The sequence below is a fragment of the Tetrao urogallus genome, assembly GCF_951394365.1.
Source record: "Tetrao urogallus genome assembly, chromosome: 15".
NCBI classification, from domain to species: Eukaryota; Metazoa; Chordata; class Aves; order Galliformes; family Phasianidae; genus Tetrao; species Tetrao urogallus.
In genome coordinates, this window is record NC_136828.1 from 12,728,405 (window position 1) to 12,799,036 (window position 70,632).

Sequence of the window (70,632 nt, forward strand, 5' to 3'; positions counted from 1 at the left end):
CAGCATGCACTGAATTCGTGGTAGGATAAAAAAGTGTTGAGTAAACCTATGTTGATCGTTCCTGGACAGTGTGCCCCAAAGCCCCTTTGGCTGTGTTCAAGGATGGTTACAAACTCTTTGTCAGTATAATAACCCAAGAAACCCACGTGCATGCAAGTTGTTGTATTTCATGGTACAAACCAGCACATTGAGCTCGGTGCAAGTATGGAGTGTGTGGCTGCTATGGCGATTAAAATACATAAATAACAAAGATAAGTATGGACCCCATTAGAAATTCATTACTGGCAGCCTCAGCGCGGCTGCGTCCCATCGCTGCGAGCAGCCCAGGGCTGTGCTCCAGCGCGGGGGTTACGCAATGGCCCCGCACCACCTTGTCAGCGAGCAAATCCGACCCAAAACTAGCAAACAAAGGGCTTTTGTGCGCGTTTTGTAGCTCAGCGAGGATCAGCGGCCCCACGCAACTTTCCGGCAGGACGAGTTTAGCACCGGCACACCTGGGAGGGGACCAGGAGGGACGCGAGGTGCGGAGATCCCGGTCCGATACCGGGCGCAAAGCGGAGAAGGGTTAAACGTGGCTCCTGCTTACCTGGCTCTGCGCTGATGTGCTGCTGAGCGCTGGGCTGCCCTACGGTGCAGGTCGCTGTGAGCTGGGCTGCTGGCTGCCAGCAGATCCGCAGGTCCCCTGGCTCGGCATCCTCACCAGGACGCGGGCTCCCGCTGGCTCAGATGGCTCCTTCTTCCCCGTGCTCCCCTACCATCCTCCTGCAGAGCTTTCCCCTTCTGGGTGCGGGGCAGTGCACTTGTCCGGTGAACTTCTCCAGGAGGGATTCGATCTGCACACAACGCCGTGGTTCTGTGAGCAGGGCAGCAGGAGCCGAGGCGCTCCCTGCCCTCAAAGCCCGGTGCGAGCGCTGGGAGCCGAGCAGCTCGTCATGGTGATCCGAGTTTAACTTCAGGGGGGAGGGAGAAAGTGCAAAGCAAACTGAATGCCGTAGTGGAGGTTTCTCTCTTCCCCCACTGGGCCCCTTGCCGACTGTTTTTATTGATTTCAATCACTGGAGGCTAGCGAGCTCGCAGAAGAAACACTGTGTAATGTGTTCTTTCCTGGCTTTCATTAAAGAAACTCAATGCAGTGCGGTCACGCTGCCGAGCGCGCCTGGCAACCTGCCTACACCCTGTGGTACCTCTTTCATTGGAGGAGATGGAGCTCGTGGTTTGTTGGGTTTTTTTGGTTGTGTGTTTTTTTTGTTGTTGTTGTTCCCCCCCCCCGCCCCCCCCCTCCAGCACTGATTTCAAAACAGCTTCTCTGCCTCTACCTTCGCTGAGTCCACAGCCAGATAGAGCCGGGAGGGGCCGTCAGCACCCGGGGGGGACGATGGTGTGATAGCAGCCTGGCTGCTGAGACAGCCTCATCTGCTTGTGAAAATCCCTCCGTGCACTGCTGGCAATGGGGGCTGCAGTTGAGCCGCGGGGATGTGGATACAAATGCTTCCCGAGGGTTCCTTTTTTGTTTTCCCCTTTTTCTCATTTCTCTCTTGCCCCGATTGGTGAATGTGGTTTAATTAAGGGTTCTTAGCCTTAGTAAGCAAAATCCTTCTGCAAATATTCAAACATTCCTGGCAGTGCTGGAGTTGCAAATGAAGCAGAACTGCATTCCCTGAGCTGCAGTCGTGCTGTTGTCTTAAATATTTGTGTTGCATTTAGGACTCTGATACTGGTGGAGAAAAATGAGAACTAGAATATGGTCCTAATTTATGCTTTCGAGCTTCATCTGTTACAGTATGTACTTTATAGGAGCAAACAATCTATAAAGTGGAACGCAACAAGCTCCTTTTGTAAGGCTTATTGCTCTGCATGCCTGTAAATGCTTTCATTTAAGTTAGTAAATAGCTGGATTTCTTCTTATTCAGCAGTTCCTAATGATTACACTTGATGTGCTCTTTAGAATGGGGTGTAGGTCTGTGCAACACGTAAAGATCACATCGCTGCTCATTGTCTGATCTCAAGGTGCACCCATTGCAAATGACAGCTGCAAATTCCAGTGCCCCCGATTGCCGTGCCTGTGTATGTAAGGACATGTTTGTTTTGCTCTTTACATTGACACAACTGCTAAAAAAACCCTTTCCTGGATCAGGAAGATAAAAAGCTTGTTCTTATTTAAGTCTGGCTTCCTGCAGAACTTGTTTGAGGCTTTTCTGCCTGGGTTGCATCCATACAAACCTTTCCAAATCAACTCAATGTAATGTATTCCCAGTGTTTCTGTTGCCAAGAGCTGAGATGTCAACAACAGCTGGCTTTCATGAAAAATGTTAATTATTTCTTTGTACGATATGTAATTAAAAAAAATCTCCCTCTGTAAGTCCACAGAGGAGATATAAGGAAATGTATTTCCACAGCCATTTACTTTGAATCAAAGCTTGCTTTCTGCGTGGCAGTGAAATGTTGTATGCCCTTTATTTTCACAAGGTGCTAAATGATAGAATATAGTTATTTAAATCCACTGTGACTGTGAACTATTTAGTGTCAGTTCTATAGCTGCGGTTGCGGTGCGGCTCTTTGGCAAGCCTCAAAGAGTAAATCATTTGTCAGCCTTTCTTTTACCAACCTTGCATCGAAGGATTTGCCAGCTTTTCTTCTTTGCAGGTTTTGATCCGTGGTTATAGATTCTGCTTTTTGCAGTGGAGCTGGGGGACGGCCGTGTGCGTTGTGTATGGCAGAAACGTTTTGTGTGCTGGGATGATAGGCAGGGCACACATGGGGCAGGAGGTAGGCAGAGCCTGTTGTGTGAGGGGCCAGTGGTCCTGGGCAGCAAACAAAGCCCCTTTGACATTGCTCTATATTAAAGGTTATGAAATAACATCGGCTTAATGAGCAAACAGAGCGACACAGTGCTGCTACTGTGCAGCGAGCTGTATCCCCGCTCCACCTTCTTTCTCTTTGGAGTTCACAAACGTGAAGCCTTCTTTATAAGCCTTATTTGTCACTGTCGGGCATGCTAAAATTGATTCCCCCGAATTTCTGATGTTGCTTGCTTTGCTGCTGTGCTGGCAGAAGGAGATAGCAGCTCTCTGACTTTTGGAGGAGCTGGGCTCATTGGTGCTAACAGTCACTTCGGTTTCCTTCCTTTCTCCAGCCCTCTTCCTGTCGCCTCTGCCAGGTTTCCTCTTCTATCACCTCTGCTTTTCCAGTCCCTCTCACTGTAAGGGTTGGTATTCTCGGTTCGGAACTGCTTAGCAAGATTGCTTAATCAATCATCGAATCATAGAATGGCTTGAGTTGAAAAGGACCTCAAAGATTTCAACCTCTTTGCTGTGTGCAGGTCACCAACCAGCAGCCCAGGCTGCCCAGAGCCACAACCAGCCTGACCTTGAATGCCTCCAGGGATGGGGCATCCACAGCCTCTTTGGGCAACCTGTTCCAGTGCCTCACCACCCTCTGCATGACACTGCTACATCCCCTGCTCACTTCAGTTTGAAGTGGTTCCCCCTTTATGAGAGGTAAACTCATTGCTAAAGTCAACTTGTAAAGTATTTATATGTGATATTTCCAGATAACAAATAACAATGGAAAGTGTTAACTGATCTCTAAAACTTGCCACAGCTGAGGCCTGTGAAGTTTTTGAGTCAGATGTCTCCGATTATTTATTTATTCTGTATTATAAAGCCTACATGCAAATTGGAAATTTTGAGGCTGGCACTGATGAAAGGCTCTATTGGCAATCCCAGTCCTTCGCATGCAGAGTGATGTAGTGTGGCACGAACCCTTGCAATCTGCTTGAAGACGTCTGAGCTCACGTCTTCTTTCCCTCAGAAGTACGACAGTGATTTTTCTGAGCACATAAGCTAAAGATCCAAGGGTCCTTTTCAAAACATGGCACCCAATGGCAGTCCCCCTTTTACAGCCCCTCTTCAGGCCTTCTGGAAAACTTCCAATGGAAGGCTCCCACCTCCTTAATCACGCCAGAGCGCTGCCTCTCCTCTCAGTGCCACTCATTCAAGTGTGCTGACCTGGCCTGACCTCGTGGAGATGGAGACCTAATGAGCCCACGGCCCAAGGTGCTGCGGGAGCTCTCTGCAGGCTTTGCACATAAGCAAGCGTTGTGGTTTTTCGTACGCACGTGTTTTAAATTTATCACGTCAATAAACAAGTGTATGGCACGCTCAGACAGGGCCTTTACAATGGTGCAGTGAGGATAAATTGCAGCGCTACAAATTGCGGTGTCACGTTATAAATATAGAAGGAGACAACGTGGGATATTTATGGCCTCGGCACAATGGAGTCCCCTGTTGGTTTTTGGGTTTAGCGTTTGGGTTGCTGTTAGTTTTTCTTCGTGTTGCTTTTAATTTAAATAATGAGCTATTGCTAAGAGTTGGAATCTGAGTGGCTCACAAACCTTGGATGCATCTTCCAGAACAGCAGTCGCACTAATGGGACAGGGAAAGCAAGGTGAAAACATAATGCTTCTGACTTGAAGGAGAGATGCATCAGTAGAGTTCCATAGCAGAGGGCGTTTAAGTTGAAGGAAAAGCAGCGAGGCTTTCCATTTCCTGGCAAGCTTTGGGTTTGCTTTCTTTTGAGTCCCACGTTCTGGGGAAGATTGGTTTCTGTTGTGCTGTGTTGTGTTCGTTTTATGATTGCTTTTATAATTATGGTAAAACTAACTTCAATGGAGAATGTGCTCCCAAACGCATACATTTAATGAACCAACTGAGACTTGAGGTTTTCACATTAAAAACCAGTCAGGGACAGACTGTGGTACGCAGTGCTGATCACGGATCAGAGTGCATCTGCAACAAGAGATGTCTGAGCAAACTGCAGGATGTGTGCTGGGAACTCCCAACAGGAGCTCACGAGTCCCACTTTGGTTGGACCAAATGATGGTATGTGCTATGGGAAGGGTACCTTAAGCTGTAAATCCTCACTCGTTCAGCCCTGGAAAGGTTCCAGCCCCAAAGGGAGAACAATGCTCATGTTTCAGATGGCCAACAGTGCCCAAATTGTTAGGCTGGAAACAAGCGTTGTGAGGGCCTGGTATTTATGTTGGGACCCACTTATGGAGAGGGAGCAACTTGTTTTGTTTTTAATGGAGCAGTCGGGAGAGGGATAAAAAGCTTTTTGATAATGTGAGGAATGTGTGGGGGAGGGGAAGGTACAGAGATAGCAGTTACTGTAAGTCCAAGGCAGCGGAGGCCTCTTTATCAGAGCAGCTCTAATGATGTGCCACGGGCACTTTATTTGAAAGCTTCATGGCTTGCAGAAAAGTAAACAAATTCATTACGTTATTTTTAAAAGAAGATTAAGCGTGGTGTGTCGTCTGTCGGACAGCTGCTGCAGTCATCTTTCACAAACACTTCATGCACGACCACCCTCGGTGCTCAGGGCTGTGGTGGGGCTGTTATTTCAGTGAGCACCACCGTGGCTTTTCCAATGAAACTGTTGTTTCCTGCAGAGCAGTTACATACCTACCTTCACCAAGATGTTATTTGAGGTATGAATTGTTACCCAGGCAAATGCAACATACATTGTTGTTTTGGGGGGGTGAATGCTGGCTTTCCATAACAAGAAATTAAAAGCATTTTAAACCAAACAAAAAAGCAAATCCTCTTTACTGCCATTTATTCTGACCTCCACTTTCGCATCCTTATTTGGTCTTTGAAAACACAGAGTTGAAAGGGTGGGTCAAAGTAGGCTTAGCTGATGCAGGAATTAACACTGAACCAACGTGTGGTGCTCGGCAGGTGCCTTTGCCAGATCAGACTGCATTCAGGTGCTGCCCTGTTTACCTGGCCTTTGCTTTGCAGGTCAGCAGCAGTAACGCTGCTTAGCAGCTGGGGAGTGCTTGGTGCTCATGCCTGGGAAGCATTGAGTCCTTAAACCACAGCAAAGGCATCACACTTCTGTTTGGGACTGTGTGAGCTCTGTAACTATCAGGCTGGATGTGGCTCTGGGCAGCCTGATCTGATGGTTGGTGACCCTGCACATAGTAGGGGGGGTTGAAAGTAGGTGATCTTTGAGGTCCTTTTTAACCCAGGCCATTCTATGATTCTACGATGATCATGTAAGCTGGGAATTAGCACCATCCCTTTGCTCTTCATCTTGGAAACGTTCAAACCGAGAGTAAGAGTCTCATTTGCAAAACTTGATGGTTTTGTTGTTGTCGTTGTTGCTCAGTTGTTTCTGAGAAGTTGCACAGCAGTTTGGCTGTGTCCAGTTCCTCACTGCTTCCTGAGATGCTTTCTCTGCATTGTCCTGGAGGTCTGTCTAAGATAGCCACAGAGCCCTGCAAAGGCTAGATCTCAGAACACCTGATAGATCTGAAGGCCTGGTGGATCTGACATTTATCCTGGAGTGTCACTGAGGAGAGGAAGCACAGACACTGCTGGTTTTGGACTGCAGTGTGTTCAGACAGGAAAACAAAATGTACTGAGATGTGGAAATCACGGAGGAACGTTGAGTAACAGGCATTCAGCTGGAATTTTTCATGCTTCCAGTTGGTACTTAACAAGTCAGAGGGACTGCTGCCTGGAAAGATGAATGAGCAGTGCTGGGAATCACTGGGGTATGCCTCGGCTTGTTGTGGAGCAGCTCTTTGTTTCTACACTGCGTGATCTTACCCTGATCAACTCAGTGTATTTGCTGAATGCTCCTCTGCTGCACGTGAAACAAATGTTTTCGTTTTCAGTACAGTTCTGCGTAAATTTTTAGTGATTGGGTTTTCAAGATGAATTAAGAACTGTTTTGTCTGAAAGTGTGTAGAAGTTCCAACCTTTGAGGTTTATATCTGTAGATCTGTTTATGCAGGATTGTGCATGTTTACTCAGGATTGCCAAAGGATCTCCTAGAGCTGTAGGAAGATGGTAGATGTCACATCTTCCCTTCTGGCAAAAGGGAACTCAGGCCCATGGTTGGAAGAGGGAGGTTTTCTCAGTTCAGGACAGTGTGATCTTCCATTCCCAGTCTTAAGGGAGCACTGTTCCCATATACGTGTGTATGTGCTAAAAAATTCCATACCCTCCCTCCGCTGTGAACAGCCTCTGCTGCTCATATCCCTTGCTATGAGAGCACAAACAGCACAACAAATCTTGGAAATGATGTTTAATACCGAGCAGAGGAAGTACTTGCTCTGATTGCTGTACTGCTGAGCTCAGTGCTCTCATCTACAGAGGACAGAAAAGGCCTCTGCGGACTTCTGCAGAGTGCAGCATTTACAGTTATGTGAGCTGAACAGCGTGGAAGCTTCGTAGTTTGGTGTATGGTAAAAGTATGAAGCTTGAAGCTGCTGGGTTAAAATATTAACTGTGCCCTTCAGTTGCATTTGTGAATGTCTTGTTCACCTTCCTATAGAAACAGAATCACTTTATTTAAATGTTTATTGTTTCAGGCAGCAGATGAAGAGGAAGATCTTACTCCAGAGGAAAGGAGGAAATTGGAAAGAAAATTGAAAAAGGAGCGCAAGAAAGAAGAAAAAAAGCTGATGAGGGAAGCTGGAATCTCTACTAAGAAAGCAGAACCCAAGAAGCTGTCAGGATCTGAACTGGCTCTGGCCTATTTAACCAGGTAAGGCTGCTAGCAGCACTGCAGGTGCTCCGTGCAGAAACAAGCTGTAAACCAAGCCAGCAATCCTGAACAAGCTGACCCAAGAAATAAGGCATTAAAGGAAACTGCTGCAGTTAAGTAACAAGCTAAAGCTTCATTTCAGTTGACACCCTTTCACCTCGTTTTATGTATAGCACAGTAACAACTGAAGGATGTTGAGCACGGCACAAACGTTTTATAGACAGACAGTTCCTCCTGAATGTCATATAGTTCAGATATAAATATCTCTGGATTAGCTGCACTCACAGAGATGAAGGGCGTATTACAGAAAATATTGCATTGAGGAAACTAGTTTTAAGTGCACTGTTTTAAGCAAAGGAGTTTTGGGTGTTCTCTACATGTAAGCAAATTGCATTATGGACTCCTCACTTAACCTAATGCATGACATTTGGATATTTATACATTAAGACACGATTATGCCACCATGTTAAAGTGAATAGTGTACAGTGCCTCACTTCTGCATACCAAAGTATCCAGGGAGTCCAGTGGCCTATTTCGGATCGGAAGCAATTACTTTAGCTAGCACACTGATTTCGAATACTTTGAATTCCAACGTAAAGAAACATCTATGTTTAAAATAGCTGAAACAAAGCATTCATGGTACGCTGCAGACAGTAAGAGGTCGTGTATAAGCAGGAAAGTAGTATTTGTTTTTTCCCTGAACAGAATAGACCCTGTCTCTAAGACCTGCAGAGGGCTGGCGTGTTACCAGCGGTGGGTTACCACGGGGAATAATTCCATCGCTGCATCTCTGGCCATGCTTAAAACTGAAGCATGCAGACTGTCTGAGTTGTTACTTACCACTCTCAGTGGGGAGGGAGGAAATTAATTGCATTCCAGGCAGAGGGACATGTGCATTTTTGTTACATAACCCTCAGCACACAGCGATAGCACAATGACAATAATATTTTTGATCTGGAAAACAGCTGGAATGGTTCACCACTGTTTTGAACTGCAGATGGATTGAAAGTTATCTTTGAACCATCTGCTCCAACTGTACTCTGGTATGTGTGCAAGTAAGTGGCGGATCTAGACATAATGGTTTTCAGGTTTGGAAAGCAAAGGAACAAGCTGTGGGGTTTTGGTTGATATTCTGCTTCTATCTGTATGGATTTGTGCCTTGTTAGATGAGAGTGAAACTATATTTGAACTAATTTGACTGCAGACTTTAACCTGCACCAAATGACCTTGAAGCAGTATGCTGGCTACACAGCATGGTCTTGTAATAGCAGAGCCCCACAGCTCTGGGTATGGCAGCACGTTGTCTGGGGTTATGTCAGCAACAGATGGTTTGAATTTTGTACACTTATCAGGGATAGCAGTAAGATGCTGAACTGCCAAATGAACGTAACCACGGGGTGCGTTTTGCCCCATATGTGCTGTGACCTCCTCGTGTCCTTGGGAGCCCACTGTAAAAGCCCTGATGACTTCAGTGGGTCAGGGATTTCAGTCTGTGTGTTTTTGTGGGGCTATGGGTGTGAATGACACATGGAAGGATAAGGTCATCCTACAGACGCAGGAGCACAGTGCAGTGGGAGGTAAACAAAAGGGCGCTGTGGATTTATGATTTGCCCCACCTGCAGCAGAAAACCTGACATTAAATAGTGCTAAGTGAGGTGGCCTCTTAATTCCCTGATGACAAGTGAATCTCCTGCATTACAGGTGGAACTTGAAGTACCATATAATAATTAAAGCAGTCATTTTTATTAGTGAAGAGACTGACTGTTCACAGCACGAGAGCACAACTGAGGCTTCAGCTTCGACAGGAATTTGTTTTAAGTTTGATAACTTTCAAAGGAAAACGTTAGAAATCATTCACTGAAAGAGTTCTGTTACACGCAGACTTTTGACATGCAAGGGAAAATTCTGCTTGTTTTGTAGGTCATACATTTTTAAGAGGTAGTGCTTCTCTCGGACAGCAGAGCCTTCTTTTCCGGTCTGTGGGATGAAATGAAGAGGAATTCTTCAGCAGAAAACTGGATTTCCGTTTCTAGCAGTAATGTCAGGGAGAAATACCAACATCTTACGTGGAAGAACAACAGGCAGGCAGCTCTGAAGATAGAGAGGACTGAAATAGGGTGCTAAAGCAAAAAGGGAGACAGAAGGGTTATGTAACTATGAGAAGGAGGAAAAAAATGAGGAATAATGCTTTAAAAAAAAAACAAAAAACAACGATTCTGAACAGGAAGAAAGGAACAGCAAAGCAGGAGGGAAGAGCTGGGTGTTGGTGGTTGCAGAGCTCTTCCTTTTCCTTCTAACAATGATGTGCTTCTTTTCTTTTAGGATGATTCACATCTGAATCCAAGGTCAGAATGCCTCCTTTCTTTGATTCTGAGAAAACAGGAAATAAAATTCATACTTTTTTGAGCTGTAAGTGCCTTCAAGTGAAAAGACGACGCAATTCATGAGAATTCTAATTAGACGTAATTATATCCCAACTGACCTTTAGTGGTGCTGAAACGATGGCAGAACTTGTTTGCCTTGGCACGTCGCTCTCCTCTAGAAATGTTTCTATTGCTGTACTTAGCTCAGCAAGTTGTTGCTTTATGGATCTGCTCGTATGGATTTCTCCATCACCTGTCAAAGTAATAGAAATGAGAACAGATGTCACCCCAAGTACGTGGAATTACAAAGATGGCATCTCTTGTAGAAGGAACAGATAACAGCACTGTGTGGATATTGCTGTGAATTACCTGAGCCTTAGAATGTTACCTGCCATGTGCTCACATTGGAAAAATAAGCTGCAAGAGTGCGTTTCTTCTCTCTCTGTCATGATTGATATGGCACCAGCTCTGTGTGTCACCAGGGTGTTTTCCCAGGCGTTGTCTTTCTGGTTTCCTCTGCCTGCTTTTGTATCGCTGCCTTAAATTTAGGTGAGCATGTCAGAGACTTCCTCAGAAAATAAGAAAGTAAGTAAAAATAAGATGGTTGCCACAATGATACAAAGCAAGGGCACATTTCGGAACACAGAAGTAAGACAGTTTGGCACTGAGTGGGGAAATGGTGTGGCTGCAGAACATGGCACTGTGCAGGAGTGCTGCTGGAGCAGTGCCTGGGGCAGCCCTTCATCTGCTGGGCTGCAGGATGGAGGCAGAGCACCATCCTGGGCCAGGCTGCAGAAGGGCATTAATAGGTGTCTTTCATTTTGAGAGTTGCAATTGATGTTTCCCCATCCACGGCTTCAGCTTGTAGGTACTAAGAGTAACCAGTGCATGGAAATCTGAACATCACAGGTTGTCTTTTCTTCCCCCATATAAGATTAGCAGAGCTTAACACACCTGAGTGGCAGGTAGTGTCAGTGCGTCGGTCTGTGCGCTGCTGAGCTGCTCTAGATGTTTGTTAGAGGTATCTCCTTTGCAGACGTTTTACTTATTGAACTGTGAATTTGCCATTGTCCCTGGGATGTAATGACTGTCTTATGTAATGCCTGTGAGATGGAGCTCTGTGAGCTGACACTGACTGTTGCATCAAGCAGGAATGTCTCACTGCAAACACAGCACCAGTGCAGGGCAGGGAGTGTTCCCCGTGGCAGGGAGATGCAGTCGATGTAGGAGCTCACCAGTTACCTTGAAGTTCATCAGCTATTGCAGCACTGATCGAATTGCAAATCTCAGCCAAAGCAAAAGGTGGGCTGTGAAGGTGTCCTGAAATAGCAGCTTTCCCTCAAAGATGAGGGGGTTGTGGTGGTGGAGGGTGGTTTTGCTTTAATTATTGGAGGGTTGTTTTTTGAAGGTTCTGAGGCAAGTGTTAGCTATGGATGTAAATGATGCATTCATGTGTGCTTTCACAGTCCTTAGTTATAGAAGGAGCTGCCCGAATCCAGGAGTCAGATAGAGGGTAAATTTGCATTTGGCGTCGTTCTGGGCTGCTTTTGTGAACCTGGGCAGACGTTTGCTGCTATCTGATTTCAAAGGCTTGCACTTCTCCTCATGCTGCACAGAACAGAGCTTTTGTCTCAGGACTGCCCCAACTTTCTGTCGCTGATTTTTAGTTCTACCTGCCTCTGAGCAGTATTCCTCCCCTCGACCTAAATCAGAGCATGCAAATCCCTCTGTAAAAGGGAATGTTAGCCCATTGATTTTAACAGTGGGACAGATCTGCCTCATTGTAAAGGAAGTCTCTGTCCCTGTTAGTGGCAGAGAAATTAGATTTGTCTTATTAAGAGAGTAGGGTTACCTTATCGTCATCCTACAGCCCCCTGTGGCATCTGCTGGAGCCCGGTCAGTTTGTTTGCAGTTCCCTAGCAGCCCCAGCATTACTCACAAACCCTACAAAGCTGTCAGCACAGCACCCACACCTCGGCTATTTTTAGGGTGCCAGTATGCCCACAGCTATTCCTGCAGGGTGGATGCAGAGTGCATTCTCACTCTCCAGGTTTGGTGCTGCACAGGGCTCTTCTGCAAGGCGTACAGGCACGCTGCCTTTTTTGCAAGGGTATGTGAGGCAGAAAAGGTAATCAGTTGTGGATCTGTTACTGAGCAGGGTTTTGTAAATCAGTGTTTCCCACACCGAGCACGGCCTGCACCTGGCTGCTTCAGAGTTCTGAATCTCCCTGCCTCTCCAGTGAAGGATCTGCAATGCTCCATCTTTCTTTGAGCCACATCGCATTGTGATTTCGTGTTTTATTTGCCACATGTGGAAAACCTTTGCTTTTTTCCCCTTCCCCAGTCCATTGGTCAGTTTTGTGCTGATGGACAGCAGCTGCACGAGCACACCAACCATACCCACAGGCAGTGTTGCACTGAACGTAGAAGAGGCAGCGCTTCTTGTCCTGCTTCATCCTGGCTGTGACCGAATCAGACACACTGCCATTCCAGAGCTGCGTTCACCATGTATATTTCCTAACATTAGTGTCCTCAGCATCTGATTACTCAATCTGTGCATTTAGGATTCTGTGAACGTCACGTTGCACTCTCAGTCACAGCAGCACACAGCACTGCCTGTCCCATCAGGGTGTCTGGCAGCCCAGTGCCAAGATTGCTGATGCACCCACTGACTTCTGCATTCACTTCTCTGTGTCTCAGGGACAAGTGATGTGCAGGGCTGTGCTGGAGCCCTGCCAGCCTTCTCCTAACCCCCCTCGTGACACCTGCAGGATGTCATGTTGTGCAGGAACTGCTTTTAAAGCATTAATGATTAACTCCTTGGTGTTAAACTCTAAAACTGCTTTTTAGAGTCCCAGTACAACAATTCCACTACTTTGCAAGAAGCTCTTTAACATCTACTTTTACTTCAGCCACTTCCTGCAGATTTCTGTTCTGATGTCTTTTTTTCCTACCTGTAAACACTGCAGCTCTGCAGACAGAGTGGTGCAGGCTGTGTGTGGAAGTGGAAATGGCAGGGCCACATCTGTGGTCTGCAGCTGTGTCACAGCAGCCCAGCCTTGCAGTGCTGGGTGAGGAGATGGCTGCAGGGCTCTGAGCAGGGAGTGTGACCCCATGCTGTGCAGGAATTCTGGCTCAGGTCTGGAGCTGAGTTGAGTATCAGGGTAAGGCTCAGGTGAATCTGAAATAAGAAGCCATGCCTCTCAATCTTGGCTATTCTTACCAAGAGTTTCTGGGCAGAAAAAAAATAAAATAAAATCCTGGAAATACATTCTGGGTACTGGTAACTCTGCCCTGGAAATGTTCCAGATGGCCAGAGCTAGATTATTTATTTACTTCATAATTTCAGTCATTTCCAGCAAGGAATGTCCATATTAATAAATCAGGTTTTGAAGAACGTAGGTATTGAGAAATCTGAGTGAGCAGCTCTGGTTTCTGGAGACAAAACAGAGGACTGAAGATTCTGAAATGTCAGGTTATAAGACTTGTAAGTTTAGCTCAAGTAGGAATTCTTAGGTACTGCAAATATTTCCTCCTTATTTCCAGCTCATTCAAAAGGAGGCAGTATTATAACACGCGCTATTATGTGATGTTCCAGTAAAATTAGTGGAGGTTTGTGATTCAGCTTACTAAACTGAGCTTTGGAAAAGCTGCTGCTCTCGCATGTCTTTCCCTGCACCAACCCTCTTATGGGTTAGCCATTAATAGCATTCTGAAGAAACTCATTTCTATCTCATGTGGGGAAAGGATTTGGAATAGCTTTCTGGCCCATTTGCTCAGCACTTATGTGTGGCTTAAGAGGTGAAGAGAAGGGAGGAGGTTCATGTCCGTGCTAAATTCCTGTCCGTCCGTGGATGTTGTGTCTTGCTAAATCTGCTCATCATCCCATTTAGTTTATGGCAGAGGAAAGAGATTTCTTCTTGTCCTCTCCATAAATGCTCACTACATTTTACAAAAAGGGAGAAATAGATTAAAAAACTCTAATCCTGCTTTACGGCTTCAAATCAAATCACTTGTCCTCCCAAATCTTTGAATTAATGTTATTGAAGGTCACAAGGGCACCTCTCAAAGCGTTTCTCAGTAAGAGCTGCAGAGGGTCTTCCTTGGAAACCTTCTGTGTCTGCAGCTCTGCCATTTTACAGTGTGAAACAAAGCTGCCACAACATTTACTTGGGCATTTGGTTCCAGCAGTCTCATGGAGAAGTGCAGTATTTAATAGCATCATTAACACGACATCTCCATTTCTTATTTGCTATATAAGAGGAGCTTGCATGGATTTGTTTCTGTGGTGTTCTGTCAGGATGTTCCTAAGGCCACATCTGCACTGATTTCTGGGTGCACATGCCATATAGAGAGTAATATTCCAGACCATTCTAGCTACTCTGAAAGAGCTTTCTGTCTTTGTCCAGGTCTATGCGTAAGAGGACAAGGAGGGCAGGAGCACCTCTTGTTTTGAACATATACTTTCTATATGTCTAAGTGCTTCCTTAGGTGGAGAAAATTAGATTACAGGTGTTAAGCCTGTAAGTATCAGGGTAAAATACTTGAGGTTCCTTTGCCTGATTCTCTTTCCTGGAAGATAACTTCTTTGTTTCCAAACCTAATTAAGAAAATGTAATGCATCCTTTCTTAATGACGCTCATTTCCAGTAAAATAAAATTTAGCATAAATGAATTTTCTTAACAGCTTATTAAATGTAGTCGCTAGATAGTTGCTTTCATCTGTGCATAGCATCATACAAAAGATGTTTCATCTAATTAAATAATGAAGCAGCTTTAATATGTTCTTTCATCTGAAATGACTTCTAGTAACCTTGTAAGAGGTATTAGAGAGGTTTGGAAGCAGGAGTTTGTAATCACCAGGCAGTGTTCTGCAGGTACCTGCTGATGCTTTTAAACAAAAGCAGATTGTAGAGCAGGTTCCCTTTCAGTGAATGCAATATTTGCAGTGTGTTCACTGAGCAGAAAGCCCACCAGTTCCATCCTGGACTCACAGAGGACGTTCCTTCCTGTTTCCCATCACCTACATCGTTCCATTCAGGCCATGCTCCTGGCTTGGCAGAAATGCAGAGGGAAGGCTGTGTGTTTTCTCTGTGCCTAACATTGACACGTAGGAGAATTAGCACCTCCAGCACGCTTCAACTATTCAGACAGTGCCCAAGCATTCACACTAGAAAGTGGTTTCGTAGCTGTAGGGAATCGTTTAGGCAGGTCAGCCAAGGCCAAAATTAAAATTTAAAATGCAGTTGGCAATGATTATTAATCAGTTAGCTCCAGGGAACCATCACAGCCCCCCAGCCCCAGTTAGACTAACAAGCAATATTTTTCAAATAATAAAACTGGATCCTTATTAAAACTTGTCTCCTTCACACAGTAATAAATGCAGCGGTGCCCCAAAAGATATCAGTAATTACTTTCATATGAATAAAACCGGCTTGCAGTGAGAGCCACCTGCAGGAAGCAGTCATGGGCAGGTCGGTGTCTGTAAGCAGGTTATTTACAGCCTTGGTGACACACTGCTCATCACAGGGTGCTGGGGAGGACGGCGTGATGCTGTGCTGGACCCCGCAGTGCATGGCAGGCGTTGCTGGGCGCTGCAGCTCCGTTGGGAAAGCCCACGGCTGCTGGCAGCTGTGCTGCGCTTTTCAGTTCCTTGCTCTCAAAATCAATCTCTCCTTCTGTGATAATTCAACTCCTACTTTGTCTTCTTTTTATAACTCTGTATAAAATAAGAAGCATATTCAGCACGGCACTATTACCTTCAGTTTTTTAAGCCTACTGCTTTCCAGCTCCTCTGTAACTACTGAAAACAAGGGAATGTTCTCTACGTAGTCTATATATTTTCAAATCAAATGCAGTTTTCTTCTAGATAGGCTAAAACAGATGCCAGCCACTAAATAATAGTGCTAGAAAAGATTTAGGGTTTTTTAATTGGTTATTTTTCCCGACTGGACCACGGGTGGCAGCTGCAGGTAGGTCAGTGTCTATGAAAAGCTGACGAGTTGAATCACAGCTGAGATGCCCTGTGTGTATTATACCATACATAAGAAGCGTGAGCTCTACTGATGACATATCTTATGCTTTTGAGGCATTGTTTCAGCTTTCTGGGTCGACTTGCCTTCCACTTAGCACCTGTGGCATCTGTTTGTGCCCTGGGCTCTTGCAGGGAACGCTCAGTGCTGGGTGTGAGCGGTGCCTGTGCTGCAGCAGGAAGGGCATTTTTGTCTTGGATGAAGCTTCAGGATGCGAGCATAATATAAAGTGTAACAAATAATGGCAAGTGATAAAAGTGCACATAATAAAAGATACTCTGTGATAAACGTTTAATGTAGATCTAATCAAAGGTTTGCTTTAAGGCACAAAGGCTTTTTCCTTTTCCTTTGCACATACTTTCTAAGGAAGTTCTCTGATTTGTGTAATTCGCTGTGCAGATACGATCTGTCCTTAAATTAGACAATAGAACCAAAATGAGGTACTAAAAAGGATGTTTCTTTCCTTCCTCTGTTCATGTGATACCTAAACTAAAACTGAAAGCTAAAAAAAAAAAAGGGCCTTTTTCTCCCCTTGCCCTTTCCCAGTTCTGTAGTCACAGTGCTCCTTATAACCCAGATGGACGAATACATTAAAAACTGCTTTTAAACCACAGATTAAGAAACGGTGCCAGGATTTTCTACCAAAAATGTGGCACTGCTGCTAAAATCTGTTGACAATTTTAAAAAAGTTTCTTCTGGCAGAAGAGATCCATTAATGTCTCTTCTTCTTTTCCAGGAAAATGAGTAAAACCTTTTTCTAAGTTTGAAGTTAATTAGCTTCCATGCTGTATTTCAGAGCTCACTGTAAATGTATTAACTTTTCCAGGAATGGGAGTTGGGACATAACAGAATCATCCATGATGTGAGAAAAACGCATTGAAAATAAGGGCTGTGACTCTTCCTTACATCTGTACTTGGGTCCTGCCAAAGATGAGTGCGTAGATTTTAATTACAGCCATTCTGCTTAAGCCTTTGAAAATCAATTTAGAATGTAAATTTTGGATATTTCTTCCAAACGAGGGCAATCAGCATCACACAGACACCTGAGATGGGATTTCCTCTCACCTTGCATCCAGACTTGCCCCATGCTGCTGGGGGGCTCTCTTGGCACGCAGGGCTGTGGAGCAGCCCCTGTCCTTGGGAGCCCTTTCTGTCGATGCAGCTTTTGCTCTGTGCAGTACATGGGTTTGGTGCTGGCAATGAAAGAAATGTGAAACCTGCCTTTTTAAACGCGCGGTTGTTTCAAATGCCCCGAGAGAAAGAAAAGAAATTCTGAACACCCCTGATAAAAATAAACGCCTTAGCATTTCCCTTCAAATAACTGCATGTATTATGACTGGACAAAAAGTTATTATTCCTTATTTGCTGTATGCACTGGAGAGCACATATAAAACTTGCACCCACATCCACATATATTTTATGCATCCATATGAAAGCTCCACCCTTGCAGTGGCTCTTCTCCCACGCCTCTGCCAAATTCCTGCTCCACCCGTGATGCTCCAGGAATCCCAGGGAGCCTCTGTGAGGTGCCAGCTTCCCGTGCTCACCTGTATGTAGCATTGAACTGACCTGAAATGACTGCTCAGTTTCCAAACTCGTGCCTTGTAAGGGCAGTTATCTTACCTGGATGTAAGCGCACGGTGCATTAAAGTCAGTGCTGCTGTATGTATTGCACTGTGACACAGGAGAGCAATTCAGAGCTCCAAGTACTGCAGCACGGCTTTAAATGTCTTTGAGGGAATTTTTCAGTGCTGGAGCTCTTGGTTGAGGAAGCACCTGTTGCACCGAGGGCAGGAACTTTGCTTTGTGGAGCAGTGTGGAGGCTGGGGCTGTGTGCCCATCTCAGGCAGCAGACACAGATGAGTGTAGGTGTCCTTGTGTTTGGCATGCAGCAGTGCTCTCCTGCTGTCTGCTGGTTATGGGCTGTCGTGTGTCTGTCTTTCCTTTTTGATTTCTTGACACTTGTCTTTGACCCAATGATCTTTTCAGCTGAATGAGTGAAATGGATGGCTCTCAAACAGTACTTTTCTCCACATAAGAGATTATATAAGTGCTGGGACAGCTTCCTAGTGTTTTGTCCTGGCCAGCAGTCTAAGCAGATGCATTGTCGTCTTCCTGAATTCAATTGGTAACAATAATGTTTTTCTCTGACTGTGCTTCTGGAACCAATCTGACTGCTTTCCCTTCCTTTTCTGTACTACAGCATCCCATGGAGCGCTCTGCCCTGCATGCTGCCAGCTGTCTTCTGTGTTCCTGCTTAGCTGCCAAGACTCAGAAATGCTCTTTTTCTGTCACAGTGGTGAAAGGGATGGGATTAAGCATTTTAAAGGCAGATTGCATCTGCAGCAAGTGTCTGGGAAGGCCCAGTGCAACCATGTGTGATTTTAATGTATAGGCTGAAACTCATTTGTATGATAGACCAATGGGAATTTCGGGCAGCTCTTCTACACGACACCCTGATGCTAAAAAAAACCCAAAAACTCAGATGTAAAGCTCTTTTGGAAACTTGATTCATTTGTTTCATATCCTCTGTATCTTCAATTTCGAAGCCATTTAGGAAGATTGTTTGCACAAACACGAAAGCTCCCTTTAACTAAAGGCAGCTGATGTGTTTTTTCAATGAGATAGAGCTCATAAGAAAGACTCAAACATTAACTGTGTAAAGAAGGCAATTAGTGTTTGTACAATATATTGGAAATTAGCCCTAGGCACACTGGAAAAATACATGTTTTAAACATGTCTGTTTTCTGCCCAATTCTGTAGCTTATATTAGATCTGGACTTGGATATATCTAAAGGCCACCAAATGAATTCAAAGCTGTGAAAGACATTGTTACTGTCTCTAATAAGCTTTTTTTTCCTATAATGTAGTTGTGTAATACAGTATAACTGTGTATATTTAATCACTCCAGGGAAAGTCCTTTTCTACTGCTGTAATATGTCAGGAAAGCTTATCTGCATATAAACAGCAAAAAGAGACCTCTCCTGCATTACAGAGCTCTAAGATCTTTGGTTTGAAAGCTGAGCATTTCTAAGGATGCACTAATTATGTCATTCTGATAAGAAGGGATGTCCTTCTCACATTGTCACCAAGTGCCATTGTCCATAGGTTTTAAAGCTGTCATAGGAATAGGGAAAAAGCCACTGTGGTCATAGGAATCAGTGAAAGACTTTCATAACCGTGGGAGGTCCATGTGCAGGGAGCAACTGCCACATTATTTGTCTTGGTTGCACATCCGTTGTGGTGGATTTGGCTGCAGTGTGGGGGGAAACCAGGTCAGGAGAAGGGCTGAGTTCCTGGGACAAGAGAGAGGACCTGATGAAGCCAAAGAGAGAGAAGCAGTTAAAAACCTGATGGCAGTTTGAGAAAACATGAACGCTTCTATCATCTGTCAAGGGAAATGCAACTTCTTCCCATATTCTTTTAGCCTTTGATCCCAGTTGGGCAAAGTGCAAACCGGGGGAAATGGTTTGAGAGCCTCTGGTGCTGTGATGGGCACAAGCATCGTTTCTGCAGTCAGTCATGTTGAACTATTTGTTTATTTTCATTACCATGGGTATATCACTAATTATCAGAGAGAAGCCTTTCTAGAAGACTGGGTGAAACTCGTGTTCATTTCTACAAGAGAATTCACTGGAGTGGAAGTGGCTGTGGGTGCAGCAGAGTGATGGCTGCCTCAACGTGTAGAAGAGAGCATATGGTTTCAGTAATGGGCTAATAAGAGCAATTAACCTCACAGTGCACTCATTTGTAAGTCCCAGTTGTTTATAAAGTGGATAATAAAGATATTGTAACATCATATAGCTTTATAGGAGATTAGGGAAATGAGGCTGTGTTTTTCAAGCTAGTGCCTGTTAGCACTCTGGTGATAGCATAAGGAATAGAAACATAAAATCAGCAGAGGATGAAATACTTGGAGGGTTAGGCAGTGTATTTAACCAACCAATGTAAATCACCAGTGTACAGTGCCTTGAATAAGGGTTGTCCTTAGAAGAGGGGCTGCTTCCTGCTGCATCAGGCAGCTCTGATGTTCAGCTTGCTCTTGCCACCTTGCAAAGGTTGTCACGTAAGCTGTTCCCATGCTTCATTTGTGGCATTGATTCTGATCCTGTAAAATATCTTATGCTGTAGTCACTGATGTTATGTTTGTCCTTTTTCGGCTTGCTGTCATTTGCCTCATGATTTAGCTTGTATTTTGGCTTGGGATTCAGCTCATGATTACCCTAATGAGCTGTTGCCAGTTTTTCTTGAAGCTGAATTTCTGAGTCAGGAAAGCACTTGGATGGGGCACGGAGTTCTGTGGAGGCTCCCAGACTTGTGGTCTTGTTTTTTTCTGTTCCATTGGATGGGCTGAACAATGCGTTTGCTGGTGCAGCATTCCCCAAATATGAAGGCTCTTTTGCTTTATTAGACTTGACAGTGTTTAAACAATGCTAATTCTCATACCCAGCTGGCTTTTCAATTGATTCTGTGCTCTCTGTCGCTGTGTAAAACAAACTGAAGCATTAAAGACATCTTGCAAGCTTCCCTCTGGGGACTTGTCTTTCCTTAGAGAAAAATCAAGTATAAAATTTTGTGTTTTCTCCGTGTGTTTTCTGCTGGATCTTTCACTGATATTTCAGTGCATTAACAAATGTTGTACAGAATAAGGTGCTGATTTTCAGGCACGTGCTTTGAAAATCAATATTTGTTTTCTAGCTGGATATGTGGACCAAATGTCTCTTTCAGCACCTGAAGCAGAATACACCAGTTGCAAAATTATATTTAAGTTCTGCATAGAATTGCCATTTAAAATCAGCTAGAATCTTGCCTATTGGAAATTCGATTGCTAAACAAAGAACTTTTGCAGATGTGAATCATTCCCACTTTCAGCAGCGTGGATGCAGGCTGATATTTGGGGACTAAGAATGAAATCAGAATTCCTGGGGGGAGTGAGGAGCAAAGCATTTTCTGCCCTGTGAACTTCAGCACTTTGCTCACACGGTTATGCAAAGCCTTGCAGCGTACTGAGAAATGTGTTCTTTGCACTCAGCTGTGCTCAGCAGTTCGGCTGTGCTGGGCTCATGGCGCTCACAGCTCGGAGAGGAGGAGGGCCTTCATTTCTGACCTGAGGAATCAGTGCTTTCTGATGGAAATACTTCACATTCTTGGCCGTGGTCTCTCTCTTGGCCATGGTCTCTTCCTATGAGCTTTTCACTTCTTGCACAAAAGCCATCTAGCCTTATTTTGCCACTTGTAGGAAAACACGTGCTAATATCCCACCAACACAACGTTGTGCATCGACACAACATCAAGCATGCAAAGTTACTTAGATTCCCTATAGGAAATAGTGTGTGAACAGTAAATATTCTGATCACGCGATATTTTAAGCTTTTTATTTCTTTTTTAATGTATTGCAGCTGGTCTGAAAACCCAAAGGAATGGAAGTTTCAAAAGACGAGGCAGACCTGGCTGCTCTCACACATGTATGAGAAGGAGAAGGTTTGTATTATCAGGAGATGTTCTCACAGTGGTAATGTTGTAAAGTTTTATACGTTCATTGTAGCTATTATTTATTAATCCAAGGTTACTAGCATTAGCTGTGCACTTTGCTAAAATACTCAGCCATTGTGACTGCTTGCTATTTACCTTTCTGTTTTGGGGTGGTTGTTCCATGGACACTACTAGACTAAAGCACGTCAGCCAGAAGGAGGAATGATGCTTTGTATAAACCTGAAACTTAATGAGAGTAGATTTGAACATATCCTTAATTTCTGGCTGTGGAATAGTGGGCAATATGGGTGACAGGTGGATGGTTGGTCTGGGTGATTTTAGAGGCCTTTTCCAACCTTGGTGATACTGTGACTCTGAGCCATAGCTCGTGGATTGCTTCAGATATCTCTGCTTCATATAAGACGTACGGATACATTGCCAAGATGCTAGAATAGCTTTCTCATTAGAAGTGAAACCTCATGTTGATTGTAGAAAGCGTAACCAGAAGCCAGCCTTTCATCGTCACCCAAATCCGTTCATTTCATAACTTAAAAAACAACATCCACATAGCTTCCAGTCAGCATCTGAGCATTGCAGTGCAGAGCAGAGCACTGCAGCTGACGTTCCCGTTGTGTAACTGAGCACACATCTCTGTTTGCACAGCAGCTCCTTATTGATTCATTCCATTGGCATTCAGTCAGGTGTGGCTGACTGTGTGTGTGCACTTACACCCTTCAGCATCACCATCTTCCTGACCCAAACTGCACCAACCACCTGGCAGAAGGTGTTGCTTTTGTGATTAAAAATACTTTCAGAGGACCCTTATGATTAGAAGCAGAGCTTTGTGAAAGCAACAAATGTTCACACAGCGTAATGAGCTGCCAAGTGCGTTTTTGATAATAGGTATCTAGTTGTTTGCATTGCCTTTTATTTTTAAGCTGTGCTGTTAAAAGGTTTATCCACCTTTCCAAGTCAGTGTGTGCTCTTTAACTCTGCTTGGAAACTGCTTTATGGGCAGAATGGCATTTTTGCTCTTTTACCTGTTTGCTTTGGGGTTTTGTGTTGCAACATACTGGGAAATAATTAACCCTAAGTAGTGCTTGTGTTACAGATCAAAACACAGCTTCATTCCCTATTCTGTGACACTGAAATGAAAACCTCCTTTCTAGTTTTGTTGTGGGGTTGTTTTTTTTTTTTCACGTGATGAAAGCGTGATGATTTATTTAAATTCACAGTATTTTGTCCTGTTTAATAATCAAAGATGCGTTGTATATGAGCTACAGATAATGATTAACATCTGCATTCAGATTCAGAACAATGAGCAGAGCCACTCAAGTGCTCATGATCAAGCATGTATGAAGTCTTTTTCATTGTCAGGACGAGGCAGGGCTGCTTTTGCCTGTGTTTTTATACCCAAATCTGATTTCCTGTCCATTATAGAATAAAATCCGTTGGATATCTGAGCATGGCTACAATACAAAAGGAGACTTCCTTCCTAAGCCACGTCTTTGATCTCTTGGTGTCACTTGTATTCTTACTGAAAAGCCATGCCAAGAGCTAAATTAAGTTTCCTGTACTGATATTCTTCTTTCTGTAAGATATAAAGAGAGGTTTTCTAGTCATTTACAAAGCAATTTTTTTAAGTGCCTTTAAAATCCATCTGCTGTAGGCTGAAGGCTTCAGAGCTCAGGACTGCATATCTACAGTGTGTGCACTTCTTTGTCATCCTGTTCTGAATGAATGCTGCATCACCTGTTGCTGGTTGTCCTTTGGCACAGCACTGTCAGCAAGTAACTGCATCGATTGTCCTCGGCCTCTGGGCTGCACATCCCTGGGTTGTGGAGCTCCTGCAGAAGGCGATGAGAAAAGCCAGGTTATTGACAGGCGATACCTGCTTTTTCCCTGCTGTTATTCGATAGCATTTCCCCATTTTCATGGTGTCACATAGTTCCTGAGCATTCAGGGGCTGGTGGTTATTGGGTCACGTTTGGCTGTTTCCATGTTAGTCTGCTCCAATGCATGTTAGTTAGTCACGTTAGTTAGTTAGTCAGGCAGAGGCAAGGCAGGTGAGCAAGAGAGAAGAAACAAGAAAAAGGGAAAATGGGTTACAACAACCACAGTGAGATCCTGTAGGCATCACTTCGCTTGCCAGCACTTTGATGGGCCACCTCAGTACCCGATTTCAGCCCTCCCTGTTGGGAGCTTAAAGACAGGCAGCGCTCCTAAAATCTCACCAAGAGGCCCTGACATTGCAACCCCCAAAACCAATCCAGCTAACTGTGATTGCACGCAGTGAGCTGTGATTGTGCCACGAGGTCTGAGCACAGGGGGTACAAATGATGCAGTTAATTTAGCTAAGGTGGAGCACAGAAATGTGGCTGAGCTTCAAACACGCGGTGCTGAGACCCGTGCTGGAGGACCATCGTGCTGACACTGTTTGCATCTCAGCATTTGTCTCTGTTAGCAGCGTGTGTTTACCCTGAGTAAAAGCAGTTTTAAAAGTGTTGGGGTTTTTCCATTGTTTTTCAGTGTGCTGGTTTTATATTACAGGCACACTTCATGTATCATCAGTTTCAGTTAGCCATTATAAAATTAACATTTTTTTTATCTGTACTGTTTCTTTAGCACAGGAGTGTTTGTGTGAAGTCCATAAAGATTTTCATAGGGCATGAGTTACGAAGATGAGTGCAGGCTGCACCTTTGATTCACTGCTCTGTAATATCCCCTATTGATTAAGGCAGCATTGGAGTATTTTTTCTTCCTCTTCTTTGAGAGCGATAGAAGTTTTAGTGATCACAGTTGTGCTGCCAAATGTCGCCACAGAAATAAGCTGTAAATTAAGTGTCTGTTGAAGCTCTGTCTTCTCTGCTGTGTCGATACTGCACAGGATTGGAGCAGCCCTCGTGCAATGACTCCAGGCCTTTAAATACTTACGTATGTGTTCAGCTTTGCTCATGCTGAGTACGCCTTGCAATGCTGTGTGTGTAAAGTCAAACAAAGAAACATATTTGCAGGGTGAGGTCACTGTCACATCTCCTGATTCATGGTAAAAATATTCTCTCATTGGCTCCAACCAGTTCCACAGATACACAAGGTGAAATGCCTCAAACAGATCTGTTCACCGAATGCTGTTGACAGCAAGCTGGTTCAAAATACTGCAGAATCATCAGAAGTCTTTGTGAGGTTATTGCCAGGATTTCTTAATGGAGTTGTACGTTGCACCAGACAAGCTAAAATTTAATCTTTTACTGGTTAATTAGAAAGGAAGTAAAACGGGGGTAAGGCGACAGCAGATAACTGAACTGCTTTTGATGTCTGATGTGTTAAAGGAGTGCATCAGTTTTAGTCAGCGTGATTTAAAAATGATTTCCATATGTCTCAATTTTTTCAAATTACATCCAATTCCTTTGTGTAAGCATTCAGTCAAAGTCAGAATCTGTTGTGTGCTGCTGGGTGGTATCTCAGCGTAGCAAACAAATGGTTTTGGGTAGGAGTGAGGATACTTGCACAAAATTCTTTCCTTGGACACATTCGTGCCGTTCTCCTGAATTTGGTAAGGTTTGCATACATGTTTCCAAAACTAGGATCTGGCTAGTATGCTTCTTCCCTTCCAGCAGCCCTCACAAGCTGGATCTCTCTCAGGCAGTGTTTGCGTTTGCTGATCATCAATTCCACATCTGCTCAGCATTTCCCCTCAGATGCTTTGCCCATCTGAGCCCACAACAGTTCTCTCACTGCAATCTGTCCTTCCTAGCAGTTTGAGCATTGGCAAGAAACTCTTCCATTTGAAGGTGGGCATCAGCTGATGCAAAAGGCTGTGCAGTTCACCTAACCACCTTTCAGGTAATGCTTTGACATGACTGTGGATGAACATTGAAAGAGAAGAAAACAAAGCAGGTATTTTTTAATTCCTTGTGTTTTTTTTTTACAGGTTCCAGATGAGCATTTCACCATTTTACTGGACTATCTGCAGGGCCTTAAGGGCAGTGCACGAGACACAACTGTGCAGAAAGCTGAAGCTCTGATGCAGGAGTTGGATGGATCGGATGCAGAAGACCCAACCATAATGGAGAAGTGCGAGCGCATACGCCAAGTTCTGCAGCTGCTGTCTTGAGAGCGGTTCTGTGTCTCGGTGCTTGTCTGATGGAAAGAAGCATTGAATATCACGTGCAATACTTCAAATTCGTTGTGAAGACATATTTTGATAATGAATCTGAATACTGCATTTTCTGAGTTTGTACTCGTGTTTTCAGCTACAAATATTTATCATGTTTTGAGGTGATGAAGTCAAAACTGAGCACCATATATGATCCATAGACATGCTGCATTGATTAAAAGCAATCTCACTGCTTATCTTTGGAAAAACACACCTCTCTTGTTAGTTTTTCTCCAACTCTCTGTCTAATTACTGTTCAGTAAGAGGAGCTTTGTAGTTCTTAACAAGAAGAGCAGAGCAGCCAACAGAAAGCCTGGAGGCTCCTTTACAATGGCAGCTTGTAGCATTAGCATACAGTGCAGTGTTTGCTCAGCCAGCTGCAGTCTGTCACTTTCAGCTTCAGAAGTGTGTCATTTGGATTTGGGAAAGATCATTTTCAGTCTGTTGAGCACGGGTTGTATAACACAGTTCCTTATTAGTACTTCACGCAGTAATCAGGAGATACCATCAGCTTTGTTAGTTTTCCTTGTCTATTTCAAAGGTTTTCAGTGCTTTGCAGCAATTGTTTAGATACTCAGATAATGCACAGATGGGAACAGCTCAGATCTTCTGACCATGCGTAGTGAAATCATCTGATTGTGCCCAAACTCACCCCGTGATGAGAAGTGCTGCACAGCAACACTTTGAGTGCCGCCTGCCAATGTTGTGTTTTCATTTTTCTCTGTGATCGGTGTCCAGAAGAGTAAATTTGCGTTCATTTGCGTTGACATGGGGCATTTATCTCCTATGAATGTGCTAAAAGTGAGGCTTTTGAGTGAGAACCAAAGACATCAATCACTCAAATGTTGCAGTATTGGCTTATGATTTAATAACACTTACATTCAATGCTGTGTTCTTGACCTGATTCTTTAATCTTCCTGCAGATGTTGTTCATGCTGTATTACCAACAACTTTATCGAATGTGCATTTTAGAAGAGTGGCTGTCTTTGGGAATTACTGCTTTAATGTGGATGGATGAAGGAGGGGAGAATCTATGGATATGCTGGCCTAATTTTTCAGTAAGAAGCATTTGAGTGGATTTGACAGCCTTCACAGTCACAGGTTATTACAAGCTTTCAGAAGTATGAAATGTATTCCTAGTAACAAATAACTTAAGATCTGGGCTTCTTGAAGGTGAGGTTTCCAACTAAAGAAGACCTGCTGTTAGCCCAAGCAGAAACCAATGCTTTTTTCTCTCCGTCAGAAGAGAAGATGAATTCTAAGGGGTGAAGTTTTCTAAGTGTCTTGTTGGGATTTTATAATTGCATTTTAGGTGTCAGAGAAGAGTTGTTCTCGCTTCTGCTTCCTGCTCATCTTAGGATTTTAATCTAGAAATTTACATTGCTTGATGATTATATTTATCAGGATTTCCTCCATGTATTTTTTTACATGATGGGGTGGGTAATTGCAGCTATGGGTTTCCTGCAGCTGCTCAGAGCTGTGCAGGCAGACACAACCCATCACTTCGTTCACTTTGTTCCATCCTTTGGTCACGTAGAGTTTGCAGATGTTAATGTTTGTAGCCTAAACTATCCTATGGCTGCAGACAGGGCAGAATCGTGTCTGGGTTTCCACGCCATGGCTGCTGTGTTAATAAAAATTGAGTCCCAGGCGAGAGGCAACAGTGTGCATGGACAGTCTGACTAATTGTGTCTTCATCTGCCGGCTCTGATCGTCTTCTTGGGCTAATCTGCATTGTGGAGCTCCAGCTGTAAGGATCCTGTCTGAAGAGAGTGCTGAAGTCAGGGCTTCCAGGCAAAATAAAGGAACATTAATTACTCAAAATTGCTTAAAGCTGGAATTGTGCCTCTAATGACAGCACTAATTACTCAGTATCTGACGACGTGAAAAGTTCCCTTTAATTTGACTGATCCTGGCTGTGGGTTGTATATCTTGTTGGCTCTCCACTGTCTCCACAGTTTTAATTTGTTATCATCATTGTAAAATTACTGAGTCAATGAATCCTCTCTTCTCATTCGTAAGGGATATATTGTGGCTGTTTGGGCATGTAATTTATTTCCTTATTTCCTCCTGCTGGAGAATAGTTCTGCTGTGTTTTGGTTCACTTAAAGCAAGGTGACTCTTGACTTATCTCCCACCCCTTCAGGCAGTACAGAAATGCACTTCAACTGGGGCTTGGTGGGCTTTGGTTGGTTGGGTTTGCTCTGCTTGTTTTGTTTTTGACTTTTGCCGCTGAGTCAGAGCAGAAAAAGCAATACTGAAAGGGACTTCAGTTGCAAAGGCAGCACTCGGAAAGTTAGCAAACATAAGAATGGAAAATCTTTATAGAATTTTAATTTTAGTTCATCACCCATATGCAACATGATGGATCGGTGCTGTATTTGCCACTGTCTTGTAACTGGTAAGTCATTTATTTGGCATTTATTTGGCCTTTATCCTGCCAGTTCTGCTGCTGTTCTCATTTTCAGAATGAGCATTAAAGCTGGAAAAGTAACTCTGCTATGTGGGTTTGGTGCTACGCAGAAGAAGCCAGTAGGAACTTTCCTGTTAGTTTCACTTAGTGCAGGATCCAGTCACAGAAGTTTCATCATAAGCATTCCCTTCAAAACATGCTTTAATGTTCTGATTCACTTACAGTCAAAATACTGAATTGATGTTACTTAATTTAAACTCAGCTTTGTTGACATAAAACTTTCCAGTGGTTTATTCTCGTTGGGGCTTTGGTTTCCTTTTATGTCTTCCTTTCTGTATGGCTGAGTGAGCCAGTTATTTCTGTGCCTGCAAATAGGAGTATTAGTTGTGTACAGCGACTGCAGTCATACAAGGACACAATTAAATGTCCTTGCCTTTGCAGGATGCTTAGCAATGATTTATAATTACGTTCTATTTTAACTTCTTCATAACAGCTTCCAGAGTCAACAACTCAGCGTGGTCAAAAATAATTATTTCTCAAATTATGTTTTCTCTTTTTCCTACGAGGAGTGGAGAATACCATGCTAAATGCAGCTGATGTATAAATGACGGGGGGAGGAGGGCGATGCAAAACAGTGGTTTATCTTTCTTTGTCCAAACAAAGCTAAATAAGAAGCTTGTGCTGTGAGGAAAGTTTGGCTGGGAGGTGGAGGGAGGGACCTTGGGATGAACACAGAGCACTCATGCAGTCGCTCTTAATGATTTCTCTTTTTTCCTACATGCAGAAAATTGTTGGCATTCTCCAATAAAACCCACAAACACACCTACGTCAAAAATGTAAATAGGTTTCAGAATCAAATACTGAAAGGTCAGGAAATGCCACATGTAGATACATGGCCAGAAGAATTCTGGTCCTACCTCTCTGTGCCTCCAACCTGGAGGCTGAATTAAGGGGAATTGTGTTAGAAACAAACACATAAAACCCCCCAAATATGTGAGCGCTCAGCTGAAGGTTGTTCCCCTTCACGCCCCCGTGCACAGCAATTTCCTATCAGTTTTAGTGATTTTGATTGTTTTGAAGGTTTCTTGATAATTCAGGTAGCACACAGCCTTTGCTGTCACACCTGACGTCTGTTTTCTTTATGGTCTCATTGTATTTTAGAGAACTGTAAGCCTTGGGACACAGAATCTGTCCCTCTCATTTGCTTTTATAAATAGCCAGGCTGGCTGCAGCCCTGCCAAAATCCTCACTGGTTGTGGAGCTCCATTGGGCCCAGAGAAGGCTCTGTTGAAAGGCCACGGTTCCGTGTGCTCTTCTTGAGGTACAGCAGCCTTTGCTAGCATCCTTTGTACCAGAAGGGCTTCCCTAAGCCCCATGAAATAGCCCAAATCTGATGCAGCCAAGCAAAGGGCAGCACGTCTCTGCTTTGTGATGGGAGGCTGCAGTGTGTGAGCACACAGCCTGGCGCCTGCCTTGCCTTGATGCCCGGTTCCGGTCTGTTGAGACTCACAGCCATCTTATTTGTCTGCTTTCTGTGGGCTTAACTTGACCAAACAGCTGGTTTACAAGCTCTTGGGGTGTGCTGAAAGCTTGAGCTGCAGCGTAGGACTGCTAGCATCAGTACGTGCCAATAGACTTTGTGCATTTCACAGATCTGTGCTGACGGTGTCACTGGAGCACGAGCAGCCCCAGAGTGTGAGCGTGGCCAGCGTGGTCTGACAGCTCTGTGTGGCTGCACACCAATGGTTGTTGTATCATATCTTCTTCTGCACGGCCCAGGCTGCAGGATGCTGTCCTTGGAAGGAAAGTGGCAGCCAGCTTGCCAATTGCTTCCAGAAATTGGTTCAGGCTTAGAAAATATTTAAAAAAAAAACCCAAGGGTTTCCCTTTTGTTTTCTGAATCCTTTTTTATATTATTTCAGCTGTCTTTAGACAAAGGAAGGGGAAAAAATATTAACCACAGAGAGATGGTGAGCACATCTTTGACGTTGTTTAATAAGAAAATATGGACTTGTGTTGAATTACACAGCTAATGAGGAGCAGACAGGCAGTCTCAGCCCTTTCTGGGTGGCATTTTCAGTGCCAGCAGAAGATGAAAACACAGCAGGTGAGCGCGGGTTGATGCTGTCCCCATCACAAGTGCCATGGATGGTCACTTCTCTGAGAGAGGAATGGAGGGGCTGTGACAGATGCAGTCCCTTTGGCTGCTGCTGGTGCTCCCATCCTGCCAACAGGAGGCAGCTCCTAGCTGACCTTGTGTGCACCACTGTGGGGTGGGGGTCCTCCACATCTCATAGAAGTCTGTTAGCAGCCTCTGTACAGCTGCTGCTCAGCATTGCCTGTGGGCAGACATCAGAGGGCATGGGAAATGGGGCTGCCTTGCTGGGGGATGGGAGCTGCCATGTGCATGCCCTGGTGTCAGCAACCCTATGCATTGCCAGGGCTTGAGTTTGATTTTGGGATGTTTTTTAGAGAGCTGAAAGGTGTTCAGCCAGTGATGGGAAAGGTGTTGTCAGTAGTGTGGAACATTTTGCTGTAGAAATCTGAAAATATCAAAGATTGCATTATACTACTGGAGCCCTTTGGGTTAAAACGTGCTGCAACGTTTCAGGGTCTTTTGGTAGTATTTGAAAGTAATAAAGCAGTGGTCTCAGCAGAAGGCTAGCTGATGTCTCAGCTGGCTCGTCCCAACAGTCCTGCCATTCACTCAGCAATGACCTTTACCCAGGTCACCTTATCTCCCTTGCAACTCAACTGGATCGTTATAAGGGGCACCAATGTGACATTCTCTTGAAATGGGTTCAAAATCTGCCCTGAGCTCCTGTGTGGGCAGAGGGAAGCACTGTGTCTGCAGGCCTGCTGAGGTCGTGGGGGTGCTCAAGTCATTAGGATTAGTCCATAAAGCCCCTCGTAATCCACATCCTAAGAATCTGAAAGGTCACTTGTGGTCCTGTAATCCCCAGTAGTGAACGGGAAGAATTAGTGGTGATTGTTTTGATCCTAAAGCACCTCTTAAGATAAATGCTGGCCTCTGCCCCAAAAGCATATGTGTGTTATTTCGGCGGGGTCCCAGAGGCTGCACAAGGAGTGAGCAGCTGGGCTGTCACACAACATGACGCGGCACAGAGTGCTTAAGAATCATTTTAATGTTGGAAGGGATGGGCAGGAGGATGCGTGCGCCCACCTGCAGCCGTTGTGTTGCACCTGCTCAGCACCAGGATCCCCACACCCTCCCCAAACCTCCCGGCGTGGCTGCTTGTGCCAACCAGAAGAGCAGAGGGAGCTCTGGTGCTGGGACAGCGGGCTGGGATCCTCCTGTGGTGCTGGAGGGAAATCGTGCTGGAGAGAAGGGGCACATCTGCCCAGGGGTGCAGAGCGGGTGCCAGGCGGTGATGCTGTGGATGCGGTTGTCTCAGTGCCCCGAGGTTTGCTGTGATGTGCGGAAACATCAGTGCTGGTGGTGTCAGGGCGTGTGCCTGTGGCAGGGAGGTTGGAGATTCGTGATCCTTGAGGTCCCTTCCAACCCATCCTGTGGTTCTGCGGAAGGGATCTCTGAGCAGTGCAACTGTATGGGAGCGCCTGGCTTTGCCCCGCAGAGTGGGGCCGGCACCCTGCCCTTGCCGTGTTCCATCGGAGGCTCCCTGGGGGCCGCCCAGCCCTTATTGTGGGAGGGAAAAGCGGAGGGAAGGAGATTAAAAGATTTGCCAGCAGCAGCAAGGAGTCAGCGGCTGGGCTGGGAATAGAAACCACGCTCCTGGTTTCCACTCCCTGAACCTGGCCGCCAGACTGTATCAGTAATGCGAATGCAAATACAGGGAAACGTTTGCTTTTTCAAACCCACCCTGCTCACAGGTTGTCCCTTCGAGTCAGGGCTGCTTGCAGTGAGGTGACACACAGCACCCAGCAGTGCAGGCCCTCTTTCTGCGCTGACACAGCAGCGTTCAGTAGGGCAGTACTGCCACTGCTGTGTTTAAGGAAGCCTGGAGGGATGCGGTGGTGATAGCCATCAATAGGCCTTTGCGTTCCCCAAAATGTTCCCTCTCACAGCATGCCACAGGCTCGAGGTTGGCAGCTTGGGAGCAGGCTGGCATTTTAACTAGTAGCTATGGGAGGGTGGTGGTGAGTCAGACACAGTGGGATGTGCAGCAGAATGGGGCTGAGGGGCCGGCAGTGCCATCGATGGTCTTTGGGTTGCCTTTGGGTTTGTGCTCGCTTTGTTCTATTCCCACATTGCTCCTCCATGTCGTAAACAAGCAACAGGATCAAAAAGTAAAAGCAGTGTGTGGATGCCACCCAACCAAACAGGCAGAGCAAACTGCACGGGAGGAACAGCGTTTGGAAACGCAGCACTGAGTCATCAAATAGAGTCCATGTTAAAGGCTCTCAGAGAAGCAGTTTGGGGGCAATCTCCTTCTGAAGGAAGGGCAGCTGGTTGCCTCCGTGCTCGCAGGGCCGTGGCCAGGGCTGCGTTCTGCTGGTGTCGTTGCCCTGTGTCTGTGTGTCATGTTTGTGTACGGTACAGAAAGGGCTGCAGAAGGGAAGGGGATGTGCTCTGTAGTGGTTCTGTGTCACAGGACAAAGGGGAAATGGTTTCACACTGAAAGAAGGCAGATTGAGATTTGGATATGAGGAAAAAGTTTTTATGATACAGGCAGTGAGACAGTGGCGCAGGGTGCCCAGAGAGGCTCTGTGTTAGTGTTACTGCTCAGGGCTCAAGCAGTGAGTTGTTCCCCTGCCCCTTGCTGTGCAGTTACAGTGTGACACCCCCAAAATGGGGCCGTTGTGCCCAACTGCCCCTCACTGGCCCCAGGGCTGAGGCAGGAGAGCTCAGCTGCTGGCTCTGGTCCTCTGTCAGACAGCAGTTAATTGGGAAGGGCTCAGCCTCCAAATGCTTTGCAAACACCAGGGTAATGACTTCCTTTCCCAGGCCGGTGGGTGGTTGGCACTCTGGGTAAGGGCTTCTCTTCCTGTGACTCTCCTGTGCTGCGTGACCCTGCTTGACCCGGGGAGGTTTGACTTTTCAAAAGGTTCGTTTACTCCTAGATAAAGATTAATTTTCATTTTAATTTTTAACCTTAAATCTCATGGGAACGCGTTTTTGCATTCCATCCAAGATGCTGTTATCTGTGCCCAGCTTTGCCCCCTCCATGGCTTGCTTCACCTAGGAGGTAATGAGTAACCCCTATTCCTCTGCTGGGCTGGGACCCAGTGCTGGGCTCCACGTGGTTCTGTGTCACAGTGTGAGGAGGTGCAGCTCCTACACCACTGCCTTCACACGGAGCCCCAAAGACCTTCCAGCAATGATAGTAGCAATGCTGGGTCAGCCCCAGGGCAGCTGCAGCACAGGGCTGCCCTCACAGCAGAGCCCTCTGCTCCCAGCGCTCTGCCCAGAGCTGCACAGACAGCCCTTGTCCCCGCGGGGACACGCAGCACTTCTCCAGACTCCCGGTCTCCTGCTCTCACCGCAGGAAAAGGCTGTTGTGTGTAATGAGGGCGGGTTTGGGAGGGAGCACCGCGGGGTGGGAGCCGTGCTTGGTCTCCTCTGTCTGGCAGCTCTCACTGCAGTCAGTGGGAGCAGCAGGCCTGGCACACAGCCACGCAGCAGCTCTGCAAGACACACGGGTCTTGTGTCCCTTTTGGTGGGTAAAGAGGGGAAGTGGCACCAGGTGACACTCCGCAGCCGCAGGAAGAAGTGCACCCCGCTCATAAAAGCAGGACGCATGGAATTTAACCACGGCTCTGGGGTTTGCGGTGCGGAATTCATTTTTCACCAATGTCTGCTCCAAGCAGCAAGGAACACCGTCTGTGTCTGTAATCCCTTGCCACTGGGGGGGTCCCTGCACAGGGATGGACCTGGTGGTGCTGGGCAGCCCCCAGCCTTAAATTCCCTGAGTGAGGCTGGGAAAGGGACTGGAAGCCCGAAGCAGAGCAGAGGAGCTGCATGTGGCTGTGTGATGTGATGGCACAAGGTGTGCTGCAGGGCTGCAAGGGAAGGAGGCGTCTATAGGTAGAGCCTTAGGACAGCCCAGATTCAGTAAATAGGAAGAGATAAGGAATGGAGCTCCAAATCTGCAGAGGGAGCTAACAAGTGCATCCCGAATCTTTTGCAGATTGCCTGGTTCTGTTTTTCTTTACGGGAGAAAATGCTTCGCTGGAGGGGGGAGCAGCTGGAAGGGGCTGTGTGCAACTTCATGCATCCCCTGGAGCAAATCAGTGCACTACAGGACCTGCTGCACCTGTGCTGTGCTGTGCTGTGCTGTGCTGTGCTGTGCTGTGCTGTGCTGTGCTGTGCTGTGCTGCAGGGTGGGTGCTGGCTGTGAAGGATGATTTGGAATTGGCATTTGTAAGCTATCAAAAGTGCATGGTGAAGAGCTGCTGGTGTCCACAGATGAGATTGGATGAGAAGATGGAAGAGATGGAGAGAGGGAATATAAAGAGAGATTTCATGATTACTGCTTAATTGTGAAACAGGTGTGGGTCACTCAGGTTCTGGGCAAATTATTGCAGGCAGAAGAATGGCAGTAAACCCAGTCAGCTCCATGGCGTGGGAACCCACACCTCCCCGAGCTGTGTTTGGACTTTGCCTTTCACAGACAAAAATTCCCAATTTTGTGAGGTATGGGCGTGGAGGGGAGGATCGTGCAAAGCCCAGCAGCAGCCCTGGCATCAAATACTCTCAATAAATACAGTGTGAGTGTCCTAATCAACAACTCTCAGCAGAGTGCAGAAGGCCAGGCTCCGCCAGCATGGCTGCCCTGGTGCCCCTGCTCACCTGTTGGCTCTGCGCTGCGCTTTTCATCGCTGCACTCCTCTGTGTTGTAAAAGGTTTTAAACGATCAGCTTTAAATTTACCTCCCGGTCCGTTTCCTCTGCCCATCATCGGCAACCTGCACCTGCTGGACATCAGGAGGCAGGACAGGTCTCTGATGAAGGTAGGAGCAAGCACACGTGCTGCCTGGGGCCCTGGGGGGGGGAATGGCTGCACTTCTCCCTCCAATGGCAGTTCTGAGATAACTGCTTCGTGCCAAATGCTGGGGTTTTAAAATGTGATTTAATTAACTAAATGCAAAGCTTTCCGGATGATGAAGGAAACTGTTCAACCCCAACTGTGCAGAGTTTGGTGGGCTGTCAGTAGGTAAGAGCTGCCCACACAGTGAAGGCTATGATTATCTGCATCAGTTTGGGTGGATGAACGTAAACTTTGGCATCTTTATGCTGTGAAATACTCCAAAATATTTGAGTGTCCACATGGCCAAATTGAAAGGCGGATGCTTAGTTGTAGTTGCCAAAATAGCTTGTATGTCTTGCTCGTCATGCTGGTTTTCTAGAAGGGAGTTAGTGTAGCACAGCCTGAAGAAAAGATATAGGGGAAATAATTTAAAACCATGAGTGGCTTGGACTTGGAAAAACATGGGTAGGGTAGGATGTCCTGAGCTAGAAGAGACCCAGGAGAATCACCAAGTCCAACTCCTGGCTCCATGTGGCCTCAAGCTGCACCAGGGGAGGGACAGGTTGGACAGGAGGAAAAATGTCTCCCAAAGGAATGGTGCAGCACTGGCACTGCTGCCAGGGAATGGTGGGGCCACCAGCATGGAGGTGTTCCAGAACCACAGAGATGTGGCACTGAGGGATGTGGTTTGGTGTTGTGGTGGGGGTGGGTTGGGGTTGTGCTTGGTGATCTTAGAGTTCTTCTCCAACTTCAACGACCTAACCAGCAGAGCAGGACGTAGTGCTACCGCTGACCGCTGATTTTTCCTCTCCTTGCAGATTTCGGAGAAATATGGGCCAGTGTTCACTGTCCACCTGGGGATGCAGCAGGCGGTGGTGCTGAGCGGCTACGAGGCGGTGAAGGATGCACTTCTGAACACAGCGGATGTGTTTGCAGACAGACCTGCTATCCCCATCTTCCATCAAATCCAGCATGGAAATGGTACCGGTGCCTTGCAGAGATCAGGGCACGCTCACTCTGCTGTTTTCCAGACGTGTTCTTTCAATTTCAACCACATTTAGGAGTCTTGAGCCCATCGGTGGCTACACGGGGAGGGATTGAGGCAGTTTGCTTTCTGCAGAACAGCAGCTGTGAGCACCTTCCTATTTGCCTTATCCATTTTTTTTTTTGCTTTTTGCGGCACTTGGGTCACATTTCCAGGGTTCTGCTGCAGTGCAGAAGGAAGGAAATTATTTTTCACATGAAGGCTGATGTCCTTATGCAATCTCTCTTCTGCAGTTACTGGCAGTTCAGACAGAGCCTGGATCATGCATGACTCATGATAAAGACTGCAAGAACTGGCAGGAGCGCAATAGCACGAGCTGTTTGTACCTCAAACAATTACTTCTGTAAACAGATTTTTGGCATATTTCTGCATTGCATGCTAAGAAGTAATACATTGCCCAAGACGAGACATTGAAAAACAGTGAAGGGAATAATCCAGGGCTGAAAGGAAAAGATTTGATGACCTAATATGTATATAATGCATACAGCGTGTGGGGTTTTTTCATCTTGTTTTTAAAAGTGAGGCCCGGAGTGAGGAGGGGTGCACTGTGTGACGATGTAGACCGTGCTCAGCTCTGGAGCCAGCTGGGCAGGGAGCACCACCAGGGCTGCCTGCTGTGCTGGTCTCTGCCAAACAGGAGAGCTTTTGGCATCACCTAAGGGCCAGCTGGGGAGATTTCCCAGCTGTAAGCTGTGGTACCTCCCTGCCATCCCTCCTCATCCCCTTGCACAGAAGAAAGTTCATCCTCTAAAACTGCAACAGGGAAATTGTCCCGTTCATGACATGGACACAGCAGTGTCGTCTGCTCCGAGCCTTGCTCTCTGAAACAGCTGCGTTGTTTTCCTGGAGGAAAACAAGTCAGCCTGAGACAAATACCACACATAGAGATTTTGCTGTGTGTGGCTGAGAAGGGGCATAGCTATAAATAGGCAAAACCCAGAGGTGTGAACAGCAGTTTGCTTCCTGCCCTGTGGAACCTGCGTGGGGCTGGGCTCTCCCAGGGCAGCCCTCCCACAGCACCCGGCCCTGCATGTCACAGAGCCCCTATGTACCGAGCAAACCCCATAGCAGCTGTGCAGCCACACCATCCATCCCTCCGTAGGTGTGTTCTTCTCTTCCCAAGAGCTCTGGAAGACAACACGGAGGTTCACCTTGGCAGCTATGCGGGAGCTGGGCATGGGGAAGCGGCTTGCAGAAGAAAGGATGCTCGAGGAGCTGCAGTTTCTCACTGAGCTGATCAAATCCTTCCAAGGTGAGCTGGGGTGTTTTATTACTTTGCAGAGCCACTGCAGATACCTCAGGGTTGCTCTGGAAGACAAATGCAGGTGATTTGGGCCATTTCCAGGTGGGCCATTCCGACTTCGGCTTTTGAACGCAGCCCCCACCAACATCACCTTTGCTATCCTATTTGGGAGAAGGTTTGACTACGCAGACCCAACGTTTGTCACTCTGCTGCGACTCATTGATGAAGTTATGCTCCTTCTTGGCTCCCCATTCCTGCACGTAAGTCACCCCCCATGCTGAGTGTAATTGATTTATAATTCATGGGAAAATTAAAAATGATGCTCTAACAGTTTCAAAAGAAACGTATTTGGCTTGCTAAACATTTGGAGTTTTCTTTGCTAGAGCTTCATGCTTTATCTTTTTGCTTTATTACCTCTTTAAAAATGTAATTTCATTGTTTCATGAGTTCACTATCACTTTCCCTTAATTGTGTTCTTTTAATTCATGTTTATAGGCTGTGTCTAGACAAGTCTGATAGCTCCCATTCATTTCTGTAAAGAATTTTTCGTAGGAGACATTTTTATACACTACATTTTTTTTAGTTAGCCAGAAAGAGAGACTCTCATACTGTGTCATTTGGTTCCTCACCCAACTGATGTCTCACTTATGATCCTTAAGTTTTTGCAGTCTTTTACAGAACGTTTTTTTTTTTCCCCTCTTTTTTTAGCTATTTAATTTCTACCCATTTCTTGGATTTCTTCTCAAACCTCACAAGATGATACTGAAAAAAGTGGAAGAGGTGTGTGTGATCCTAAAGAAACATATCCAGGAAAGCAAAGCAAATATTAATGGAAACAGTCTGATGAGCTACATTGATGCTCTGGTCTTCAAACAAGAGGTATTTCAGCATTACAGTGGCCACTGATGTGGCATCTTGTGCAGAGCCACACTGCTGCAACGTTCTGTCTTCCCATGCTGACAGCGCTGCCTTTTTCTGTTTATTTCCCTACAGGAGGATAATAAAAGCAATACCATTTTTCATGATGCAAATGTGTTGGCCTCTGCTCTTGACTTGCTCATGGCTGGCACTGAAACCACATCCACCACCCTGCAGTGGGCTGTCCTGCTGATGATGAAGTACCCCGAGATTCAAAGTGAGACACCTTTGTGGGCCTCTTACACAGGGAATTAAAGCACTCTGCAGTGACTTCATAAATGCTGCTCACCTGCAAAAGCCCCATAGCTGCTCTCCAGGGCATGCAAAATCTGAGTGCCCGCCATGTGTCCATCTCTGTCCAAGCTTTGTATGCTGCCCTTCAGGACTGAGGGATCCGAGGGCTTTCTCTCACCTACTGCCAAGGGCTGCATATCTTCATTACATCCCGGGGGGGGTTCAGCCAGCAGTCACCATGGGTCAGGGTTTGGAGATGATTTCCTCACTCGATGCCTTCCCTTTGACCACAGAAAAGGTGCGTGCAGAGATTGAGCGCGTTCTTGGCCCTGGCTGCCTGCCTACCTTTGAGGACCGGAAAAGCATGCCCTTCACCAACGCGGTCATCCACGAGGTGCAGAGATTTGTCACCCTTCTGCCACACGTTCCGCGCTGCACCTCTGCTGACACCCATTTTAAAGGCTATTTCATCCCCAAGGTACGTGCTGCTCTGCAGCCCAAGAGCGGGCGGTGGCACACGGGGCAAAACGCCACGGGCAGATTTGGAGTGTTTGGAAGTTTGCTTGAAGGCCCAAAGGGTTTGTATGCCTGGATGGCCTTCAGCTGAACACAGCTGTGTTGTAGGGAACAACAGTGATTCCTCTGCTCTCCTCGGTGCTGCTGGATAAAACTCAGTGGGAGACGCCGGATGAATTCAACCCCAACCACTTCCTTGATGCAGATGGGAACTTTGTAAAGAAGAAAGCGTTCCTGCCCTTCTCCACAGGTGACAGAAGGGTTTGGGCTGGCACAGGGCTGAGTGTGCAGCCAGGTGTTGGGCTGTGAGCTCTGGCAGCAGCAGCACAGGTCAGCAGTGGGGATGCTGTAGCAACATTCACTCTGGGTTTCAGTGAATTGCAAAATTCAGTCCTCAGTGAGAAGCACACCGGGCCCTGGGGTTTAAAGACACCTCTGGGATGTAGAAAACTCAAGCAGGAGTTCTGCCTTCTCTCTCCCTTAGGAAGAATGGTTTCTAGGTTGTCCCAAACCAATGCCTTGCAGGCTTGGAGTGAAGCAGCCTTGCTCAAATACGTATGGCAGACCAGTGGCAATGGCTGCTGATCATCAACCCACTACGTCTGCAGTTCTGCAGCCTGTTCTGTCCCTCACACTGTTGCCACTGAGTGGTAGGGAAGAGTTCTCAAGGAAACTGCCAGCCCACAAACCGCTGTGCTCTTGGCATCGCAGGGCGGAGAAACTGCATTGGAGAAAGCCTTGCCACTGTGGAGCTCTTCATCTTCTTCACGGGCTTGATGCAGAAGTTCACCTTTAAGCCTCCCGCCGGGGTGAAGGAATCCGAGCTGAACATGGCAGCAGAGGCCGGGTTCACCATGCGGCCATTCCCACAGTGTGCCTGTGCTGTGCTGCGCCGGGAGCCCCAGCCTCAGTGTGCACAGCATCCCATGTAGCTGCTCGCTGCGGAGCCCAGCAGATGCACACAGGAGAAACCAGATCTCACTATGCAGTATTTAGCAGTAATGCCTTCTGACTCAAAGCCTTTCAGTTACTGGCGCTGTGCTTAAAATGTGCTGAGCAAATGGTTTTGTACCAAGCAGAGGAGAGCTGGGCCTGAGGTGAGCTGAGAATAGCACCCAACACATGACGGGGAGTGACAGAACCATCACTATTTCACACATTAAATCTCATGGGCGGTTTGTTCCTTCATTTGGAGACTGACATTAGATACAGATTGTCTCATTCTCGCATCCGTGCTCTTCTCCCATTCCTTACTGTACCTGCTGTGATGAACTACTCCCAGATACCTGCACCATGTCCAGTGGATGCCCTTCCTATACTTTCCAGTCTTCTGATTTTCAACCCCAATACCAAACCGTGACCTTTTAGGTTCCTGTGCTCTGAGGGATCTCATCACACCCCTTCACTACTGATGACAACGGAACTCTCGTTTCCAGCAGCTCACTTCTTCCTTGGTCTGAAATGCAGAGTAGGGACCAGAAGTATTTGTCAGGTCTGCAATGGGGGGTGGGCTGAGCCAATGCCCTTCAAAGAGTTTGCACAGGTGAACCCCATGGAAAGGGGCTGTCTGCTGTAGGGTGGGAGGAGGGCAGCTCCCATTACCTGCATACCACCTGATTCTTCCAGGTTAATGGTAAATAAATAGTGCACATCTCTTTGCTCCCAGCCTCGCTCCCAGGTGAGTGCAGTTGGACTGGGGGTTCATAAAGCTGCAAGGTGTTCCCTGCACGGAGCCCTGGTTGTGGCTGACAGGACATTCTGGTCCAGTGAGAACTGCAGTGACTCGGAGGGATCGTGGTGCCATCTCGTGGCAAAAGGGAAATAGAGATCATCTGCGTGATGATTGTTGCTCTGGCCAGCGTGCAAAGGGGCTGCAAATAGAGGAGCAGTGCTCGTTGCACAAGTTGCTGCTATTCTGGCACCTGGCCATCGTCCCTTGGACAGCAGAGCCCCGGGGAAACCACTCTGCTGATATGGAGGCTCTCCAGCTGAGCCATTTGTGATAGGATCAGGGCATGCAGAACCTCTCAGCCGTGGGGTACGAGTTGAACCAATTGTGTTATTGGCACTCTGGGCTCAGGTTCAACTCCATGGCGTTTGCTTTTCTGCAAAGTACAAAGCTTGGTGGCAGAAACATCTGATGTAATGAAAATGTGGGAGAATTAAAACTTTATTGGGTTCCCGTAAAGGGAAAGATATAAACAATGTGATAAAGCACACAATAAGATAATGCATATGGAGAACAGCGATTCACAGGCAGCTATTTGGATGGAAAATATCCTGAGCTATACATCAACCGGATTGAGATTGCAGAATGTGATGGCTGATAAGAGTGCTATGGACTGGGGCAGCAGACAGCAAAAGAAAATAACGACAACTTGGTCTGGTCCAAATTCTCCTTGCATGAGTGTTTGCATGCATACAAGGCTCCACTTGCAAAGAAATTGCATGGTTGGTTCCAATGGCCAAACTGTTCCAAACTGCACTGATTGCCCAGGAATTCCTGAGAGAGGGAATGCGTTTGCTCCTATTTTAACCAGGTCAGAAAAGACAGACATCCATAAAACTAGAAATGAGTCTGGTTTATTTTCCTGTATCATTAGCCTTTTATGGTCACTTGCTGGTATGAATGTTAACTGCAAACTTATAAATGTAGATCCTCTTCCATTCAGACTGTGGAGCAGTGTTGAACGTGGTGGCGGCAACTCTTGGCTATCTAGACAGGCTTGCAGACTTTAAGGTGTCTTTCAGGACTGTGTTTCAGGGAGGAAGAACTTCATCCCCACAGCCCGTGGATGGGTGGTTTTGCACTCTCAGTGCTTGTCTTGGCTGCCTGCCCTGGTGGGATTTTGCTGGAAGCTCTGGCTAATGAGAGAGCTTGGCTCAAGAAGCACCTACAGCGTATCTCAGCTCCCAGTGAACGCTGGTGTGTCTTGAGTGGGAATTTTGGGCAGATTTCTGCAGTGTTGTGAGCCTTACTTTGGTGTTGAAGTGTGGATGTCACACCTACATGTCATGGACACACACCCCCGGGTCCTTCAGCTGCTCGGTGTCCCTCTCTGGGAGGGTCACCAGGATTGTGCTTTCTCATTGATTTGCCTGCATTCCCCACAGCAAGGGAGCAAAGAGCAGGTCAGCGACCTATGGGGAGATGTAGGGATGGGAGTGGACAGAGACAGCGGGAGGGAAATACGACAGAGCGTGGCACGTTGGCACGGGGCGATGAGCCCTAGCACAGCTAAGATGGGCCTTGGTGGTGGCCCCGCCTGGCCGCCCCGCAGCAGCACTGCCTATTCGCGCAGGACGGCACGGGTCGCCTGGGGCCGAGGCCTTAATGTGAAAGTCGTTTCGGGGACGGTCAGGTCCAGGTCAGCCTCTGAAACTCCCGGCTGAGGTTGGAAAGTGAATGTCTGCAGCAGCCCGACGAAGAAGACAAACAGCTCCATCTTGGCGAGGCTTTCTCCGATGCAGTTCCTTCGCCCTGCGGATGGAAGCAGCGTGCTTACTTGACGGCAGTATCAAGCTGGAGAAGTCCTGTCACAGTGGGTTTACCAAAATGTCTCACTCCAACTCTAAATGTTGCTTTGCCAGTGCCCTACCACCCTCCCCCCGACCACAGGGCTGTCTTTCTTCCTAGAAAGGTCCTTTCCCCAGCTGGATCTTTGGGAGCCAGCCATTGAGCTCGTTATCCAAATGAGAGGCAGTAATTAGCCATGAGGACCCCTCGGTGTGGCCGAGGCCTTTGGGTACCTGTGGAGAAGGGCAGGAAAGCCTCCCTCTTGACAAAATTCCCTTCAGCATCGAGGAAGTGGTTGGGGTTGAACTGGTGTGGTGTCTCCCACTGCGTCTTATCCAGCAGCACCGAGGTGAGCGATGGGATGACAATTATGCCCTGGGAGAAGACACAAGAAATAGCAAGGCCCAGGGGTGCCTGTGGTGCAGCACCAAGGGTCCTGGGTGAGGGGTGTGGGGAAGGGGCTGGGGATGAGGAGGAGCTCCTGTCCACGGTGGGTTTACCAAAACGTCTCACTCCAACTCTAAATATTGCTGTGCCAGGAAGATTCTTGGCTGGGCAGAAAGGCAGGATTTATTGCTCTGTGTTGCTTTGCTTTGTGACGTGGCTTTATTTTGTGACGTGGTTTTTATTGCTTCGAGTGGGGCAGGCGGAGACCCTGAGGATTTCATCCCCTCCACCAACAGGGAGATTTTCCCAGCCGTGCCAAGCACTGAAGCCAAATGCCACGTTGCACGGTGAGGACCTGAGGCAGAGGGTCAGATCCTGAGCATTCCCAGGCAAATACTTCACTGGGCAGATGGCATCAGAGGTAAACCAGGGTCACTCTTGGAGTGTGGAAGAGCTGAGCATGAGGGCCTGAATCGAGTTCCCCTGTACTGGTCTCTCTGGGCTCAGCACAGTCATTGGAAAGGAAGGAACTCTTCTGGGGTAATTCTGGACATTTGTTTTGTGCTTCTGTCCCTCTAAAGAAGCTGCCTGCAGTGCCACTGGCAACAAGAGGAGCGCCGTGTGCCCCTGGGTTGGGCCGTACCCACCTTGGGAAGGAAGTATCCCCTGAAGTGGGTGTCCACAGCAGTGCAGCGGGGAACGTGGGGCAGGAGGGTGATGAACCTCTGCACTTCGTGGATCACTGCGTTTGTGAATGGCATCTTCTTGCGGTCCTCGTACGTGGCCCAGCTGCCAGCTTTGACAGTTCTTCCAATCTCCTCCTGCACCTTTTCTGGAAGGAACAAAGAACGGGGATGTATCCCAGCGAGGAAATCAAATCCCCCTGCAGATTTGATTTTGGTAAAATATGTGTTTTTCCAGGGTGTGGAGGAAGAGGAGTCTTAAAACACCAGGAGCTCACTTTGGATCTCAGGGTATTTCATCATCAGCAGGATGGCCCACTGCAGCGTGGTGGCCGTGGTCTCTGTGCCCGCCATGACCAGGTCAAGTATGGATGCAATTAAGTTGTCATCATGGAAGAGGCTGTCTTTCTTGTTTTTCTCCTTGAAAAGAACAAGTGTGAGAAAGCTCTTAAAATAGTGTTAGTATTCAGCAAGTTTGGGAAATGCTCTGTAACCCAGAAGGCTGTTGGGTATGAGCGTGTGTTTGAGAACAGTGTGGTAAATGGCCTGATGTCGCTTCTCCTGGGCCGTAGCAGTCTGCACTGAACCTTCCTCCACAGTGATGGGAAGAAGACTAATGCCTCACGTTGGCCCAGATCCAGTGGGAAAGAAGAAAAGATTCAGAGCGTAAATACTTTGTGTGGAATGAAATCAACTGATGTGTGAAATTGCAGTCTCTACTGAAGTAAGATGCAGGGCTAGGCTCGCAGACGTACTGACCATTTATCATTCCAGTTCTTTAAGTGTATCATTCATCTTGGAGCAACAGTATCAATGATTAATTGATTTGTTGTCATACAAAGAAAAGCACAGTCAGCTTGCATGTGAGTTCATGCATTTTCTACTACAAACAAGGACTTCATGTCACATTATTAGCACTGCTGTTTGGGGGATGGATTGAGAGAATGGCTTCCACATCTCAATTTTGATAGAAAAATCCCTGCAGTAAAGTACACCAATACAAGACTGGAATCTGATTTCAGTGCCACTAGAACAATAGCATTAATTTCAGTAGGGTTACATGATAGGACTGAAATCCAGATCCACAGCTCTTTAAGCTAGAAAAGCCAAAGGAGACATCACAAACAGCCAGCAGAGCCCAAGCAGACCCATACCTCGTGCTGCTTGAATACCAATGCATCAGTGTAGCTCCTCACACTGTTCTCATTAATATCTTCCCTGCTCGCCTTCATGTATTGCCTTATAATAGCGCGCACATCTTCTATTTTCTTTAGCAAAATCTTGTGAGTTTTGAAAAGAAATCCAAGGAATGGGTAGAAATTGAAATACTAATAAGAAATTAAAAAAAAAAAAGAAGCGTTAGGTGTGCAGGAGAATCAACATGCTGAAATGGCTTCTTCCTAAGGCACGACAGATGAGGTGAGTTTTGTCTGTAGTAATATCTGTGCATCCCAGGGAGTTCTGTAGGGCTCAGGCTCATTTTCACACGGATGGGCTTTGCAACCTTTTAGCCTTTATGCAATACAACTCAATTTTAAGCTTTTTTACTGTTCAGTGGGAACTGCCCCTCCACCAGTGACAGACTGGTCAGGAAAATTGCTAACTGTTGAGACAGGTTACTTACATTCAAGTATGGAGATCCCAGAAGAACCATAACTTCATCTATGAGTCTTAGGAGAGTGAGAAATGTTGGGTCCTTATAGTCAAACCTGTCCCCAAAGAGCATGAGGAAGGTGATGTTGATCGGAGCGATGCTGAAGGACCTCAGGCTGAAAGGTTCCCCTGCAATGGGAGGAGCAGAGCAGTGTCAGAGCGAGGTGGATGCTGCAGAGCACCCCGGTGGGCTCCGGCTCACCTTTGAAGGATTTGATCTTCTCAATGAGGAAGTGAAGCTCCTCACAAACCTTCCCCTCCATCATCTGCTTCCCCATGCCGAGGTTGCGCATGCTGGAGACGGTGAACCTGCGCGTTGTTCTCCACAGGTCGCCGATGGAGAAGAACACACCTGGGGCAGGCACACCACACCAAGCGAGTTATGGGGCCGGGCGAGGAGGGAGCTCCCCAAGCTTCTGCCGCCCAGTTCCCGTGGTTTTGGGGAACTGGGGTCCCCCATTTCTCTGTGCCCCAGCCCCGCACCCTCTCAGCTCAGCTTTCCTGGTCACACTGAGCCTGCTGGCCGCGGGTTGGGGGAGGGCTGTCAGACCCACAGCGTGGGGCTGGGGGGGAGCCGGTCTGAGTCAGCCGTGCAAACTCTCTGACCTGTTTGGTTGCAAGGTGGGGCCTCAAGCAACAGCCTTGTCTCTTTGAAGCTTCCCTCTTTGTTCTATTCCAATCATAAAGATCTTTTATCTTTGTGGGATGGGATGATTCACCCTCCTCGATCCCAGTCAGTGCTCTACTGGTTTTTGAGATTCCCAATAACACTAAAAACACCCCCACTTTAGGGTGGAGAGAAAAAGTGATTCTTCGGAAAATCTGTGACCCTTGCTACCTATAGCCTGTGTGAATTTATGGCTTTGGGTCACCTCTGAGCAATTCCGACTTGGGTTGAGAAGATAACAGAGAAAGGACTGATAGAGCAATACTGGCAGCCTCCCACAGGGATATTTTATGTGTAAATTAGCTCTGAATGATGCTTTTCCCCCATCAATTCCTTTTCCCTGTGTAGTGACAAATTCGTCTCTTGATATTGTGGCTGGGTAATTTAATTTCTAATTGTAATCCCAACTCTGGCCTGTGACCAGCATACAGGGCTGCCTTTTGGCTGCTCACACCAGAGCCTGGCTGGAGGAACAAGGCAGGATGTCCTCTGATGTCCTTGGGAAAACCACAGGGATGTCTGGGGAAAGAATTTCCAGCCTCAGCCCGTTGCTGAACAGAATACGCGTCCAACCTGAGAGCTTCGGTGGAGGGAGACAAGATGCTGGGGACTGACTGTATCCAATAATGGATGCCAGGCATTGGGATGAAAGGGCAAACCTGTGCTTTTAAAAACCCCACTCCTCGCCCTCCAACGAGAGGATAAGGGTTGACTGCAAGTGCACGACCAAAATATAATGACAGTGGAAATGCACTGCATGAAAGTGAGGGAATGCCATCGGTGTAGGGAGGGTCCAAGGAGCTTTTCAAAGCTGGGCTGCTGGGAGCAGCGCCACACTGGCACTGAGCGGCACCGTCCCTCCCACCCCCCCTCATTGCTCTAGTACCGTTTCCATTCTGAATTTGGTCAAATATTGGGATGGATGGTCTGTCTACAAACTCCTCTGTGTAGTTCACAAGCGCCTCCCGCACAACTTCGTACCCGGTCAGGACCACAACTTTCTGGAAGCCAAAATGGAGGGTGAAGACCGGGCCGTATTCTTCCGCAAGCTGAAAGAGAGGTAAGCTGTGATGGTCAGCAATGAGGGAAAGTCCCTCAGTCAGCACTCCCCGGGGTTGAGCGTGGGATGCTCTGCGTGGGTGAGCGGAGGGGTGCTCAGGTTTATTGCCCACCCCCTGTCAGTGCATTGCTAATCTGATCTCTTTGTTAAGTAGAAAGTGAAAAAACATAAGTGCAACATGTGGAGTTACGTTGGACTTCAGATGGCGGTGCAGGTTGGCCTACCAGAGAAAGACCAGAGTAGTGCAAATAGTGGCGCTGTTATACGGAACAGACCTTGCTCCTCTCCCGTGCTCCTGCTGCTGCTAGATCAAGGGATTGGAGCAACAACAGCTGCAGAGAAGGGTCTGCAATGGCTGAAGGAGGGCAGTGAGCGGCCCCAGGTGCTGCCCAGCTGCATGCACAGCCTCAGCCCACATGGTGCAGCCTCAGCCCACGCAGAGGAAAGAGTGCATCCCCACCTGCCCAGCAGCACCCCACCAGTGTGCCCAGCCAGCCATACTGCAATGCAGACACTGCTTCGGTGTTAATCTGTGGGGTGAGGAACAGGGATAACCCCTCTGGATTAATCCCAAATTAAAATCAAATATAGGTGACTGTAAATACAACGGAGCAGGCAGTGAGAGCACGCAGAGGTCAGTCAGAAACTCAGTCTGAAGGCAAACCTGTGCCCAGCACACTGGGTGAGCTGCCCCAGAGCTGCACTTCCCAAAAGGCAGAGCAGCAATGCAGCCTCAGCCCAGCACTGCACACCTGGCAGCTGCCTGCATTCAGCCAGCACTGGAGCGATGGAGCCCCACTCGAGGAGGGAGCGATCCTCAGTGCTGGCTGTGCCAGCTGTGCCTGGCACCAACACACAGCTCCAGCATGAGTGGGGTAAGCCGTTCTGATTGCAAACCAATGGAAGAGCTTCCAGGCTTCTCCTTTCTGGTTCCTCAGCTCAGTCTTCCCATCCCACCCTTCTGCTGCTGTCTGGATTTTAATGCAAATCCCTTTCATTCCGAGGGAAATAGGCTTTGCAGTGGGACATCTGGATATGGGTTCTCTGCATCACGACATTCCCCCACCGCTTCTCTAGAACGCAGGGAGGGAAGTGGTTTCCATTCACGCTAGTTCTTTCCTAATGCTGTCCGCATTTTCTGGGTGTCAGAGCTGTCAAATTAATATTTAAAGTCCCACAAGTGCTGCAGACTTCATGTACATCATCGCAATTACATGAAGAAATCTCATATTACCCAGAGGTGTTTTTCTTAACGGTTGATTGCTCATAAATGACACTGCACCAAACACAGACATTGGCTTGAAGACCAGAAAGAGAATATTATAAAGCAGTTTCCACACCTTTACTATCCAGTTCAAATTCAAAAAGACAAAAAATCAGCACTGATATAGCCCAGGCAGCTTTAAAATGCACGAGGATCCAGGTTTGGGTTTTTTGTCCTACCTTCATTAGTGACTTATCTTGCCTTCTGATGTCCACCAAGTGCAGGTTACCAATGATCGGAAGAGGAGTTGGACCAGGAGGCAATTTAAACGCTGCGTTTTTAGAGCCGGTTGAAAAATAGAGTGCAGCTAACAGCACTGCTGCACACAGCAGACCCATTAACACAGGATCGGAGATAAAAGAAATTAAGAAAGCCATTTTTTTTTTTTAAGTACTACTCTGGTTTTTGGTGTTAGAAGCAATCAAAGCGCAGCGGCAGCGCTCGGCTCCTGCCAGCTGGCTCTCTGTTTGTTCTCTGCGATCGCTACAAGCACTCGATTCTTATTAAGGTTTGTAGAGTACCTAAATAAATACTGCATACTCCACCCTCTTTAAACACCTCAGAGAATGTGGTCTAAGCAGTTTGCAAAGCCTGTCCAGAAGTAAAGAGAGTTTCAAATTACAAACCCATGCATGTGTGTGCAAGAACATATACATGGGAAAAGGTGCTTGGCATTCCTCTATTGCCTCCTCCGCCCGAGACCTCCAGGTCCCTCACTGGCAGTGCTGTGACCCTCCGAACACTGCTGACACGGGGGAATGGAAAGGTTCCTCTGAGCGCTATAGGAAACCCCCAGCTTTGGGTTTGGATGGGGCTTGGGATGTTGGGGCTGCTAGAGAGAAGCGGTTAAGGGAGGCTTTGACTTGGTCTGTGTCAAGTGGAGATCAAAGGTTGTTAATGATGGTAACGGCCCTGTATCCCGGGGTGCTGCAGCCCGTCAAGCTCACAGAGTGGCTGCGGAGTGCCCAGAGGGGATGGGATTGCAGACTTCTGAGGTGTGCAGGACATGTAGGAGCTGGCCATGGAAAATTAGCACAGGTCAAGTGATCGTGAGTGGATTGTGTGTAAATTAAATGGGAAGGCAGAATTGGATCTGAAGTTGCTGGGGGGTTCCTCATTTGGAAAGAGCAGCTTCTAAGAGACAGAGGGGATAAATTAACGAAGTTAATGAAGCTCGCTGAGCTGGAGAGCTGCAGAACCTGAGCATGATGGAGAATGGAACTATTGTGAGTCAAAGGTATGAAACACCTGGAGCATGCGTTCCTCCTGAAGGTTCCCATCCCCTGCAGAAGGGACTGACGTCTGTCAGACTGAGCCGTGGCTGTCAGAGCGATGCTGGAAATAAACCGTCCATGGAATACATTTGCTCAGGGAAGAAAGGTCTGTTGTGATGCGATCAGGAAGCACAAAGCTCCTTTTATCCAAAGCTTTGATTGTGGAGGGGATGTTATTCGGCAGTGTGTCCTCAGCACTGTGAGAGCAAAGAGGGCTGTGAAGGCAGCAGGCCTGGTGCGCAGGGGGCATAGCGTGCTCCTGGAGCAGCTCTGGTGCACACGTGCTGCAGAGATGTGGCGGTGCGGCAGAAGCAGCCAATGTGTTGCAACATTTCTGGGATTTTTTTATTAGTTTCCAAGAAATGGGCTGGAGGCAACGGTTTTCTCTAGAGCGTGCCTTGTGTGACTCAGCCCTGCTGCAGCCAGCACAGAGCAGTAGGGGTGCGAAGCGGGAGAGCGGGGCCGGGGTGGCACAGGGTGCAGAGCGGGGGCACAGCGCTGTGCTCTGCGTGTGCTCCTGTGTGCTCTGACCGGAGAGCTACGTGCCACTGCCGTGCTCCTGGTATGTCATCCCTGCCCTGGGAGCCGCCAAAATAATAAAAAAAGCCTTTCAGAGAGAGATTTAAATTATGTCTGAAAGGCCGGCGGGGGGGGGGGGGCTGGAGCGCGTCAGGTTTTTTTAAACCTACCAACCTCTGAGTGCAATGCATTAAGATGACAAAGGTAAGTCAAGCTGTTGTGATGACAAGAAATTCCTGTCTCAACAACCCGTCTGGTACGTGTTCTGCTCCGGAGCCACACTGCTACGTGCTGCCCTGCCCGGCACCCAGCACAGATCCCAGCACAGAGCCCTGCCACGCAGCGGCACCGCGCAGGCTCCAGGTGAGCATTCGTATTCCTTCCCTACCTGGCGTTTACCTTGAAGAACACGGAGCTGTATCCTTTCTGCACTGTTAGAGTTTTTAACGGGCAGAAAAAATCTGTTTCCTTTATTAGTTTAAATGTGTTGCCATTCACTTTAATTTTCTATTTTCCCTCTGCGATGAGGAAAGGTTGATGGCAGCAGATGACTCCAATCACCTATGGGACACTGTGTGGGCCTGCCCTTCCTTCCTCCCTTCTCCATCTCCTCATTAAGGCAAACAGACACATCTTTTGTGCCAGTGTCTATGTGGAGGGTTTTTCTTCTCCATCACTGTTTTCACTTCCTCCTATCCCAGATTCTCTGCAAGTAAATCCTTTTAGAAATATGATAGCCAGAACTCAAAGACACCTCAACTGCTTGTCTGTATCCTTGGGACCAATGCAAGAAAACGCCTGGCATGGCATCTTCAGCATCTTGTAGGTCTGGGAGGACTCCAATTCACCAGATAATCAGCTCTGAAAATTCTTCCCTTATAAATGGCATCAACTCGTGGACTGCGCAAATGCTTAGGAAAAGAGACACTTTTGAAGGGACAATTATCAAAGCAGTGAAGAAGCCTTTATGGTTGCGACTTTCTAGAAACAGCCTGGTTTCCTTGGAGCTGTTTGTGGCTCTGGGCATTGCTCACACTTTGTATTGTTAAACATGTTCTGGCCGCGTGTTGCCCAGGGATCCCTGCGCTCCTGTGGGCGTACAAAAGGAGGTGCAGCCCAGCTTTATCAGTTTGACCCTAAATCTACTTTATCCTGCAATGCCGCATAGATAAACAGCAACAGAGCAAAATATTTATTTGTTAAGTAGGAGCTAAGGTCAAACTTGCAGTAGTTAGACTGCAAACAAAGCAGCAGCAAAATGAATGTAAGCAAGCGTAGCAGCAAAGGCATTCTTGTTACACAGCTTGTTCAGCAGATTCCTTGAGCTGGATGGGAAGCTGGAGCTGGCCTCAAGGCACAGCACAAGTGAAAGTGCAGCCCCAGTACAAGCACAGGGAACGTTGGAGTGCAATACTGGGACAAAGCACAGCTATCAGAGTGCTGCCCTTAGTTGTGAACTAAAGCTGCGAAGAGTCAGAGCCTTGGCTGAACGAAGAGTGACTGCTTTGTCATCTCTTCATACTCTGTTGCTCCTTTCTTTCCTTCCACTTGTAGCACAGATCAGGTTTAGATGATGGCAACATTTTGTGCTAGACTTGCCCCAGCCACCCCCTCAATCTCTGTAACTGTCAGTTTCTCCCTTTTTTCTTTCCATCCTGGCTTGCATTTCATGCTTCCAAAGCAACACAAAGCATCTTCAGTGACTCACCACTCTCTAACCCTCATCTGGTTTCCTGCCTGTGTTAACAGACGAAGCCTCCTCTCTTCCCCACACCATCATTCAGGTTTCCCACAGCACAGCTCCTTGTTCCTACACATAATGGCTGCTCCAGAAGATAATCATTAACTGTTCTAACCAAGCAGCTGCCCTAGGAAGGCTTCCCTCTTTGCTGACACCAGCTTGGTGCACAGACCCCATGCACCAAGCTCATGGCACAGTAACAGGCTGGGTAGTAAGCTCTTGCCCACCTCTCTTTCCAGTTTTACAGCTTTTAGTGGCTATGGGAAAAATCCTATGGATTGTGTCAGCACTGCAGGGTCTTTGCTGGCAGTGTGAGCATTTTCAGCTCTGTATTTGTAACACCAGTTCCCATGCAGGTGACCACAGCACTGCCTCAGGCTTGTGTGCAGCATCACGTGTTCTGGTTCAGAAACCACTCACTCACTTTCTGTGGCTGCTTATTTTCTGCCAGTGTAGGGTCAGAGCTGCTCTAGAGTGTGGCTGGACATGAGTCAAAGCCAGGAGGGGCAAGGGAATGGGAGAAATGCCTTCCTTACTGTGAAAGCTGTGAGGCTGGCCCCCTAGTAAATAGGCTCTTCAGTATGAAACATCCAGTGCAATCGGAATGAGCTCACTTTCTAAAGCACTTAGCAATTTCCTGATAAGTGACCCATGCCTGGCTCTTGGCATCAGCCCGTGTCACACCCGAGTGTCTGCGATGCTGTGATAAAGATAAGGCTGTGCTGCACAATGGCAGCTCAGTCCAAGGCTCAGCTCAACAGTCATCTCAGGGAGACTTCTAAGGGTCTGTTGTCTCCAGCTGGGCCATCGATAACCAGCTCTGCTATACAGCTGGGATTCGGGCTGAGAAACTCCCCATAGAGGCTCTCAGTGGAGAGCCCCAGGTGGGTTGTTTGTAGAGGAGGCTCAAAACTAAGTCATTCTTTGAAATAGCCCTGAAAACTGCATCTCTGGTATTCAGAGGTGGGTCGTGCTGAACGTGGGAGCAGTGCTCAGAGGTGTCTGAAGGGTTTGCATCGTACAGAGGGTACAAGAGCTCTTGGAAAGGATCATACGAACAAAAGACAAACAGCAGAACCCAGTGCCCTTTCCCTAAAGCTCAGGCAGACAGCTTTTCCCCCTGTAGCTAGACTTGCGTTCAAGCTTGAAGTGCCCACTACACCACCTCCATGTTGTCTGATCACTTGCAGGGCACAGCACAGACCAGGTGAGGCATGGGGTTCAGGGTGAAGCCAACGTCAGCAGTGAGATCCAACTCTGCTTTGTTCACCCCTGGAGGGGGCTGGAAAACAAATTTGCGGAGCAAGCCTGCGAAGAAGAGGAACAGCTCCATTTTGGCCAGGCCTTCTCCAACACAAGCCCTACGTCCTGAAAACAAGCAGGAGAGAAGTAAATGTTAAGCAGTGGAACTTGGTGATGGCATCTGAGACCTTCTAAACTGGACACGCAGTCTGTGCAGCTGAGGTAGGAAGCTTTTCCTTTCTTTTCTCTGTATGCTGGGGGGGGGGGTACTGCTGTCTTAGTGTCAAGTTGCCTGGAAGCCTGCAGTTGTGTGAGATCATCCAGTGCCTGGGGGTAAATAAGCGTCTGCCAGATCTCCTAAGGAGCAGCAGGTTATAGCAGTGGTAGACAGGACCAATGTCCAGAAACCTCTTATCCTGCCTTATCAGTGTCCTTCACTTACATACTTCCCTGGGGTCAGTGGGCATGGTGCTGTTAGCCTAGCCCCGGGATGGGCACAAATTACCCCTCTCACCTATGGAGAATGGAATAAATGCCTCTCTCCTAGCAAAGTTCCCATCAGCATCCAGGAAGTGGGAAGGGTTGAACTGATGCGGGGTTTTCCAGTGCAGCTCGTCATTTAGAGCAGAGGTCAGCAGCGGTATAATCTCTGTACCCTGCAAGGGATCAAAGAAGCAGCTGTTTGGAGCAGAAGGGAGCTGGGATAGCTTTCTTTTTTTCCCATGTGAAGAAACAAATGAGACTGAGCTGTGGCAAACAGAACCAGAGGATGCTTCCTGGCCCCACTGTGGCTTTGCCTGTTATCAGTAGTTGCTGCTCTGCTTTTGCACCATGAAAGAATTCTTCTTGCAGATTCAGACAGATCTTTGGAGAAGTCTTCTGAAGTATAGATTTCACTTTGGGCATAATAGAATCAAACCAATGTGACTTCATTAAAGTCTGGTTATTCTGGATTCAAGTGGCTGCAACATTCTACAATCACCACATGTTTTTAACAATTGTTCTGCATCCAAGACAAAGAATTACACGGTGGATTAAACCGAGCATCAAGGCGTCTCTAGATATGTAGATATTTCTTATCACCTTTAGATAACACGGTAATGAATTGGTGCAGTGTAAGCTGCTGGTCCCAGAGCTCACCTTGGGAATCACATAACCTTGGAAATTCACATCTGTAGGTGTTGATCGTGACACACCCATCGGGACGATGTTGGCAAATCTTTGTACTTCGTGTATCACTGCGTCTGTGTAAGGCATCCTTTTCCGGTCCTCCAGCTTCGGCATCTCCCCCGGCTCAATCACCTGGTTCATTTCTTCCTGAATTTTTCCTTGTGGGGAGGAAAGGATTAAGAAGTTGATACTCCTCTCATCTTACAACTGAAGTAGCCTTCAGTTTGGCCATGATGAAGAAAAGGGAAAACTTTGGGGGGCGGTTGGGAAGAACAGGAGGGGGGTGGTAAGGCAGGGCATGGTGTGGTTCTTTCAGTTTTACTCTTGAGCCACGGGAGCTTGAATGGAGAACGACAGGACGTCCCATGCCTGGCTCTGGCTGCACACCTTCATTACCCCATGGCCTTCAACAGAAACCAGATCGGGAGCAGCTCCCCAGGAGATGGGAAACCTTTAGTGACATATGCTGATAGCCTGCAGGAGAACAACGATGGGAGACCTCCTGTCCCTTCAGGCTGCCTCTCGGCCTCTCCCACCAGGCTGGGCTGCTTTATTGCAATCCACCTGAATAAAACCCCTGTGTAAAGTCAGTGGTTGTTATCTCTCTCAGAGAACTCACAATAATTACCCTAAACAGTGCTGAATGAGTTCCACTCCCTTCCATAATCCGAGCCTTATGCATGCAACAGAATATCATACAAGAGGAATTCTCAGCCTTACTCTGAATTTCTGGGTATTTCATCATCAGAAGGAGACCCCAGCGCACGGTTGTAGAAGTAGTCTCAGTCCCAGCAGCAAAGAGATCCAGGGTTGAAAACAGCAGGCTTTCATTGTGGAACATACTGTGGGGTTTCTTTGACTCCTTCAAAACAAACAGGCAAAAGCTGTAAGTTCTGCAGCAAGTGATATCAGTAGTGACTACATTGCCACCATCTTTGTCTGCATCTTAGGTTTTTGTGATTGACATGCTGTGGGAAACAAAATATTTAGAAGGCAACAGAAAGTTTTAATATTAGGACTTACACTGTATAGGATTTGTGTATATACAGCCTCCAAATCCTGATACTGGGTCTGTAAGAACTCAGTTACTGCAGTGAGGTTTGCCACCACATTATTCTTGCAGGGAGGTTGTGGATAGTCTTTTCCCTACACGTGTTGGGTGGCAGCTAATTTCAGCACAACCCCAACCAGCAGTTCCAGCAGAGTGATGGAGTGATGGGATGATACAGCACTGCTCATCGTGAGGATGAGCTTCAACATGTTCTGCTCAGTGCAGTTCTGTTTTTACTCACCCTCCATCCCTGACAGATGATCAGTCCTAATAATGAGCCAGAGCCAAGAGAATCCCAGACTTAGCTTTGAAGTACCTGTTGTTGCTTCATCATGAAGGCATCAACGAAGCCTGTTAAGTTGTTCTCATTAAATTCTTCTTTGTGCTCCTTGAAGAGTTTCTGGAGGAAAGCACTCAGCTCCCTGATATTTTGTAGCACGGTCTTGGAAGCTCCAAAGAGAAATCCAAGGGATGGGTAGAAGTTATACAACTGTGGAGCAACGGAAGCCTGTTAGTTGGTGTTTTGAACATACACAGGTATCACAAATGTGAGCTGCCCTGAGCTCAGCATTGCGGTGTGTCATACAGGCATGGTGTTTGCAGCAAGTCTGGTTTTGCCTCCAGCCTTCCATGAGAAGTGGACACTTCTGCAAGGAGACCCCCAAAACAGTTTCAGTTCTGGAGGCACGCTTGAGAGGGCATTTTAGTGCCAGTCTCTGGTGTGAGACACGCATTGTGCTTCTCCTCTTGAAGGGGAGTGAATTAGTTCCTTTGGTGAAGGCTGTTTTTCTTTCTCTTACTGATAAGCAGCAGAGAAGGAGCCCAGGGGCCAGGGAATCTATGTGCTGTGGATACAGAGCTGCAGTGTGTTCAGTACAGGCTGCTGGTGGTGTTCTTGTTCTCCCCTTGAGAAGCAAGGTGTGGGAAGCCACGAGGACAAACACCATCAATCAGACGTGCCCCTAAAAGCTAAGACTTAAAATCAAGCCCTTACCAGCACCATCGGAGAGCCCAGCAGCTTGGTATTCTCATTTAACAGCTTCAGCAAAGTGAGAAATGCTGGATCATCATATTCAAACCTCTCTCCAAACAGTATAGAGCAGATGACGTTGGATACAGCATTGTTGAGGATCATCTTCGTGTCAAATGGTTTCCCTGTAGTTGAGGCAATGCAAACAAATGATGATGGGATGATGCCCATTTTGCCCTGTGATGCAGGGGTGTGCTGCTGGGGAAGGGAGCAGCTGGCTGGCCTTAGATATTATCAGGGAATGCTGTGCAAAATGCCACATTCAAGGCATGGGAAAAGGACAGAGATTTGGTCAGGTTTTTGTGGAAATGTGGTCCCAAGCTCCCTCAGAAAAAAACTCATTTACCACCCAGAATGCACAGTAGGGAATCTGGTTTCAATGTCTTTAGGCCTCCATTTAATAACCTACCTACGCACATCTGAACTTTAACCATCAGATACCATTCGCTCAGTGTTAAACTTTTGTGAATCTTTATTGTTCTGCTGGACACGTTTTCTGTCTCTGGATGAAATTCTTGACACTCACCTTGATAAGATTCAAAATATTTAATTAGAGAATTCAGTTCCTCGAGGATTCGGACCTCAATCGTTCTCCTTCCCATTCCGAAATCTCTCAGTGTGGACAAGGTGAATCTTCTCATAGTTTTCCATAACTCTCCGTGGCTGAATGCTATTCCTAAAATGAAAGTGTCAAATCCTTATGCTACCTGTGGTTAGTAAATGTAAGGCCTTGTTACAGAGCTACTCTGCACGATTGTACAGACAAAAGGCAGGCATAAGATGATGTTCTCTGCTGTCTCTTCAGATCAACTACAAAAACCAGTGACAAAAAAGCTGTTTACCATTTCCTTGTGTCATTTTCCTAAATATGGGTATTTCTGCTCTCTCTCCGAATTCTTCAGCATGATTTAAGAGGGCATCCTTGATGGTTTCGTAGCCAGCCAGCACCACAGCTTTCCTGGGTCCGAAATGCACGGTGAAGACATTGCCATATAGCTTGGAGAGCTGTCACAGTGAATAAATACATTCATTCTAAACCAGAGCTGGATCCAAACACTGCCTCCCTCGCTAGCTTCCAGCCCACAGCAACCCTCCCACCCTACTCCAGGTCTCCAGGTGCTGCTGTACTGTAACTGCTGAGCAACGGCTATCACTGCCAGCATCTCTCCTTGCAGCCTGTTTGCACAACAAGGTGTCTGCTATCGCTGCTCCTATCAGATGAGCAGTCAATAAAAAAAGCACTGCATTCCTGTGGTGCTCTGCAGCAACAGGCCAGCATAGCAATACTACTGTGTGGAGGCTGTTTGCAAATGCTGTAGCAGGCGGCTGTTTATTTTAATACCACTGACCTGAGGCAAGCGGGTGTGCGCACCACTTTGGGGCTGAAGCCACAAGCACTACAAAAACAAAGCTAGACAATAACTCTTTCAGGATAGCACTTGTCCCTAATTGTTGCAAGGTGGGTAGTGTTGCAGTCATAGCAAAGTTATTTGCTGGCCACCAGAATCTTCAGTCTAACCAGGAAGCATTCCCTTGTAGATAATGTCACAGGAGCACTGGGCTTTTATAGGAAATTAAATATGAATCATCTGTCACAGAGAAGAGTGGCTTTGACAATCAAATCACTCACTTGGTATTTTAGCTTTAGTTTAAACACTGCGAGCCGTCCGCTCCAAATGTCTCCTTGTTTCTGACGTGCCTAAATTACCATTTGCTATGCATTAGATGCATACCGAAAATTGAATTTCAGATTAGAAGCAGCTCCTGTTATTACACCAGACAAATTAAATTTGTTTTCATCAAATGACCATTTGACAGCTTGGGAGATAACATGAGCGCTGGTTCATGCCTCCCTAGCAGCGAACAGGCATGCAGCAGGTTTGGGGCAGGGCATCACAGCCACCTCCTGGCCTGCCTTTGGTTATTTCTTCTCATTAGGACTTCTTGGTGTCAGCCCTGGTTTTACTCAGCAGCACAGGGATTGGATGCAGCACATCTGACAGCCTAAAGCTGGATGGCAGCTTAGGGGAAGTGAATCCGGTGCCTTCAAGAGACATCTGTATCATGGGATCCCCCAGGACTGCCAGAAAGAGGTGACTTTTCCTATGGGCATACCTGTGGTACGGCCATGGAAACCGCTCTGCACAAGCCTGAGGGATTCATAAATCAAGGCTGATGGACACTGTGTGAGTGCTGTAGGAAAGCTGCATTTTGAGGCCAAGGAAGTCCTTCTTCCACCACTAACTGCAGAATTTGAGCGCCTGCAAGGTCCTCTCGTTGTGTCTGCCCAGGTGAGCTTAGCTGGACTGGATCTCCCCATTGTCAGCACACAATTCTGTCTCCATTTCCCTAGCTGCATTCTTTGCTTTGGGAATTGCACACTTTCCCCCTACCTGCATGCCCAGCCTACCTCTGTCAGCGACTGGAATGGCTTTTTCAGGTCCACCACATTCAAGTTTCCAATCAGAGGAAGAGGCTGTGGCCCAGGAGGCAAATTGCAAACTCTCTTCTTCCAGCTGGTGGTGAAGTAAAGGAGAACAGCCAGCCCTGCTGCCAGATAGAGCAGCGAGCTGATGGCCACGCACTGCAGCAAGCTTGTTACGGCCATGGCTGGATCAGAAACCAGAATGTGGGTATGAGCACCCTGGGGCTTCCTTTATAGCCCTTCTGTCATCACCTGAGCACTCTTTGTGGGAAAGTGGCTTTGCACAGAAAAAAGGGCTCTCAGGTCTTGTTTACTTCCATTTGGACCACGTGTACATTTTTACCTGCCAAAAAAGCAACCTATTTTATTCAGAAAATTAGATTAACTTAATCTGAAGCTCCTATTTCATCTACAAGAACAGAGAGCAAGGTGTTTGTTTTCCAGTGTTACGTGCATGTTGTGGTCCATGTGATTTCTGGTGCAGAAGGAAGGGCTGTGCTGGGTTCTCCCATGGCTGTCCTGGTGCAGGGACTTGGCTGGAGCACTGCACAGCCAATGAGAGAAGCAGAACGTAGGAGGGAAAGCCCTCGGTAATGGCTGGGGGGCAGCTGGCAGGGAAATCCCTGGAGAACAGAAAGCGAACCAAGTAGATGGGATAGAGCTGACATGATGTGCTGACTTCAGGCTTGCAGAAAGGTGTTGGTCCCCCTAGTTGGTAAAGCTCTGCTCCTCTGGCACGACAGCAAAATCACTTCCTTGGGCAACCCAGTGTTTTCATGGCAGACGTTGTTGCTGACCTGCAAGTCCTCTGCTGACCATCCCAACAGGCCCTGAAATCACTGCAGTCACTCACTATTTTGCAGCCTACTGGTCAGAGGCAGCGTGCTTTGTCTAGTTTGGTGATGTCGTGGTTCCTGCCTTTTCAAGAGCAGGTATGTGCAGTCCTCTGTGAAAGACCATCCCCTCCAGACTTCTGCCTAGGGTGGGAAAGAGACCCTGCATGACTGTAGGCGCATCGGAGCAGGGCTGGGCAGCAGGCTGGGCAGAGGAGAGAGGCTGCCTGGAGCTTCTGCAGAGCAGGCGCCAACCAGGAGGAGTGTGAAGCCCTGAGCACTGAGTCATCCACCATGCCAGGGCATGGTCCTGCAAGAGCCAGCGTGTCTGGGGGGTGACAGCTCACCAAAGAGCCACCCGCACCCTTTGTGTCCTTGGGGGATGTCGGCGAAGCAGGAAGGATCATGAATGAGAGACCACGGCTGTAATTGGTGGCCCGAGGGCAAGAAGCCAATGTGTAGCTCCATCACATATTCTCAGGTGGGGATATTTTGCTCCCCACTTGCATATTCTGTCTGATTACCGGGCTGTACTGCTGTTCCACCCTTTAGAAATCTTTAGTTTTAATAATAATACTTTTTGCTAGAATCCTCCAAGGCTCTTGGGCCCTGGGTCTACTGATAGAAAAATGATTATTTATTAATAATAATAAAAGTACATTAGCTGGAGGGAAGAGGAATCAATAAACTCTAATTAGATTGACATGAAAAAAGGTGCCTGCATGTCTGCCTGTTCTCCATAGCTGGTTATCTGGGTGGAGGGAAGCTTTTTCACGAGGGGATTTACCCTGCAGGGGCAGTGTTGGCAGTGCAAGGGAAGGACAACAGAGAGTTGTGTCCTCAGGATCTGCTGCACAAGTGAGAAGATCTCGCTCTGTGTCCTCTTCCACTGGAGCAGAGGTGGCTAATGCTATAGAAAGGGGAGCCTTCTCAGGGGCTTTCAAACTGCTTCAAACACAGTTTGTGCCTGGTGATAAGGGAGCGTGAAATCTTTTCTCAAGCTGACGGACTTGCAGCCTGCTGGAGCCATGCCTGGAAAGATGAATGTGCTCTCCGCAGGAGATGATGATGGAGTTTTAAAATACCACTAATGCTGTTTCCTCACCTCCATCTCTTCCTCACAATCCTTGGCTTCCACTATGCACTCCTAAGCGCTGCCAACCAATTTGTTGGCTTACAGGGCTGGGGAGTAAATTCTGTTCTCTTCCCACAGGTGTCTTTGTCTTTCTATCAGCACAAGCCAGAACCAGTACCACCTTCAGGTAAGCAGGATTTGTGGGCATAGCTCAGGGAAGTAATCAGTTCCTCCTAGGAAAGGACCCTGTACGTTAAACAGCCTCGCTCATCTGACTTGTGTGTGTTCATCTGGAATCAATCTGGATACAATCTTCTAATGAGACGTGGGGTAATAATGCTATGGTAACAGTTGGATAATGCAGAGAAAGAGCTATTATAAAGCCATAACTCAGTCAGTGAGTTCAGATAACATAATAAACCACAAGACTGAACACCAAGGGCTTGTATGCCTTGCAAGTCTCTGCAACACATTTACAACCACATGAGATGCCTATCAGCCATGCATTGTTATCAGGGATATATAAACCCTTTTAAACATTAACATTTTTATGGACTGAGATGTGTTAAAACTCAGGTAGCTCCTTGCCAAGGGATTTTGCTCACCTTGACAAATGCCAATGCAAAAAGAAATCAAAAGCCTCAGACTTTGACCTCCTTTCTTTTTTTTTTCAATAATTATTGCAGTGTTTTATTGGATTCCACCTGCTTCTCCCCATCCTGCAAAACAGTATTTCTGTAGGATCACTGCAGGATACCGCTCAGTGTTTGCTACGGGCGTTTTGGTACAGATAACTTGTACTGGATTTCTATTCATTTGCCTGTCAAATCAGTCAGTTACACACCTACTTTGGAAAGGAAAACCCCTGAAAATACACTTTTAAAAATCATTTTATTACAAATTTCCAAAGACTGAAGGATTGTGATGAATTATATGTGATGGGTCTGGCCACTGGAGGAAAGCATTTAAAACCAACCTCTGCTTGGGCTTAACGTACTGTCTCTGTGCAGAGCCTAAGGTGATGCTGTCCCCCACACTTTATGTCCTTGTCTCTTTTAGCAACAAACTGTTCTCTGAAACGTTGCTCCTTTTAAAAGCATTGCCCTCAAACTGATGTTCTTCCAGGAGCCTCACTCTGTCACAAACTTGGTGCTGGTGATGCGCTTTACAATAAGCACCCCTACAAAAGTACCTGCAGTCGGAGCCCTTGTGTCCACAGTCAACAAGCCGAGGCAGCCTGACCTAAGAAGTTAATGCTGAGGAGTCCAGGTTGTGACAAATTTATTTTCTAAACAGGACTGGAGAATTCCAGCACCTCACTTAGCACCAAGGCTCTTTTTGTCCCAGGTCTGCAGCTTCAATCTTCTCAACACAGCACAGCAGAAGTAGTATTAATCCAGGAGCAGTTTGGGACACAGTGGATAGGGGGATTAGTGGGGAGGTATCTAGAGCCAGTTCCAGCATCTCAGTTTTGGGGCTCCTGTCTTGGAGCAGATAGAGATGTGGGTTTAGATATACCAGAATTGAAACTAGCAACATAATAAATTTGCTTTGGCTTTCACCACCAGGCTTCTATTTCTGCTGTGTTCCCTTCTACCCTGGTGAGGCTTTGACTCAGTCATTACAGAAGATGATCTATCATTCTGTACACCTTTGCAGAGTGCATAGCATATTAAGGCCCTGACCTTACTGGCATGAAACTATGATTTCCCCCCAAGTGCAAAACAATAACGTTTCATTAATCATCCATAACAGAAATCCCCGTTCCCCAGACTACTGGCAATAATCTACATTTTTACTTGTCTAGGAACTTGAATTAAAGGGGAGAAAAATGGTTTACAACAGCCCGTGGCAGTGATGTAGCAAGAGCCTTTATGTAAGAGCTGGCGGAGAGCTGACAGTGTGAGGGTGAGGCGAGCAGCGAGCTGCTGGAAGGATGTTTCTCTGAGGTGTGTTCTGTGCCGGAGCTGGGAACAGCAGTCTCAAGGGCACAAATTCCAGCGCCTGAATGTGCTTGGTCTTGTTCAACTGATTCATTTCTTACAGCTATACCAAGCTGAGCTGCAAAATCGCCTCCTGCTTTACTCAAAGGCTTTCGCAGCTTGTCGATAAATTATTTTCCAATTAACTACGTGCTAGCTTGGAGCTGGAGGCTCTCAGAAGATGCAGCAAGGGGAGGGAGAGAAAAGAGTCACAGTCTTTGCAATGCTCCCATCAAAGAAAAGAGGTTCTGGTTCCTGCTCTGACATGGTCCGTCTTGGTGGTGCTTCCCAGAGCAGTGTGGGGTGAGTAAAACCCGTCTGCAGGTGCATCTGTGCAGCTGACAGATAAGCACCGACAGTGCTAAAGCTTTTCCCTGTGATTTGACAACGTTGTAAAAGAGCAAACTTTTGCTTTAGTACATAATTAATGACTAACAGCTCTGATTCAAGCTGTTAAATCAAGTTAAACTTGAAAGTTCAAGATTTTCCCCACTTCAGGGAATCACCCTTTCTGAGCCTCCTAACCCGTGGAAAGGGCTCCAGGGTAGAATCACTGCAACTCACTGGATCTCTACAAATGACCCGATCTCTCCTGTACAAGTGGCAGCTTTTTCCCAGATCCCCCTACACCATGAAAGTCTCTCACTTCTTTTAAAGATTACATGTGAAAAGCATTTGATTCTTTGTCGGTGACACTGCTTTGCGGCTCTGTTTTCACTGAATTATTTTTGTTGGCTTAATCTGCAAATTAGATTTTTTTTCTCTTAACAAGTATTATCTAATGGAGGTTTTATTTGATCTCCTTGGGAAAAACACATACTAAACTGCTAAAGCACTTGTATGAGATTCTAAGACAAACCTTACCTTTAAAGGAAACTCTAGAAGATACGACTGGCATTTGCAGTACAGCATTAAGTAAGCATAACCACACACCTGCTGTGTACCTGGCCTGAATTCAGGTAACTACAAAAACTAAGATTCCACAGAAAGACACTGAGTTAATTGACAGGCAATTAAAGCATTTGAATACAATACAGCCAGGTGATGGATCCTTTGCACAGGATTGTCTCTGTTTGGGAATAATCCCAATCTCTGCATATCTTTTCCTTTGATTTTTCCTTTCACCACACAGGGAATTGGGGTGAACCACTGCGTGGGAGCAGAGGAGCACAGCTGAAATCAGGACCCTCAGCCTGAGCTGCTCCTCTGCTGCTCAGCTACCCAAGTTAGTTATGTGAGATGATGAAAACGGAGTCTCCTTTTTGCTGTTAACTGTCATAATGAAGTCAAGTGGAAAAGTGCTACTTACCCTATAATAAAAAAAACATCTATTGTCCGTAGCCCTGAAAACACGATAATAAATAAAACCTCATCTTTCAGGCTGCGTAAACCAGTCGCTTATGTAATAGAACATGGTGTAATTTTCCACTTACAATCTCAAATACTGTAATAAGAAAGCAATCAAAGCACAAACAAGAAAGCCCTTTAAGTGGTGCTGCAGGTAATATTTCCGTAATGGCCGTCCCAGCAATTGCAACTGTTTTCTTTTTTTTCCTCCCACTTCACATCATTTCTACTTATCTCAATCATTTAATTAAAAGAAAATCAACTTAAAACTGGTGAAAGACCGCCTTAACCCGATTGCCGCAGCGGGCAGAGGAAAAAAAGAAGGCAGCAGCAGCACAACCCATGGGCAACACTGGGGTGCGATAAACCAACACCATCCCTCATCCTCCTGTCGGGATGAGACGTGAGGTTCTGTGCGGGGCCTGCTGTGCTGTGCACACATGGGCAACACAGCGTTTTCCTCGGCCTCGTGTGAGCACCCCTGGTGTTGGGTGAGCATCCCTGGTCCTTTACTAACAAACACTGTGTTTGCAGACAGATGCTGGGTGCCACCAGGCGCCCTCAGCCAGACCTGGCTCAGAACAGCAGCATAGAGCTGCTTTCCCTGTAAGCACATCTGGCACCGATCTTGTAGTTTTGCTCTTTTCACCTCTGTTTACAAACAAACGAATGCATTTTAAAAGGAGAAACCATCTTTCCCTCTGCTGATGCAAGGCAGCTTGCTGTGACCTGCACCCCTGGCCCTCACGTAGCCGAATTAGGAAATAACAACGCGATTTTGAGAACAACGTGCTTTATTTCCCTGAGGGGGCTTCGGCCCGACCTTCCCGCCTGGGCGGGGCCAGCATGGCGGGGTGTCCGTGGCGGGGTGTGCGTGCGGCCTGCGGCAGTGACGTCACGCTCGCCCCCGCCATGTTGCCGTGGCGACGCTCTGCATCCCGCGCGGATGCTTCCCGGGTTACCATAGCGACGCGGAAGCCATTTCCATAGCGACGCGGCCCCGCCTCCTCAATGAGGCGACGATCACGTGTCCCGCTCTACGCGCTCGGCGCTCTCGCGAGAGCGGCGGGGCCCGGCGCTGCAGCCATGTCTACCGCTATGAACTTCAGCGCCAAGAGCTTCAAACCGCGGCCGCCGGACAAGGGCGCCTTCCCGCTGGATCACTTCGGTGCGGTAACGCGGCTCGCCGCCGGGCCCCGCTCCCCCTCGGCGCCGCGCGGGCCCGAGCCCGGCGGTAGCGCGACCCCCGCCGTGTGTTGCAGGAGAGTGCAGCGCCTTCAAGGAGCGCTTCATGCAGTGCCTCCGCGACAGCGGCTTCGAGAGCGGCGCGTGCCGGGAGCGCGCCATGGCCTACCTGCAGTGCCGCATGGACAGGCAGGTGGCGGCCGGGGGCGCGCGGGGCTGCGGGCACGCGCAGCGCGTGCTCTGACGCGGTTGTGCCTTCCGTGTGCAGCAGCGCGCGGCCCGAGGGGCTGTGTGGGGAGGGCGGGAGGAAGGCTGTGCGGAGGAAGGCTGTCTCGATGCTGCTGACCCCACTGACGTTTCTGAGGCTTTGCCAGCCGCTCTGCGTGCCTCGGGTTTCTCTACAGCAAATAGGAGGAAGTGAGGCAGGAAACGCTGCTGTTCTGTCTGTTATGCGGCGTGTTCTGCAAAATTGTTGTTCCTGTTGTTTCCAACGTAGGCAGCTCATGGCTAACGAACCGCTGGAAAAGCTGGGATTTAAAGATCTGCTGGATGAGAAGTCGGAAGCAGAACCTGGGAAGGAGTGACGAAGAAAGGCAGCTTTACCTCTCACTGCTTTACCTCATGTACGGGAGGAGTAACTCCTGTGTAGTACGTATTGGGCCTGTATTGCAATAGGAAGTGCTTTGGGGAGGATGCTTTTCTTCCACAATATTCTTTTTTAAAATCAGATTGTTAAGGTGAGCCAAAGTGCTGCCTTTGTTTCCTTTCCTCCTCCAGCCTGCTCCTAAAGGTCACTGTAGCACTTCACGTGGCAGCAAACAGTGGTTGCTGAAGTGTTCGTGTCTGCAGGGGCAGTAAGCTCTTGCTTTAAAAAAGCGACAGCACAACAACCCTCCACCTCAGCTATAGGTTATTGCTATGTGGGCATTACTAATCTGCCTGCAGCAGGCACCTTTCGGGTGGAAATAAAGCTGTTGTGGTACTTGCAAATTTCTATTTAATTTCCTTTTTTTGGGTGATCTCCTTCTTACCAGGCTGCATTTCCAGCATCACCAGTAGGTTTTTATTTACCATGCCAACGTTTGACCTTTATTTCATCATTTAACCAGTAGCCGTTCATTACAGTTATCTTCATTTCTCCACTTAGTGGTGCCATGTTATTTTTCACATCCTTATGGTGAAATTAGAGAGAAGATGGCAATGGTATTTATTTGTCTTTGAAGTAAATGTGAATTATTTATATAAACATGTCTGGACTTTTCTTTTGAAAGCCTGTTTTTTGGGATGCACACACTTAGCTGGTTCTCCTACACTTCCTTCTTTATTTAGTGTTCTCTGTTTGGTACATCCAGCCATTCCTATTTCTGTTTTCAGAGAGATCCAGGAAAGAGTAAAATAATACTCTCTGCTCTTCACGTTAGTGGGGGGAAATGAGATTTAAACTGTGGCCCTGGTCTGATCTGAGCAGAACGCAGATAGTTCAGAGCAGATTTCTGTTTGAAAAGGGCATTCTGTTTGCTTTCTGCTGTGTCTTTTTAGTCTGCTTCATTCCACTGCTCAAGTTCTGTCTTTTGATGAGATTATAAAAAAGAAAGCAGAGATTCTATTGCTGAAACAGACGTTAAAAGACTTCATATTAAGCCGATGAACAAAAGCCTTCTTTTAGTGATGCTGAATAAAAAAGTAATTGCCAACATCTTCAGATGAAAGAAATCAAATTTCATGCTTCCCTGCTCCATGATTATTGTGAAGTGACACACCTAGGAGGGATTCAGAAAACCACCAGTAGTGGGGAATAATCGGAGGTTGTTACTTCTTTCTTAGGCTACTCTGCATGAGAATCTGAGCAAACAGTTGCTTTGTGTTTTTCTTAAGACAGTTGATACTGTAACTGTAGAGTAGAAGGGGTGATGTTCCAGAAGTCTCCAGTGAATGAATGTAGCCAGCAGAGCTGGAGTGACGGACAGTGCACTTAAAGTGCAGCTGAGGGAGGAGCCGCTGGGATTCTTAGAATGGCAGAGGCCCTGACTCTGGACCTGGTGCAGGAGGGACTGTGGGAGCAGAAGTAATTTCTAAGAACTGCACACACTGTGCCAAAGGAAACAGTGCTGTGTGCTACTTGTCCACCTGCAGTTCTACCGTGGCACCTTGGTGATGTGGCCAGCAGCACCCTGCGTGCTACGGGCTGACTGTGCTGCTCATCTGCCAAGTGGGCGCAGTGTGCTTCATCCTTCACACAGCAACTGCAGAAGTGGAATTGCCATCCCAGCAGGGATGGGAACTCTGCACCTCTCACCAGCCTGTAGAAGATAACATCACCTGGATCCATAGTACATCTCATCCTGCCTCTCAGCGCGGTGACTCAGCTTCACAGCACAGTTCTTTTCTTGCCAGGACAAGACCAAGGGCTGTGAGTGGATAGATGAAAACTCGGGAAATTGACAGGAGCATCTATTTCCTGGCTGTGAGGCATTAGCTGGAGAAGATAATATGTTCTGTGGAATTGTGAGGTGAGTTCAAAGTTAGTGAGGGCTATCAATTTTTTCAATTGAGATCTAATGTAACTGAGAAGTGGTGGAAAAATCATTAATCAGTGCTGAGCCCGGGGTCAAACAATCCTGACTTGCTCTGGTGACAAGTCATTGCAGCACCAGAGCCATGAGGGGGAAGTTCTTGGAATTCAATTCATTCCTGCCAGCACACAGACCATTAATTAAAACCTTTCTCTAAAACTTGTTTATTTTAGCTTTGCTTGTGGGATCAAGTTTTGTGCTTCTTTACAATGACAGCAGTACATTAAGCCAAACAGGAGTCATAAGTTTGTAGCTAATCTTCCCTGTACTGAGGGGGAAGCTCTCCAGAAGTTGACACCGGGTTGGGTAAGTTTATTCTGGAAGTGCTGAGCTGAGGCTCAGTGTGTGTGGTAGGGGGGGAGGCAGTTATGTCAGGGATGCTGATTTCTTTATGTAGTTGTTCAGAGTTGATGAGCTGCTCTGCCGTGTGTGGCTCCAGGAACGAGGTGAGTTCCACACAAGTGCTTTAATCTTCATGTGAGAAGCTGGTGAGTGTGCCTGTTTGCACTGGTGCTGCCTTTCAAAGGCTGCCATGAAGCACCACCTGCTGACAGTCCCTGGGACTTGGAGAAATGCAAACGGTTGCAAAATGATGTTCAGCATGGATTAATGTTGAAAATGCCTGTTGAGATGTGATGGTACAGGTGTGGAAGGCATAGCCTAAAGCAGGAGGAAGTGCTGACTGTGTTGGAATGAAGATCTATGTAAGCTGTTAAACAATAATAGAAAACAGTAAGTAAGGGGGCTGTGATAGTCTTTTCTAGAGGTTTTTTTTTCCAGCCAAACCTCTGTTATAAAATAACTCTGGGTGCTCTGCTGCATTGGATCCTGTCCTGGGGAGTCCCCAGAGGGTTCCTGGTCAGCAGTGCTGTGTGTGCTGGCACTTAGGAAAGCCTTGCACACACGTAACCCCCTTTCTTTGTTCGGTTAGAATCAGTTCAACCACAGAGTTTAACCTTGGTCACTGCAGTTATTTACAGAATGAGAGCACTGCTGCAAGCCAACCCTCTTTATGTCTTCCTGGAAGACTTTGAGCTCTAGGTGTATGTCCAAACAATAGCGATGAGCCGCAGAACAAGGAAGAAAGAGTTTAATAAGCAATTTCAAGGCTCTTAGAGTTCTTTTGACTTTTTTTAAAAAAAAAAAAAAAAGGCACAAAAGCCTGTGCAAAGAGAGCCTCCTATGGTTGTGCTGGAAGGTGGGCCGTGGTCCCAAGTCTTGTACGTAAGCAGAGTGAGCTTGTGCCTCTGTGGTAAGGAAGGGTTGTTCCCCTTGGAGGAGGGGTAGCAGGTGTAGCAGAGGGGCTGTGCAGTCAGTGTCCAGTTATGGACAGGCTGTGGGTGCTGCCAGCTGACCTTGCAGTTCTTCAATCCTCTCCCAAATTCATCCTGGTTTGTTCTACCTGCTCAAACTGACTCAGATTAAGCAAACAAAAGACTTGAGGAAGGTACCTGCAAGGGTTATTTTCCCTTTCCTGGGTGTTTCAATGGGAAAAGATTAATCAGACATCCAGTTTCCAGTTCTTTTTTTCTTTTAATGACTGCTTCTCTGAATAGCTGGTAATGCTGCATTTCCGTCAGGATGCAGCAGTTTTCTCGCTAGCAGATTTCAAGACAAAATGCTTTCCTTCTGGTGCCATATGGCTTGAAATGCAAAAGTTATCACTGCTAGAAATAAGATCTTCATAGAAAGTCACCTAGAAGTTAATGTGTGTGTGCAGAGGGCTTGATAAACCTTGGTGCATCTTTTTTATTTCTTGGGATTGACAGTGACACAGGGAGAGGTTTTTTGACTTCTCATTGGGACTGATGCTCATGTTCTCTCCCTAGCATTGCACAGACTGTTTCACCACTGGATTGTTTATTCCCTGTATTCCAAGAGATCTTGGGACTTGCATCAGCAGGTACATCAATTTTGTATTTGCTGATTCCTGCTGGGCTTGGTTGCGGACAAGTGTGGCATTCATCACATAGCCCAGCAAAAGCCAGTTAGCTCTGCAATTGTAGAGCTTCGGTGGGCTGAATCCAGTCTGTGCTGTTCCAGCTCTGGTGGGATTGTATCTGAATGAACAATCTTTCCCAGCTTCCACGCAGAGTAAGGCAGGTTCCACCGATGTGGAGGAGCACTGTGGTCCGTGTGCTGCATCCTGCTGGCTGATAATGAGCGGTGCCTTACACCACCCGGTGCTGCAGGTGCTCTTCTATTCAGGTCTGTTATGAATATTCTGTTCATAATATGAATTATGACAAACTGAAAGCAGCAGTAAAGTAAAGTAGCCTCGCAAAAAGAAAGTGGGGTACTGAAGTAGAGTATCCAGAATGATTCAGGCTTCTAACTTGATGATTTTAAGAAGTAGGCAGTGGTGGCTGCTTTTGCAGCCAGTCCCTTTGGGCAACTGAGCTCTCTGACTATTTTAGTAACTTTCTAGGAGCTGACAGCTCCAATTTCTGCAGGATTTCTGGTGTCCTCAGTGCCAAGAAGCCCTGCTTCAGCAAGAAATTTTTAACGCGCCTGATTTTAATCTCGCTTGTGAAGCTGCTAATGGAGGAGGGCATATGGGAAGGCAGTCACATGGAGGAAGTGCTCTGGAAAGCAGTCAGGCCCACTTTGGGGTTGTTCAATTTGCATTTCTCCGTTACCAAACTGTTCTGAGTTTCAGCAAGCTTAGGAGGCGCTGTGTCTCCTCAGGACAAGGCAGGAGATCACAGCACTGCAGAATCTGGGATGCTGGCACAGCCCTGAAGATGTGATGTGATGCTGTGGGCTGCAGGATGCTTCAGACCTTGCAAATGCTCAGCCGAATCGAATGTCAAATCCTGACTTTGTTGAGAGGACCAGGATTTATGGAGACCTCACTAGCATCAATGCCCCTGCATGGATCATCTGCTTTCGTACAGCCTGTACTCAAATTCTTTTGCTTCTCTAGCAGAGGTGGTGGAACTGCTGGTTTGTGGGTGAGATCCTGCTCTCAAAAATCTGTTGAAGAGCCAGGATTTAATTCCCAGAAAGCAGTTCTGGCAGTAAGTGCATCTGGCTTCCTCATATGGGGATATGGTC

At 47.1% G+C, this 70,632-nt stretch overlaps 3 protein-coding genes across 3 annotated transcripts; 2 read left to right on the plus strand and 1 right to left on the minus strand.

Moving 5' to 3' along the window:
- Positions 1 to 2,754: 2,754 nt before the first annotated feature.
- CYP2W1 (cytochrome P450 family 2 subfamily W member 1) lies at positions 2,755 to 39,829 on the plus strand (the record flags this gene model as incomplete). The annotated part of the gene is made up of 11 exons (XM_079543119.1): positions 2,755 to 2,766; positions 7,382 to 7,557; positions 21,351 to 21,432; positions 35,760 to 35,922; positions 37,089 to 37,238; positions 37,332 to 37,489; positions 37,938 to 38,108; positions 38,223 to 38,364; positions 38,675 to 38,859; positions 39,006 to 39,147; positions 39,609 to 39,829. The coding sequence occupies 11 exons, from the start codon at positions 2,755 to 2,757 to the stop codon at positions 39,827 to 39,829; spliced, it is 1,602 nt and encodes a 533-aa protein (XP_079399245.1).
- A 2,358-nt stretch (positions 39,830 to 42,187) lies between these two features.
- Positions 42,188 to 58,763, minus strand: LOC306952412 (uncharacterized protein; the record flags this gene model as incomplete). The annotated part of the gene is made up of 18 exons (XM_079543120.1): positions 42,188 to 42,378; positions 42,648 to 42,789; positions 43,449 to 43,633; positions 43,763 to 43,904; positions 44,639 to 44,812; positions 45,109 to 45,266; positions 45,340 to 45,489; positions 46,670 to 46,853; positions 48,308 to 48,506; positions 52,847 to 53,030; positions 53,419 to 53,560; positions 54,045 to 54,232; positions 54,795 to 54,936; positions 55,442 to 55,615; positions 56,120 to 56,280; positions 56,682 to 56,831; positions 56,998 to 57,160; positions 58,566 to 58,763. The coding sequence occupies 18 exons, from the start codon at positions 58,761 to 58,763 to the stop codon at positions 42,188 to 42,190; spliced, it is 3,027 nt and encodes a 1,008-aa protein (XP_079399246.1).
- A 6,140-nt stretch (positions 58,764 to 64,903) lies between these two features.
- Positions 64,904 to 65,586, plus strand: COX19 (cytochrome c oxidase assembly factor COX19; the record flags this gene model as incomplete). Its single annotated transcript, XM_079543121.1, has 3 exons — positions 64,904 to 64,985; positions 65,080 to 65,195; positions 65,503 to 65,586. 3 exons carry the CDS (start codon positions 64,904 to 64,906, stop codon positions 65,584 to 65,586), a joined length of 282 nt encoding a protein of 93 aa, XP_079399247.1.
- Between the last annotated feature and the right edge of the window lie 5,046 nt (positions 65,587 to 70,632).